This window comes from Chlamydotis macqueenii, chromosome Z (assembly GCF_036417535.1).
Source record: "Chlamydotis macqueenii isolate bChlMac1 chromosome Z, bChlMac1.mat, whole genome shotgun sequence".
NCBI classification, from domain to species: domain Eukaryota; kingdom Metazoa; phylum Chordata; class Aves; order Otidiformes; family Otididae; genus Chlamydotis; species Chlamydotis macqueenii.
The window spans coordinates 83,756,236-83,827,192 of NC_141593.1; the positions used below are offsets into that span (position 1 = coordinate 83,756,236).

Genomic DNA, 70,957 nt, shown 5'->3' on the forward strand with positions numbered 1-70,957 from the left:
CAGCAAGAGCTTGACTGGCTGGCACTTTCGGTGTGGGAGCAATCGTCCGACATTCGTGATTTTTCGGGGTTTTTTTTCAGTGGGCCGAGACCAGCAGGAGGATTGAGATGGCCACAGAGCAAAAACACCCACAAACTGGTGTGAATGCCCAGTGGTAGAAACATCTGACAAAGGGGGCTGGGTGGTTACGGGTGCCCTGGGGCACTTTCTTGGACTCTCCATGCCACCAAGGGAACGGACCAGCCTTCTCTTTCCTGCACTTGCCTGTCTTAGCTTCCTTCGAGGAGATTGGGCTCTGCACCACACACACACTGCAGCGTGTCCTCACCCTGCATAGTCAAACATCTACGTGAACATTGGTGTTGTCCTGTGCTATGTGACACCTGGGCCCTTGGCTCCTGAATCCTTTCTGCTTGCTGGGGCTGGGCCCCAAGCTCCAGAGGTGATCTGAGAGATGAGAGTAGGGGCAAATGACTATGTTCCAGCTGCTTTACGTATGGAATGAGCCCAGTTCCTTATGTACATTGGGTTTACCAGAGAGAAAAAAGAGGTCTCAAGATTAAGAATAAGTTGTATGAATACATAATTACAATTCATATTATCACAAGATTAAAAAAAATACAAAATAAAAAATAGAAGAACAAAATATAGACTGGTATTTTACTGCATTCCTGGGAGTTATATATAGCTGGTGTTCTTCCCCCAACCTTGAAGCAGCAGCGTGAAACAACGTATGATGAACTGATCGCAACCCCCATTTCCTCTTCCCCCTTGTGCCGCTCGGGGGGAAGTTGGTAGAGATAATGTTAAGCTTGGGAAGAGGGAGGGGTGGATGGAGGTTATCTTGTTCTCTGTCTCATTCTCCTGCTGTCTCTAGTAATAAATGAACAGTTTTCCCCAAATTGAGTCTGTTTTGCCCATAACGGTAACTTTAAGGATTTCTCCCTGTCCTTATCTCAAATTACGAGCCGTTTTTCCTTATATTATCTCTCCCTATTCTCTCGGAGGGTGGGGGGAGTGAGAGAGAGACTGCGTAGTCTGGTCCCGATTGGGGCTGAACTACGACATGGGGTGTCTGGCAAAAAGAGCCAGCTTCATCCCCACCCTCTGGACTGCATTGCCCAGAGACCCACAGGCCAGAAGAGGGCTTGGGCACCTTGCTTCCATGGCCACATCTGCACGGCAAGGCCTGCAGGGTCAGCGGCTGAGCTGCTGAACCCCATTCCCCAGAGAGCCCAAAAACAAAAGCAGCAGCAGGGGCAGGTCGAGAAAAAAGGAGAAATGTCCCAGTGCTTCTGCCCAGGGTGGCAAGGCCAGGGAGCATCTCTGTGTTGGCACAGGCTGAAGAGCAGCTGAGACGAACCACGGTGATACCACACAAGTGATGTGGCTTTCAGCAGGCAATGGAAGAGGTGAAGGGACATTATCAGCCTCCTCACAGACCTACGGCCCTTTCAGTCCAATGTTGTAGCAGTCTCAGTGTCCTGTGCAAACCTGACAGCTCCGTTGCTCTTTTCCCCCACAAACACAGCAAGAAACTGAAAGCAGAGACTTCAGAAAGCACCTTTCCTTCCAGGTAACCTCTGCCCTGATGTGATTCTTGAAAAGCTGTTTCTGGCAATTTCTAGCAGTGACCTGGAGCTGTGAGCAGCCTGGACCAACACAGAACTCTCTCAACAGCAGAGGGACCGTGCTAAAGGTCCCTCTTTCCACCTGGAGCTTCTTCCCCAGTGCTATGGGGAGCTCCCCGGGCAGGCTGAGTGCTGAGCCTGGCAGAGGCAGAGTCCCTGCCCCAGCACACAGCCCCTGGGGCACAGGGACCCTGCTCTGAAGGACAGCCCTGGGCACCCCTGGCTGTACACACACATTCACACCCTGCAGCCGTCCCTGGGAGAAGGCAGCCGTCGTGCCCTGTCCCTCTGACAGTGCATCAGAGAATCCCTGCTCTGGAGCATCTACTCCTCCTCCTCTACACTGGAGAGGGATCTCTGTGGGCCATGGCACCTTGACGAGACCCCTCCAGGAAGCTCCTGTTCATTGCCCTGCAGCCAGAGACTTCCCGTGCAAAGGGCTGTGAAGGTTTCTCCTCCCGTAAGCTCTCAGCCCAGGCCGCCTTTAACCTCTCTCTGCCCTGCCTGTCCCCACTCAGTGCCTGCAGCAGTACCCTCAGCTCTGCTGCGCTTTGCAGAGCAGCTGCTCCTGGGCAGAGCTGTCTCTCTGCCGTTCTGTCTCCTTGCTGTGAGCTCCCTGCGTCCCAGGAGCCTGGAGCAGCTCAGCAGCAGAGGACCAGCCCAAGGCATTGCAATGACCTCTCTGGTGGGTTTGGGGCCGAGTCCATGAATCTCAGATACTGCAAGGAAGTTGAGGAAATCTCTCCAGAAGTCAAAGTCAGATACAAACTCCAAAGTTTCTTGGAGCCTTAATGGGTCCTCCTGAGGGACATTACTGACAAAGCCTCCCTGGGGCTGGTGAGAGCAGAAAACTGGAGGCAGAGATGACAGGGAATAGCAATGTAAAGGTGGAACAGATTCTGAGTAAACCTGGGTGTGTTATATTAAGCCAGAGGGCCAAGGCCTGACCCCTAGGCATGGGAAAGGGAGATCCTGTCCCTCACATTTCTTGAGATTTTTTCTGGGGCAGTGTGATGTGGGGATGATGTGCAACGCCAAGTGCAAGAACAGGCTGTGACACCTCCCTGCTCCTGAGTGGGGAAGAGGAGTCCATGAGGCCCTGGTGCTGTCATGATAAAGTTTCTCCTAGGTGGCACAGACAACAGCCATGGCCAAGGGGAGAAAGATGTCGGCTCTGATGAGGGTGTTCAGCATTGTCAGCTCCCTCAACAATCTCCAACACAGCCTGTCCTCTGCTGCCCTACGCCTGCACTTGTTCCCTTGAAAGCTGTGGACACCTACTCCTCTTCTTGTTCTCATCTGAGTATCTCACTACCATTACTGATTTCTCTCCACCGTCCCTGGCTGTCCCTTGGCACACAAAGCCTTGGGCTGGTCCAAACTCCCTCTGGGTGGACACACACACACACACACAAATCCATCCACTGTCAGTCCATTGTTCAAGGAGCTGAAGTCTCTGATCGTGCTGCTCTGAGCTTCTGTCTCAGCAGGCAAAAGCCCAAGTACCTCAGCATCTCCACAGAGGGCGTGTAACCAGACTCCATCTTGGAAGACCTCTTCTGGGCACTCTCCAGTTCCTCCCAAGTTGCCTAGAGCAGGAAACCCAACAGAGGAACCCACCAGTCCAAACGTGGCCACAACAGTGCTGAGTCAAGGGGGGTGGTAACTCCCCTTTTCTGAGTGGCCACATTGCTCCTAATGCAGCTGCCTACCTAGCTGATCTCACTTTTGGTGAGCATGTTCTACTGGCTCATATGGCATCCCTCCTTGGGCCCAGGCCCTCCTCCTTAGGGTCCCTGCTCAGCCAGCCAGGTCCTAGCCTGCCCTGAGGTACAAGGTTATTTTTTCCTTGTTGCTTCTCCTTGTGAACTTCAGGGTGTTTCTGTTGGCTGAATCCCAGAGATTCTCAGGGTTCTTCCAGACTGATGCTCCATTGTGACAGCTGTTAATCTTGCAGGCAGCTGGCTCACCCTGATTTTGGTGTCTCTCACAAGAAAACAGCATGAGTTGCAGGGCACTACAAATACTAAAATAAGGTATTAATTCAATGAAATTGCTTTCAAATATAGAATTATCCATGCTGACCACCTCAGAAAGAGCTACAAATCAAGCAAAGCCAAGACCAGTGTGGAAAGAGTGCGAGCGATGGAGGAATGTACGACAAAAGACTCAATATGAGTAATAAGCGTAATTCGATTTATTAGTCCCGGGTGCGCATATTTATATTGCTAAGATAAAATATGCCTACTAGTCATTGCGTGATTGGCTTAAGCTCTAATAGTTACATTTGCATATCCTTCCTACTTGCAGTTAGCTAATCTGGATGTCCGTTAACCTGGAAAGATCAATACTTTTCATGTTTTCACTTTCTAAAAGTTATTTACGATCTTCTTCAAGGTTGCTTCGTTTACTTTCTCACAGGAAGCTTCATTACTTTCTCACAGGCGGGCTCATTATTTTCTCACAGGTGGCTTCAGTACTTTCTTACAGGCGGCTTCAGTGATGTCCTTGAGGCCTGCTGCTCACAAACATAACAATTCCATTTGGTCTGGATTGTTCACTAAGTGTCCCTGATACTCCAGGTATCCAACAAATCCCCCTTTTTGTTTTGAACAATCCAGACCCACTTATGCGCTAATAACAAAAAATCAATGGCTGATAGATTCTGCAAAAATATCATGACGCATACTATCCATGTCTTCTAATAATCCTGATAACATGCTAAAGGTTAAATTCATTTGCTTTTGTGCCCAACAAGCTAATTTATTTAAGTTAGCTAAAGTTTTTGCAGTTGCTGCCCAAGGAACAAATAAAGATAATGCTATCCGCTCAGCTGTACCCAACAGGGTTAAATTGCCATCACAATGGGGAGTCAATACTTTTAGTGATCTTCTTGCTCGAGTATGATTCCGCAATGTTCTCACAGATGGAGCAAACATTATCAATTTTCCAAAATAACATGGTCCTCCTATGGCCCTTTTTGGTACTCCTGACCTTATTTTACTACAATATCAACTAGGTTCATGTAGGCCTCTACCGAATCTCCCTTTTTTTTTTTTTTTTTTATGAGCCAGATTGCCTGTATTGAGTTGTTAATCATCTCTTGCAAGCAAGAGATGTTATGCCTAGTATGATGCCTAGTATCACAATTCCGATTTCAACCAAGGACAGCAACCACCCAGTTATGCCACACACAAGCTTAGTTAAGAAAATTACTGATCACACATTATACATATTCATGATTACAAAGCAAAGCTAAGTTTCACTACCTTCTAGTAGTTTTCTACTATAATATTTTTCTACTATTATAGATATAACAACTCCAGTAACTTTCTTATCTATAAGAGCAATGACTAGTTTTCTGCAGGCCTCTGTTGAAACAAGCCATAAATTCTGCTAACAATGTTTTGGATCTTAAAGCTTCCCTTCTCATTCCATGGCTTTCTTCCTGAGAGCATGATTGCATTCCTCCCCCAAGGTCGGTGTGCTTTCACTGATACCATACTGACTCAGCGAAATACCACATCTCCCCCTTCTTTGTTTATGAGAAGAGGCTTGTTTCAACGCTTTATCTATTAAAGTCTGCACATATTTTAAGACACAGAATTATAGATGAAAATACATATATAAAAGGAATGAATAAGCATCCTACAGCTATTAGTAACAAGCTTATATCAAGTCACCAAAAGATTTCTGAATATATCAAAACCATCACTTTGTTGCAGTTTTTGTACTCCTTCTTGCAAGTTTTGAATACTTTTGTGAATAGATTCCGAATGATCAGACAGATTCATGCAGCAAAGCCCATCAAAATCCTGACAATCATGATTTTGTGCTAATAATAAAAAAATCTATTGCTGATCTATTCTGTTACTAACCCAACTACGCCAAAGACACTGCTGAGCAAGAGGATGATTATCAGCCGGGTCAGAGCAGAGAAAGGAGGCAGGCGCAGCACCTTCAGGGCGTCCCCTGTTGTAAATAAAGTGTGCTCCGTCCTCTCCCCTTCGCTCCGAGCCACCTCTGTTTATCCCCTCAGCAGATTCAGTGAAAGAGTCCTGACTAGGTGTTGCTGCATGTGTGGCCAGCGCATGCAACAAGGCCTGTCAAATATGTGCTCTGCAGGCTAACAGCGGTTCTGTTTTGTAAAGTAGCATAGTATATAGAATCTACATCAATTAACAGCGTTGATAGTGCCGATGCAGTTGTATTTATTTTCTTAGCAAGACAACAGTCCAATTTGTTTAGCGTAGTTAAAGCCTAGGCACTTGCCACACCAGGTGTAAAGACTGAAGCAGCAATAATTTTACTTAGTTTCCAAAACTCTGTATTATCTTGGCAACCAGATTCAATGCTATGTATGCTTCGTTTAGGTCTTTTATGCTGTCTGGATTTTGATATGTGCTCGCATGATTACATCATGCTGTGTCGTTGCAATGTATAGATCTTAAAGCATTTACAATCATTACCCCTCTAGAAACATTAGTTCTTGAATAGTTAAAAATAGACAGAAGTCCATCTTTACTGATCCCAAAAAGTTCCATCTTTTGTAGTTTTAGCACTCAGCACTTGTGGCTGCTGCTGTTTTACACAGAGTTGCCGTCCTACCAGTATCTAGCAGGTCAACCAAACGTTCTGAAATACCCACAGATGATACAGACAGGGATCCACTTGTTTACTGCTCCTGTAAAGACATAAGCATATCCCTTCCCCCATGTTATAAGAGGGAACGGTTCTTCCACTTACACAAAGCTTGACTCAGACAGGAGTATCTGTTAACCATGTCAGGGGCGGGGGCGTGGGGGCGCCTGGCGGCGGCCATGGCTCCAGGCATATAGGAGGAAAGAAAACTAAAACCCGAGGTTTAAGACAAAAATAGGGAGGGATCCTTAAAGCCACCGCTAAAACCAAAGCAGGATAAGGAAAAAGGGAACAAGACAACCTCCCCCCACCCCTCCCTCTTCCCGGGCTTAACACCATCTCCACCTCCCTCCCCTGCCCCCTGAGCGGGACAGGGATGGGGGGCGGCGGGACGGGAAGAGGGAATGGGGGTTACAGACAGTTAATCACGCGCCGCTTTATTGATATCAACGGTTTAACTGCTGCACCAACAGCAGCAGACATGACTGTAGCCTTTTCTTGTTCTAACATTCGCTTGGCAGCCTCCAGCAGTTGCGTCTCTTGCAGCTGTGCGTCCTTCAAGCCGGATGAGTGTTCATCCCCCTCTTCCTGACGCCATGGTGGCAGGGAAGAAGGTGGTAACGGGGGATAAACTGGAGCTGTTGGCGCCGGCGAAAAGGCTTGTGACTCTGAGCCTGCACTGGTGCAGCATGGCGAGGTGCCTGGCGGTGGTACATCTGATGGTGGTGAAAAGCCTTTGGCAGTTTTTCCCTCTGGTGCCCACATATCTATAGTTATAGGGGCTGTGGCTGCATTTCCTCATTATTTTCTCACAGGTGGCTTCAGTACTTTCTTACAGGAAGCTTCATTACTTTCTCACAAGCGGCTTCAGTGATGTCCTTGAGGCCTGCAGCTCACAAACATAACAATTCCATTCGGTCTGGATTGTTCACTAAGTGCCCCTGATACTCCAGGTATCCAACAAACCAGAGCCTTGGGCCCATAAAAATGAGGCTTTGGAGCCTGAAATGAGGCCTTGGAAGCCAAAACCGAGCCTCTGGAATGTGGCAAGTGAGGCTTTGGACCCTCTAAAGGCAGCTTTGGACCCCAAGAGGAGGCTTTCTGCTGTAAAAGTGAGGGTTTAGGCTCTAAAAAGGAGACTGTGGGCCCTGAAAAAAGGCTCTGGGGCAGAAAAGAGAGGTTTGGGTGAGGAAATCGAGGCTTTGTGTCTGCAAAGGAGGCTTTGACCCCTTGAAGTGAGGCTTTGGGCCATCAAAATATGGCTTTGTGCTTTAGAAAGGAGGCTTTGGATCCCAAGAGTAAAGGCTGGACATGAAAGAGGAGGCTTTGGGCCTTGCAATGAGCATTTGGTGCCTCCAATGAGGGGCTGGCTCCTAAAGCTCCATGAGGGGTGTTGCACGCGGCCTGGCAAGAGCATCTGGAGAGCTTCCAGGTGCCAGGCAGCAGGTCACCCAGGCCCCTCTGCAGCTTTGGAAGCCTCCACCCACGCCCAGGTCCCACACCATGACCTGGCCCCCTCCAGTCACTGCATCTGGCTGAGAAAGAAGTAGATCCCAGCATCTAATGGAGACGTGCTTGATTACAGCTGTGCCTGTAGGCAAAGGCCAGCCCACGCCTGAGCCCGATCTCGACTGGGAGCCTCCGGACGATTCCACAGGTAGGTGACTTGAGGGAATGCGCAATTGGGGTTGAAGAGTCTGTTCATACGAAATGGGACGTGATGTTTTGTGGACCAATGCTGAGACACGCCAAAGAACAGAGAGGGAGTGGGTTGTCTCAGTGATGGGCGCTGGGCCGCTCTGCCTTGCAAAGCTGTCTTGGCCAGGCTGTCCGCCCCGCCGCTGCTGCCAGTGGCTGCTGCAAAGCCAGCGGGCAGGTTGTGCTGGAGGTGGGAGGTGCTGTGAGCTCCAGGGAGTCCTTTCTGCCGACAGCTCCGTGCGTGCTTTGATTTGGGTCAGCGTGGTCCAGGCAGCCGGGAAGTGTCTGCAGGCTGCTCCTGAGTGGGAAGGGAGAGAGACAAGTGCCACGGAGCATGGTTTAGGACCCTAAACGTGAGGGTTTGGACACTCATGATGCGGCTTGGGCCCTGAAAAGGACCGAGTGTATCCTAAGCACGGCGCTTTGCAGCCTGCAAATGAGGCTTTGGAAACTGAAAATGCAGCTTTGTTGTCTAGCAAGGAGACTTGGCAAAGTGAACCAGAGCCTTGGGCCCATAAAAATGAGGCTTTGGAGCCTGAAATGAGGCCTTGGAAGCCAAAACCGAGCCTCTGGAATGCGGCAAGTGAGGCTTTGGACCCTCTAAAGGTAGCTTTGGACCCCAAGAGGAGGCTTTCTGCTGTAAAAGTGAGGATTTAGACCCTAAAAAGGAGACTGTGGGCCGTGAAAAAAAGGCTCTGGGGCAGAAAAGAGAGTTTTGGGTGAGGAAATCGAGGCTTTGTGTCTGCAAAGGAGGCTTTGACCCCTTGAAGTGAGGCTTTGGGCCATCAAAATATGGCTTTGTGCTTTAGAAAGGAGGCTTTGGATCCCAAGAGTAAAGGCTGGACATGAAAGAGGAGGCTTTGGGCCTTGCAATGAGCATTTGGTGCCTCCAATGAGGGGTTGGCTCCTAAAGCTCCATAAGGGGTGTTGCACGCGGCCTGGCAAGAGCATCTGGAGAGCTTCCAGGTGCCAGGCAGCAGGTCACCCAGGCCCCTCTGCAGCTTTGGAAGCCTCCACCCACGCCCAGGTCCCACACCATGACCTGGCCCCCTCCAGTCACTGCATCTGGCTGAGAAAGAAGTAGATCCCAGCATCTAATGGAGACGTGCTTGATTACAGCTGTGCCTGTAGGCAAAGGCCAGCCCACACCTGAGCCCGATCTCGACTGGGAGCCTCGGGATGATTCCACAGGTAGGTGACTTGAGGGAATGCGCAATTGGGGTTGAAGAGTCTGTTCATACGAAATGGGACGTGATGTTTTGTGGACCAATGCTGAGACACGCCAAAGAACAGAGAGGGAGTGGGTTGTCTCAGTGATGGGCGCTTGCAAAGCTGTCTTGGCCAGGCTGTCCGCCCCGCCGCTGCTGCCAGTGGCTGCTGCAAAGCCAGCGGGCAGGTTGTGCTGGAGGTGGGAGGTGCTGTGAGCTCCAGGGAGTCCTTTCTGCCGACAGCTCCGTGCGTGCTTTGATTTGGGTCAGCGTGGTCCTGGCGGTGATGCGCATGCCCAATGCCGTCTCTGGGCCCCTCTGTTTTTCTGGCCCTGGCCTTGGCGCATACGTGGGGGTAATCTAAATTTCTCAGACTCAGCTCTGCATTCAGTTTCACAGGAAAACAGGAAGAAAACAGGAAGCCTCTAGTCCTGTGGCTTGACTGGCTTGCAGGAAAACAGGAATTGGCTTGCAAGATAAGGGAATCAGCTTGCAGGAAAACAGGAAGACTCCAGTCCTATGGTTTGACTGATGTTCCATTGTCCACGTGGTGGTTTGATGTTTCGACAACGTTGAGACAAACATTCGACACAGTCTCTTACAGCTCCCGCCCTAATTAGCTCAGGCTCTCTGCAGGTGTATCCACTTGCAGAAATTCAGAAGAGCTATTGAAGTTAAGGGTCAATGTTGGTACGCAAACGAATAAGTATTAAACTGCAGGTAAATAATTTTAGGCTGGAAATGACTGTTTCTAGCCATGAGAAATGACATTTGAAGTTCTGAGGAACAGTCTCCCCACCAGGAGCTGAGAGATTGAACACTGTATGCTATTTAAAGATTAATTTTCTACGTTTAGGGAAAAGACCACATTTACTATTTATCAGCAGTGTAGAGCATTGAATCAAAGACTTCAGTTCCTTTCCCGGTCATCTTGTAGTGAAGCTTATTTATTATTTCCCAGCTACGGATGTTATGCTTCCACTTTTTTTCACTCACCTGACAGAGTTGTTTATAATTTTTTATTAAACTAGCACCAAATTTTCTTTCTTTCTGTGCACATCATAGCACCCACACAATGGGACTATTGACATAGGGTGCCTAAGTAGATACGGCATAATAATCCTGCCTTCTTTCACATGTCCCTGCTATTTGCTTTCAATGTAACGATAAAGCAAAGCATGGTGCCTTCTACAGCCTTCCTCTGGGCAATAAGGCAATGCTTTTTTCCACTGATTAAAGATTTTAATCTTCATGTACATTTTTATATATAAAACTAGGACCATGCCACACAGAAAACCTCACACTCTAGTGTTTCCAGCTGAATTTTAGTTACTAACATTTGACAGTAGGAAGTACTCAAATCCAGTCACAGGACATGCTTCTGAGTAGGTTAAACAGATGTGAATGTAACACTCTAGCTTACTCTTTAAATTCTAGTAGAAAGTCAAGGTGTTGTTAAGTAGCGTGTCGACTAGCTGGATTTGTTTCTAAAATTAGCTTCTGATAGATTCTTGGGATGAGGTTTAATGTTCTGGCGTGGACGTGGCCCAAGGATTTCCCACTTTTTGGTTAGCTCTAGGAGCAAATCTAGCCCATTCCCTGTACTGCGTGGAACAGTTTTTGCAATTCTAGTGTCTCTACAGAGGGATCAGTGAGTGAACATCGTGTTCTGCTGGCACCACTTCTGTTCTGCTGCTCCTCAAAGATGTTCAAGGTTTTACCTAAAGAGACTTAAACAAAAATAGCTGGTTTATGTTGTACTGATATTAATGAATGGCTTGGTTTTGCATTGAGCAGTGAATCCTTGGGCAACATATCTTTATTTCAGTTGCTTTTCGGTTGTTTTGTTTAACATTGCTTCTCTGCTGGTGCAGTGCTCTCTCACCTTTCAGGCTGAATTTGCTGTGCCTATAAAACATCCCTTGATACAGTTTTGGGTGTTACAAAGGCCCTTGAATCTGAATTTGATGTACTTGAGAATAATCTCGGTTCTTCCCATCCCCTTGTGTATAATTTGAGAAAATGATGGTATCTGTTAAAGATTTAGAAGAGATTTGTGGCTTTACAATCCCTGGGAGAAAGTTGCAAACTCCTACCCACGGGTGCTTATAAAAGGAGGTGATCACATTTGAAAAGCAGAGGCAGTGAAAAACAACTTCAGAGCTGTAACCTTCAGGGCTGCTTTTACCCTTGAGGAAGCCAGTTTTGTGCTGACAACTTTGTAAATAGTAATCCTAACCCGGCACTGATTGGCATCCAGTGATATCAAGATTTTGAATAGATATGGAGAGAAAACTAAAAATACTTCTAAAAGCATATGAATGCTTTATGGTTTTAGGCTGGGATAGTTCTGTGTGTGTGACCCTCAGCTAAGTGTGCCATGGCTGAAAGACAGCATAATTGCCTTGCATACCGTGTTCTGAGAGAAATTGATTGCCAGTCTCGAGGTAGTTTTTGCTGGTCTTGCTTCCACGTTACAAAAAGTGAAATCATCATACTTCCCACTTCTTTTTTTTATGTGACATTAGAAGAAAAACTAAATAGGAATGAGACATGAGAATGAGCCATCCACTGATGTGGCTGGTTCAGGCTGTGAGTGCTGGTAATGAGGCCCAAATGGCGTAGGAGGGAGGGACAGTTGTAGTATATCCCTGCTCTAGCCAGCAGGGATATAGCATCTATACTGTACAGAGGGAACTGCTAATTAAAGTAATATTCATACAAACCAGATTCAGATGAAGGGAAAAAACACCAGTCATCTGTGTAAGTAGCCATTTCTGAATGTTAGTAGCCATTACTCTTCCTTTTATCTTGGCACCCTAAGCACCTACTTTTAAGCATTCATCTCATCACTGTTATGACATGTTTTATGGTTTGTTTCCAAGAGATATTGGAAAGGTATCTCCCAGATTATCTTTGAAGATAATGCCGAGGATAGTCAGGTGTAATTGTAATTCCTCCCTGTTACAATATTAAGAAACAGAGGAAATAGTTGTAGCTTCCAAATTGTTAGCAGCTTGTATAGCTGTCTGTGGTTCCAGCTTAGAAATAAAAAAGCATCCTGTGCAAAACAAACAAACAAACAAAAAACCCAAAACAACACAGCCCTTAACTGTGCTATAAAATGGTGACAAATAACTAGAAATGTGTGTAGAATTATTAACTGAACAATGACGAATACAAACGTCGCTAGTAGAAAGTTAAGCTTCATTTTGCTCACCGCTGTGCAGACAAATAATAAAGGGTGTCTGCCCAGACAGCTCACTGTCTGCACCCCTTAATATAATATGTGAGCTTCGATCTGCTTCTGAGCAGGAGCCGAGTGTCACTGCGAGAAGCAGAAACTACCCTTTGGTAACAGTCACAAAATTCCATCTTCCTCCTACGCATTTGTAACGCCTCGTGCGAAGTCACTTATTCAAACGGTTTTCTGCCAGCCGACTCCTCCCTCTTGAATGCAGGCAAGAGTCACAAGATCAGGTACGCAAACCTCAGGTAAACACGTAACGCTGATGAGCTGTGGGAGGTGAAGATGAAGCGGGAGTCATGCTGACACGTGGTGTTCTGCGGAGATAGGTTCTGGATCTGCTGCTCCTCAAAGCCTCAGCTGCTCCATTGCTTTTGGGGAATAGAGGGCCTCCTGAAGGAAAGAGCTGTATAGGTGAACATTGATACCCTTCCTAAAGCTACATAGAAAAAATGTCAGTTGGAGAGAAGGGAAGAGGAAACAATCCCAAGAGGAGTGCACCAGCTCTTGGAAGCTCCTGATCTGCTGACTCCCACCTCTGGCTGTCCTGAACCTATCCAACATTGGGAGCAGGGGATTTCTCCCTGCCCCAGAGGACATGACAGTCATATACTCTATCCTAGGTCTGCTCATGGCAAGAAAAAAAGAGTTTCTGTACCATGTGGGTCTCCAGCTGCTGGGTTGAGTTGAGGACCACTCTCAGCCTCCACAGACCATGGCTGTGCTGAATTTCAGACAGTGATTCCCCAAGCGCTTGTCATCTGTGGCTGTATTTTCCTTGCAGACTATTAGGTAGGGAGGGTCTGTAACCTATAACGAGAGCTTGATGAAGACTGAAGGACAGTCATGTTTTTACTGACTCTCATTTAAATTTAATTTAAGCATTGCTGCATAGCCCATAAGCAAACAACTCCAATTGAGGCTTCTTCCTGTTTTACTCGAGACTGAGTTTTAGTGAGAGAGGTGGCAAGTGGCCCTGGAAGACTTGGTGGGGTCGCCAGCTCCGGTGGAGCCTTGCAGATCAAGAGCCCATTGCTGCTGACATGTGGGCAATTGCACGCGGCTGCGCTGAGATGCTTATCAGCCCTGTTAAAGCCGCCTATAGCATAATCTTCTTGGCAGCTCTGGGCCAGGAGCATGAGATGTCACGCAACCTTTTGCTGCTCAAGGAACTGCATCTACAAGTTGGCTGAACGTGAATGCAGCTGGCGAGCCGTCATGGTACACTCTGGGTTATTTTTGGAGGTAGAGCCATGGAAAAATGGTGAGGACTCTTGTTTTAATCACTGCTGCTGTTCCTTGTTGGCTTCGCCGAGTTGTGGTTGCATCCACAAGTGCTGTCTCATATTCAGAAAGCACAATGATGTTTTGCACTGCATCTGCCTTGCTCAAAACCACACAGAGGTGGCTCATCCTGCCCCATACTAGGTGCAAGTTCCTCAGCCACATCTTAGAGACTTGTTAACCGTTAGGCTAATCTGTGTAGCCACCCACCATGAGACCTCTTCTACTAAAGAGATGCAATGCCGTCGATGTGACTAGGAGCCTCCCTTGAAATCAGACTTTCATGTACTAATGCCTTATTCCCCCTTCCAAATAACCCTGAGGCCCCCCAGACCCACACAACGGTGCAATCTCAGTGGACTGCAGAGTGGTGGAGGAGGTGACCTGGATAACATAGTACGACCGCTCCATGGCGGAGGTGAACTGCATTCTGGCTTTTTGGCTACCCCTCTATCAATAAGTTTGCACCTAAACTGGGGAGCCAACTGGCAGAGTTGTGCCATGTCCATATTATCAGGATCTCCAAAACTAGATGGACACATCTCAACTGCCTTTTGGGACTGGCACTTGTCCCGCTGTGCTGAGCCAGCCCATGTTCTGCCAATGTAAGATCTACCAGTATAGAGGTGGATTTTGACTTTTCCATCTATATCTCACAGGTGCCATTCCTGATCTCCTGCACCATCCCCTATGGCTGGGATTTCTTTCTGTCTTCTGACTCAAAGATCTCTTCAACACACTTTCCATGTCCCTGCAGCCTCCATATATGGTTGTACTTCAGACACACCCCTGAATTTCAATATAGCAAAAAAGAAAAAAAAAAGGAGCTGAGAAGGTACACACCTGTTAATGACTTTAATGACTGTTTACTGAAGTGCATGTCATATTATTCCCACCAACATTAATGTATAACTTATATATAGTAAAAACCTCTCAACATATATCAAGGGTTTTTTCAGTGCTTTCCATAACAGTCAAATGAACCCTGTCGCATTTTCAAGTGGAAAGACCTGATCAACCTAAATGTTAATGCTCATGTTTCTCCACAAAGCAGCCCATTTGAGTTCAGTGCCGCTTGACTCCACTCTTCCATCGCCCGTAGGCTCGTGTGGGTATAGGGCCTCCATCCCCATTGCCTTCTACCTAGGGCACTTATTTACAAACTTGACGTAAGACCCAAACATCACATCCTTGGGGACCAACATTCATCTCACTCTGTCAGCAAGAGTGAATTTAATGGGTGTTGAAGCCTGGTGGTCATCGGCAGCATGGGCCTGGTGTGGTTTTGACTTGGGACAAGTAGCACTGAGCTAAGGGGCTTTGAGCAACTCGATCCTGTTGGAGATGTCCCTGCTCATTGCAGGAGGGTTGGACTAGGGGACCTGTAAAGGTTCCTTCCAACCCAAACCATTCTATGATTTGACAATTCTATGAAATAATCCCCAAACCCAGATCAGCATGGGTCAGAGATTCTTCTTAACAGTTTGTCTGGGTGCAGTCGCCCTGTTCAGGGGAACAAGGGAGTTTGGCAGTACGGATGTGGCTACACCAGCTGCACTGGGGCCAGAGGACAGACCCTGACACTGTTTATTTTACAAAGGCAAATGGAGCCTTAATGTTGTCGTGACACGTGTCAGCATCTCAGCCCGTTATTAGAGTAGCTGTCTTCCAGTGCTATTGCGCATTTATTTTATCCTGGGCTTCGGCTGTATTTTCCAAAGCTGCACTGTGAGAAAGTTGTACTTGGACTCTTGAAATCTAATTTAGTGGTTGCCTGGTTGTCAAGCATTTTTTCTGCCCATCGTACGCCATGTGTAATCATACTCCACCAGAGGCAGAACAAGCCAGTATGTCCTGCATTATGAAGTGTAGCACAAGTTCATTGTCTGCTGGGTTTCCTTGGGTTTTGGGTTTTGGTTTGCTTTTGCTTTTTCTTTTCCAGATGTACAGATGTACATATTTGTTTTTGTGACTCTTATCCGTGGACTTTTGTGTGTTGATTTATGATGGTACCAAAGTTTGCAGTGTAATCTCAGTCTTCACATGCAGCTCTTCAAGCCCTTTTTTTTTACCTCTCCCATTGTTTTTCTGCTTTCTCCCCATTCAGAGGCTCGGTGTCGCAAAAGGAATATTACATTTGCCCCATCTTCCTTTGTCTGGCACCTTTGTTTTTCACATCACCACCAAATGAAATCAATTTTATAACTGATTTCTCTGACCTGGCACCAGAATGACATGCCTCCAGTTTCTGCTGCAAATTCTCCTTGCTGCCTGTAATAAGTTACTTAACCATTCCATTATTTCATCCCGGCTCCCGATGGGTTTTAGCTGCACAAGACGTCTTTCTGATGAAATTAGCAACAGCTTTTAAGAAATCCAAATCAATTATATCTCCTGGGCCCCGCTCAAGATGTTAGAAGAGGTTAGTTAGGCAGGATCTTTATTTTACACTTCTGGGTGGAAAATGCACTGGCATTTTTTTCCCCCCACCTGCACGTACAAATGGCTCACAATTGTTTCTTCGATGAAATTGTTTATCGTTGGGAGAGTTGGGAGCTCACTCGGGGAGGAAATTTGGCTGACAGATATGGCAAGACTCTAATGGCTTGAATGAATGCAACGCTGATCACTCGAACAACAGGACCAGCAATATGGCACAGATGCGATAGCCCTTTTTTTCCAGTGCTGGTTATAAAGTACCAGATAACACTGTTGTGTCAGAGGGCAGCTCCCATTAGAGGGGAAGAATGATGATCTGAGTGACAGATCTGGTTTCTTCTCCCATCTTCTCCCTAGCAAGGTTTTGGCCCTAGAGCTGGTCCAATTCTTTTTTCCATTCAAAGTGACATTGAAATACAATGTTACCTATCCTGGCAAGCCTTCTGGTGAGGAAACAAGCCCAATGGACTTTTTAAACAACAGTTTCACTAGATTTCTCAATCTTCTCAACCAAGTCTTACTCAAACTGTTTTCTAAATGAATACTGAAATGTTCATTTATGGAAAGGAAAAAAATCAACTCCCTCACTTCTTCGAGGTCATATCGTTATGCAAAAACCCACATGTGCACAACTGCCCACCTTTTCAAAAAATCAAACCTAAATTTCACTTGTTCTAAGTACCTAATGGGAGCTGAAATTTCTTGCTAATTATATAATTACTCCAGATTGTTATGTAGCACTGGCAATTAAACACTCAAAATACTTTTAGCTTGAAGAAAGTAATTATGTAATTCCAGTAGATCTGTGCAAGTGAAGCTGCGTTGGCTGCTGATCCCTTTCCCCTATAACCTCATGTCCACAGCCCTCACGCAGAGATGCCACCGTGAATTCCTGAGCTACTGCAAACCGGCAGAGCTCAGCCAAGCTTGGCACATCACTTTATAGCACCTGAAGGCAAAGCTGGGTGTGATGTAAGGGCTTAAGGTGAAAAAATTACCTGATTTACACAGAGTGATATGGATGTGTGTGTATATGTAGGCAGTCATATATATATATATATATGTATACATATAATATTCTGGTTTTAGAAGCCTTTTTCGTTTTAGAGGGTAGCAGGGCCATGCCCAAGGGAGCATCCCAGCATCGCATTTCCCCATGGGACCTCCCTGTCACACTATCGGATACAGTCCCAGTCCTGGGAGTTCCCAGTGGGTATTTTCACTCTGAGTGTTTACCTGGACCCAAAAAGGAGTTTATTTCATGGGGTGGCATCTCCCATACAGCCGCAGTGACAACTCAAGTGTAGTCCAATTGCTGTTCACTGCCTCCTTCTGCGTGCCTGGACCAGAGCACCCCCCCCCGTAATATATGTCTGACCAACACGGAAAGAAAAATGTTGTTGTCCCCAGTATCTCAGTGGAATGCCCCTTGACACCTAATGTTTTAATTGAGGTGACAGTTCTGTCTCTGAAGTCTCCAGTCTCTGCTCTTTATGCCAAGACACTCAAAAGATGCATTAGCCTTCAATCCTGCACTTTAACTCCTTCCTTCATAACAGCAATGATAATTATGAAGAAGTCTGGAATGTCTTTTGGGTCTGGTCCCAGAGTAGCAGGGACCAGCGAGCAGTGATGCTGGCCACAGCTGCCAAATACCATGACTTTTCACTGCATCCTTTGTGGAGAATGGTTCTGTGGAACCAGATTTTCAAACCAGGTGGGGATATATCAAATAGAACTTCAGTGCATTTGAACTTGTTGAGCTCTCTGGACAGCTCTGGTCCTAACGATTCTATGAATGTACATGGATTATTCCGCAGAAAAATCTGGTGATTAAGAGAAATAGCGACAGAAACATATGGAAAATCTGTGGAACTATTGCAGAAAGTGGGGATAGAGAGCAATCTATTGAAAACGAAAATTAAAGTATTTCCCAGTCCCTGCTAGCAGGAGAGGTGCAAAACGGAACAATAGCTGTGAGCTCGGCGCATCGAAAAGACCAAGGGTGTGGTGCTTCCTCAGAGGTGTTGTAGGAGACACGTTGTGTGGCGAATCAAGTTTGTGGTGTCAGAGTAGGGAGTGAGTTCAAAAGTGATTGATTCAAATAAAATGCCAAGGCAGTTTACTCAGAAGGACGTTTCTCCTTTAGAGAGCTCGTTTTTACCACTTTGTCAATTAACAGCGAATGAGAGTCACAAATCATAGAATCATAGAATCACATGGTTGGATGGGACCATCTAGTTCAACCGTCTTCCCACTACCATTGCTGCCACAGCTACTAAACCATATCTTGTAGCTTCTCATCAAGCCGCCTCTTGAACACTGCCAGGGACGGCAACTCCACCACCTCCCTGGGCAGGCCATTCCAGTGCCTGACCGCTCTTTGGGAGAAAAAGTTTTTCCTCACGTCCAATCTAAACCTCCTCTGGTACAACTTGTGGCCATTTCCTCGGGTCCTACTTGTTGCCTGGGAGAAGAGGCCAAACCCCTGCTCATCACAACCTGCTTCACAAGTGGTGACTGCAAAGCTCGACAATGGAAAGAGAGGAGCTCAGCAGCCCCTTTGGGGACAGCCAGCACGGCTTCACCGAGGGCACATCATGCCTGACTACTGCAGTGGCCTTCCATGGTGGAGTGACTGCGTCAGTGGACAAGGGAAGTGCTGCGGATGTCATCTACCTGGACTTGTGTGGCTTATTGCCCCTGTTCCATAGCGGCCGTGGGACAGCCTGGAGGAGCCATCTGTGGGGCTGCACGGACAGGGTGGGGTCGTTGGGAGCGGGTACAGCACCCTGCTAAAGCCCCGGGGTGGGAGGATGGTGCTCAGGGCTGCAGGGGGTCAGTACTGCTCCGTGTGCGGGGTCGTGTCTGTCAGTCCTGCGTGCACCCATCTGTCCTGGCTCCCCCGCCCAAGGGCAGCTTTCCCTGGGGAAGGGGACAGGGGAGTCGCCTCCTGCGATTGCCTGCGCCACTGGTGGTGACTCAGCCCTGGGGCGGCTGGGTGCCCTTTGGGGCTCGGTGGATCTGGTTTGGGCCTCAGCGATGCTTTTGCACCTCTTTGGTGCCATTTCCTGGTGCCTCCTGCACTCCCTCCCCATCCCATACAGGCACAGAGAAGTCCTGGAAAAACAACTTTTAGTGGAAAAAAATAAAGAATTAGAACAGTAATCAAAGCTACAACATAGTCAACAGTCAACATCCCCCTCCCTCCACCCACCTCCAACCCATCTTATCCCCACAACCTGCTCCCTGGGCCTAATCCCACCCCTCCTGCCCCACCACTGGCTGTGGGAGCCTTGCACTTGCTGCTGTTCTGGGGCAATGAGCCGCACCGTTGCTTCCTCCCTTTCTTTTCCAGCCTGCTGTCATGCTGGGACACGCTGCCCTGGGGTGGTGACAGGACTGTCCCCGCATCCTGCTGCGAATCCTGAGGCTTCTTCTTGGTGATGTTGGAGTGCTCCATGCTCAGGGTGGCTTTGGAGGTCTTGGGGACACTGCGGTGAGCAGAGAGCTGCTTCTTGGGAAGCGAGTGCAAGCCGATCTTGTGATGCAGGATGGTGCCAGTAGTGCCACCAGGATCTCTGGGCATGGGGATGCTGCTGGGATCACCCTGGCTGACCCCCACTGCCCCCAGGGAGCAATCCAAGCACCTCACAGCCTCTTGCAGCAGCCCAGCGTCCCTGGCTGAAATCACCTTGGGGTTGCCACAGGCTTGGACATGGAGGGCGGCAGGGTGGCTGGGGGTGATGTCACTGGGTAGGGAGATGCCACCACTTGGGCAGGTGCATTCATCCATGGGGACATCAGTGCCTCGGTGGATGTCACTGCCCAGAAGGCTGTCACTTCCCTGGAGTGTCTTCATCCGTGGGGACATCAGTGCCCAGGGAGATGTCAATCCCTGGGAGGGTGTCCTCACCCATGGGGACATCAGTGCCCAGGGAGATGTCAGTCCCTGGGAGGGTGTCCTCCCCCATGGGGACATCACTGCCCAGGGAGATGTCAATCCCTGGGAGGGTGTCCTCACCCATGGGGACATCACTGCCCAGGGAGATGTCCATTACTGGGGAGGTGTCATTGCCCAGGAGTGTCCCCAAGGGGTTGGCTGCGCACTGTGTGTGCTGCCCTTTGAGGTGGTGGTTGACGGGGAGGGACAGCGGAAGTGCTGGAGGGGCAGGGGTCTTCCTTTCACAACTGTTGGGCCCCAGCGGCTGCGATTGGTAGTGGGGGGCCCATTGCTTTGCCCAGGCCAGGGGAAGCCCGCTGCCGTGGGGTCCCCACGGGGCCGCGCCGGGTGGAGAAGCAGCAGCTTGGTGGCTGGCACAGGTGGTTGGCAGCGGCAGGCTGGTGCTCCTCCGGCCAGCGCAGGAGAGGTGGGAGCTGAAGCAGCTGCCATGCAGAGACGTCTGCAGACCTGCAGGGGTGAGAGGGAGATGTGTTGGGCTGGGGGCTGTGGGGAGTCTGCGGGGCACCCACCGAGGTGGCCTCGAGCACAGACATTCCCATGCTCCATACCAGGTGAGCGGGGAGGTTACGTCACAGATGATCCCTGTGGGGTGAGCTGAGCGGAAGGAGGGAGAGGCGCGAGGGAGGAAGGGCTGTGAATTTCTCCAAAGTGCATCCCTGGCATGGGGGTCAGTCCTTACCTCTGCTGTCAAAGGTTCTGGAGAAGGTGGACATCTGCGGTAGCCAGGACATCTGGGGAGCCCAGGGATCACCCGGTGGGTGCTGCAGGGCTGGCAGTGCCACAGTCAGTGAGTGGTCTGCAGTGTTCCGTGGAGATAGTTCTGGCTGATTCTGTTTGGGCGTCTCCCAGGAAGGAATGTTGGGCCTCCCAGTGTTCTGTCCCACTCCCAGCAGCTTTGCCAGCCCCTCGTTGGTGCAGGGAAAGGGTTAACCAAAGAGTTAAAGGAAGAGATACAGTCAAAGGTTCAATATGCCCAAAGGGAAACAAGTAACAAGTGGTGTCCCTCAAGGATTCCTACTGGGACCACCACTGTTCACCAGCGACATAGACAGTGGGATTGAGTGCACCCTCAGCAAGTTTGTGGAGGACCTTCCAGTACCTAAAGGGGATTTATAAGAACACTGGAGACTTTTTACCAGGGCATGTAGTGGTAGGACGAGGCACAACAGTTTAACCAGAAAAAGTGTAGGTTTAGATTAGATAGAAGGAAGAAAATTTTTATAATGAGGGTGGTAAGACCCTGGAACAGGTTACCCAGAGAGGTTGTGGATGTCCCATCGTTGGAAGTGTTCAAAACCAGGTTCAATGTGCTTTGAGGTACCTGGTCTAGTGGAAGGTGTTCCTGCTCGTGGCGGGGGAGTTGGACTAAACCATATTTGAAGATATCTTTGAACCCAAACCATCCTACAATTCACATTAAGTATTTCATTTTTTTACTTGAAGTGAATATAAGGTCTAGTGTCTTCTTCAGTCTCCTGGGTAGAGCTGACGCATTGTTTGCTTGGTCTTCTGCTTTCATAGGGAGGATAGAAAAAAAAATTCAGTAATGACTTTGTTTATCAGCAGAGAGGAGACCTGCTTATCAGTGTGGGCTCTTCTGGTGCTACACAAAGCCAGATCTTGAAGATGGCTTCTGTCCCAACAACATCTCAGCTTAGTGGTGTGTATTTGAGTGCAGATGGTAGATAGCTGCCCTCAAAAAAGCAGTGCAGTGTGCATGTTTCTTCCCTTTTATCCAAACCACTGAAAGCCAGGAAGGTGCTATTTCTGTAGGATTGCCTGTAATCATATGCTGGAGAAAACTTACACAACTGTCAGCATCTCTCCTGTGCCTATAATCTGCTTGTACAAGGCAGACTATGTTTTCTACCTACTTCGTGTTTGTGCAGAACTCAATGCGTGTATGTTCAGACTCTGTGAATCACTGTCACAGTTCAGCCCCGATCGTGGCCAGACTACGCAGTCTGTTTCTCACTCCGAGAGAATGGGGAGAGAGAATATAACAAAAAAGGCTCGAGGTTTGAGATAAGGACAGGGAAAAATCCTTAAAGTTACCGTTACGGGCAAAACAGACTCGACTTGGGGAAAACTATTCATTTATTACTAAAACCAGCAGGAGAATGAGACAGAGAACAAGATAACCTCCCCCACCCCTCCCTCTTCCCAAGCTTAACATTATCTCTACTACCTTCCCCCCGAGTGGCACAGGGGGGGAAGGGAATGAGGGTCATGGTGAGTTCATCACATGTTGTTTTACGCCGCTGCTTCATGGTCGGGGGAAGAACTCCTCGCATTCCTCTTCTGCTCCAGCGTGGGGTCCCTCCCACGGGCCACAGTCCTTCGTGAAACTGCTCCGGCATGGGTCATCTCTTCCACGGGGTCCAGTCCCTCTAGAACAGCTGTCCCAGTGGGCCCTCCACGGGCCACGGCCTCCTTCAGGCCTCCACCTGCTCCGGTGTGGGGTCCTCCACGGGCTGCAGGGGGATCTCTGCCCCTCCGTGGACCTCCATGGGCTGCAGGGGGACAACCTGCTCCACCATGGTCTTCACCACGGGCTGCAGGGGAATCTTGGCCAGTAGCCGCATTACTCCTCCCCCTCACTTCTGAACTGACCTTGGCGTCTGCAGCCGTTCCTCACAACAGGCTGGCAGACGCCTCTCAGGATCCTTTTTACATCTTATTCACTTCAACTGCTCATCTCCTCTCCACTTCTTGCAGCCAGGCTGGGCCGAGTTGGGCCCAGTCACTGCCCAGTGGGAGGCCAGAGGGTGAAGGGTGTAAGGTCCACAAGGCTCGCACCTCCCCCTCTCTGCCCCCCCCGCTCAGCTGCTTCACATCTCCTCCTTTTTTTTTCCTGTTTTCCCCTCCTTAAATATGTTATCGCAGAGGTGTTATCACGGGACATTCTGCTACCAATTGGCTCGGCCTTGGGTAGCAGCGGGTCCACCCTAGGCCCGGCCGAGTACACTGAACAAAGGGGAGCAACTTCTAGCAGTTTCCTACAGAAGCTGCCACCTTAGCCCCCCCCCTCACTAAACAAAACCAGAACAGATGGTTAGAAGATGTGTAAATGTATTAAATTATGTAGGACCTGAGAATAATGCAAATAGTATGGAATAAGGAGAGAGAGATTGTTTTGGGTCTGGCTGGGTGGAGTTAACTTTCCCCACAGCAGCCCTTATAGTGCCGTGCTTTGATTTGTACTTAGAAATGTGCTGATAACACGCCAACGTTTTGGCTACTGCTGAGCAGTGCTCGTGCAGCATCAAGGCAGTCTTTGCAATCCCCCTGCAAAGGCCAGTAGGCTGGGACTGGCAAGAGCTTGTGAGAGGACACAGCCGAGACAGCTGACCCAAGGTGACCAAATAGATATTCTGTACCACATGGCAACATGCTCAGCAAGAAGAGCTAAGAGAAAGGAGGAAGAGAGTGGGCATTTGATATTCAGGCATTTGCCTTCTGGAGCAACCGCTACATGTAATGAAGCCCTACTGCCTGGGAAGCGGTGGGACATCACCTGCTGATGGGAAAGAGAGGAGAAATCTTTATTTCCTTTGCTTCCACGAGGTCTTTGCTTTTTCTTTATTAAACTGACTTTGTCTCAACCCATGAGTTCTGTTTCATCTTATTTTCTCCCTCTCCTGTCCGGCTGAGGAGGGGCAGTGATAGAGCAGCTTGGTGGGCTTGGTGGTTCCACTGAGGGCCCTGAGGAACCCTGAGGCAGGTGATGGGAATAAGGGAGCAGCACTGGGAGCACTGGCTAGGATGAGTGGGAGTTAGGGAGTTGTACTGGGGCACTGAGGTGGGCAGGGGCAATGTGGGAGCAGCACTGGAGGCACTGGGGCAGACAGAGGGAATGAGAGACTGGTACTGTGAGCACTGGAGTGGGCAGAGGGAGCAAGGGAGAGGCACTGGGAGTACTGGGGCAGGTGGGGGCAATGAGGGAGTGGCACTGGAAGCACTGGGGTGAGCAGGGGGAATGAGTGGTGTCTTGATTGGTAGCTCCATCTCCATTAGTATCTGCATCTGAAACGGCACCTGCGTCTGCAGTTCAGTTTGAATTGGCATCTCTTTCTGCAACACTATCAGGAATGGTAGTTGCAGTGACACCTTCAGCTGCAACGGGATCTGCACATCCAACAGCATCTGCATCTGCAGTGGTACCTGCATCTGCCAACGTCATTAGGAATGGTTCCTGAATCTGCGGTTGGTGCCTGCAATGCTAATTCATCCTGCAACGCCACCTGCAATGGAATTTGTGTCTGCAATTGTATCTGCATCTACAATGGCATCTGGAGTTGTATCTGAAATCATGCATGCCTCTGCAATGCCAGCAACTGTGGGATCTGCACCTGCAGTGGTACTGGCATCTGAATTGCAATTTCCTTTGGTAACTGGACCTGCAACATCATCATGGAATTGACTGCTTCTGCAGTGGCATCAGCCATTTCCAAGTCATCTCCATCTGCAGTTCCATCTGAAATTCCATCTGCATCCCCAGTGTGATCTGGAATGGTCTCTGCAGTGGGATCTGCACCTGCTGTGGCATCTGCATTTGCAAGGGTACGTGCATTTGCCACGCTGTCTGCATCTGCAATGGTATCTGCTTCGTCAGTGGCATCTGCAAGGACATCTGCAAGGGGATCTTGTGGATCTGCAATTGTCTCTGCAAGTCAGTATGTGTCTATGTCTGTACTTATGTATCGGTATCTGTGATGGCACCAGAACCGGGATTTCTGATGGTACCAGCATCTGCGTCTGGTGGTGTATCTGTAGCTGTCATTGCACCTGTAACTGTAGCTGTATCATCAAATGTATCTGTACCTGCCCATGTCCTTGTCGTAGTTTCTGTGTTCATGTATCGGTATCTGCAATGGTATCTCCCTCGACAAAAGCATCTCCGTCTGCACTGGTACCTACATCTGCAATGGTATCTGCAGTGATGTCAGAGAATCCTAGAATGGTTTGGGGTGGAAGTGGCCTTTAACGATCATCTAGTCCAACCTGCCCTGCAAGGAGTAGGACACCTGTCACTAGATCAGGTTACTCCAAGCCCCATCCAACCTGACCGTGACCACTTACGGTGATGGAGCACACACATCATCTCTGGGCAACTTATTCCAGTGTCTCATCACCTGCATCATAAAAAATATCTTCCTTATGTCCAATCCAGTTAAAAACTGTTGCTCCTTGTCCTGTCACTATAGGCACCTGCTAAAAAGCCTCTCTCCGTCGTTCGTTCCTTTTGCAATAAAGTCTCCCTGGAGCCTTGCCTTCTCCAGGCTGAACAACCCCAACTCTCTCTGCCTTTCTTCCTAAGAGAGGTGTTCGAGTTGTCTGACCATTTTTGTGGCCCTCCTCTGGACCCACTGTAACACGTCCATGGCTTTCTTGAACTGTGGACCCCAGAGCTACACACGTTACTCCAGGTGGGGTCTCGCCTCCCTCAACCTGCTGGCCATGTTTCTTTTGATGCAGCCCAGGATACGATTGGTTTTCTGGGCTGCAAGCACACATTGCAGGCTCATGTAAAAGTTTTCATCCACCAGTACCCCCATGTCCTTCATGGCTGGGCTGCTTTCAATCCCTTCACCCTCCAGTCTGCATTTATATCCACCCCAACAAAGGTGCAGGACCTTGAACTTGGCCTTGTTGAACCTCATGAACTTCACATGGGCCCACTCCTCCAGCCTCTCAAGATCTCTCTGGAAGGCAACCTTTCCCTCTAGCATACCAGCTGCACCACTCATCTTCGTGTCATCTGCAAACCTGCTGAGGGTGCATTCAGTCCCACTATGTCCTTGTTGAAGATATTGAATAATAGTGGTCCCTGTGTGCACCCTTGAGGGTTTCCACTTGTTACTGGTTTCCCCTTGCACAATGAGCCATCAACTCTTAGGAGATTACACACCCTAATTCCAAGGAAGCATTTCACTGGTGTTTCCCTGTTGCTTCCTAATACCTCAGCAGCCCCTGGCCCTTCTCTGTTGCTCAAAACTCCTCCCTCTTCCCAAAAGCTAGTTGCACATGCAACTGGCCTCTTTCACAGTATTTTCAGTCTACCCTCTTCTTTCTTCCTCCCTGCTTCCCCGTCCTCTGCATGTCCCTCCTGGGTTTGCATAGTGCTGTTGACTTCCTCATCCCTCCCAGTTCGAGGTTCTTCTGATTCTGCAGTTCAGATGAAAAGTCCAGCTGATCTTCCTGGAAGTGGCACCTGTAGTTTCTTGAAGGCCCATCAACCAGTGTGACTGGTGAAGTTCCTTTCCTTTCGTTGACTGTTTATTTTTTCAAGTCTGTCTCTCTGCATATTTTGCTTCTGGTTTCCCTTCTTTCTCTTGGTTTCCTAAAGGAGAAAGCCCTCGATCAGATAACCTTGCTGGAATAAATCCTCTCCCGTGGTCACATGCCCTCGTGTGACCAGGTTTGGTTCCCATCCCTGCCTCCCTTATCCTTTGCCAGTCAGGTTTGTGTCCCTGAACATTCCTGTTGACAGCTTCCTCCTTTTCTCATTATTTGATTATCCCTTGTTGCCTTGACACAGGTCCTTGAGCATATACCCTGACAGGATCAGATACGCTCCTTCCACACACCCAGACACAGGTGAGAGTAGGATATGTGTGGCTGGACGTCTTGAGCGAGCGTACAACATAAATGGTGCAGGGGCACGTGCAGACAGCCCTGCACACGCAGAGCGAGGGCTCCTTCCGTGACGGTGTCAGATGGTGACCACAGGCGGTGCTGGGACAGCTGCAGGTTCCCCAGGATGAGAAGCTCAGACAAGCTGCCCCGAGAGCTCAGACAGGGCCGGTGTTTCACGTCAGTTTAGCCACCCCTGTGTCTGGCGAGCCAGTCGCTGTCGTGGTCTGGAGATCTGAGGGCACTGAAGGCTCTCACGGGTGTGCAGGCCCAGCTCTGGCTGGGGTGTCTGCGCCTCCCCACGTCCCTTCCTGGTGCCGTTTGGGATCCTGCCCTGGCACATGGCAGGAGCACAGGCACCACTGCTCCAGGAGAGACAAGGGGACAGGTGCCCCAACCACCAGCTTCCAGTGGAAGTCCCGCCCCCTCCCAGCAGCCACAGGGGCCATCTGCCCCACAAGTCACTCTCAGATACCACCACGTGCTCTGCTGTGATTGGCTGGCAGGAGCGACCACCCGTTCCGGTTCACCCAGAGATGATCCAACCTGGAAGGCCCTTCCCCTACACACAAAGGGGCCGTCATTTTGTTTTGGCTGCCATGTTGTTAAACATCATACTGCTCTGTGATTGGCCAATGGCCATTTCTTGCCGTCGGCACAGCTGTGTGTTCTCAGGCAGCCCTGTGATTGGCTGGCAGGACTGCCGCCTGTGCCAGCGCTGCCAGGGGCACCTCACAAAGGAAGCCCCCTGTCATTCCATACAGGGAGGGAGACTGCCACTTCTGACAGCCTCATTACTGACGTTTCCATCCTGCGTTCTGATTGGCTGACAGCCATTTGTTGACACCATCATACCCACGTGTTCTCAGGAAGCCCTGTGATTGGCAGCCCACCTCCTTTGGTCAAGGAAGTGCTCAGATAGAGAAATGTGTCCTTTTATATGAACTCTCTTTCTATAAATAATTGTACAAACATGTATAAATATATGCTCTTTTTATTTATACATATATACTTTTTTGTATATTGACATATACATCTATATATGTATTATATATACATTTTTTTATATGTGAACATTTATAGAGCTACAGGAATTAAGTACATACAGCGTTAAAAACATAGGTATAAACCAGATGAACCCTTTTTGTAACAAGAGCTAATGGAGTGAACAATTACAGTTTAAATATGAACAGAAACAAAAGGAAAAGGCCAGGACAGGGTTCTCCGCTTCACTTGGCTGCTGAACAAGCCCTGACAGGTCTGGAGTAGGGGGGCACTTCAAGAGGGTGGAGCAGTGCCCGAAAGTGGGCATGGAAGATATTGAATGCTCCCAGGGGCTACTTCCCCCTCCTAGGAGGCCTCCAAGGGGCCCTCATAACAAATCCTGTCAGGTGCCAGGAAGGGCCCAACCCTGTGGGTCGGACTGGGATGTCAGTGATGCCTGGGTACCTGATAAGGCAGGAACAGGTACATGGCAGTGGCAGATGCTGTGACATCACCTGTGGCGGGGTGGCGGATAGGCCAGCAGCAGGCACACGGCTCGTATACGAGTTTGTGATTTCACTGGTGCCTGAGCAGCTTTTAGGCAAAGCAATGGCTTGTGTGAGTGCTTCTGCTGTCATCAAGGTCATATTTTGACTCTACCCAAACATGGCTTTTTGGAAGAACCATCGTTGGCAGAGGCTCATACACAGCACACACACACACGTGTGACGGTGTCACACTTGAGCATGTAGCAGCAGAAGTCGAAGGGTGTGAAGGCACCGTCAGGATAAGTCATGAGCACACAGCTGCTGCACTAGGACAGCGTAAGGTCACGTCACCGGTGGCACCTCATGGCCAAGGGGCTGGTAGCAGGGCAGCCGTGTGCATCAGAGGGACATCACGGGGAGGGGGAGCTGCCCGGCCCCGCGTCTGCGAGGCCGAAGGAGCAGCCCCTGCAGCCCTGGCTGGAGCAGTTGGGGTGGGGGTGGCTCGGGGTCATGGCAGGGATGTGCCGGGGCAGGGTGCCAGGAGGAAACCACAGACTTCCTGCCCGGGCGCTGCAGGGGGATCACGGTGAGCGCTGCGAGGTCACGTGGGCTGTGGTTTGTGCACCTGCAGGCTCCAGCTCCTAATCCCCCCGCAGGGAATAACGGCCCCTCAGTGACATGCTGAGAGTCAGGGACACGTCTGAGCCTCCGGGCTGCACATCTGCTGCCGGGGCAGGGACATGTCCCAGATCCGGCTCCTGCAGGGACCCACCCTGGGACACTCAGGGGAGGGACAGGCGAGCCAGCACTCCTGGGATGGAGCTCTTCCCCTGGCCAAAGACTTTTCCCAGCTGCTGCTCCCAGCGCAGCAAGGTCTGTAGCAGGGCCAGGGGCTGTTTCCTTCCCATCCTGACACAGACTCTGGTGCAGTCCCAGCTCCATGGTTCCCATGGTTTGGGTGCAGCTGGACACTTGCCTCCTGGCTTCTTGGAAGAGCCCAGGGCAGGAGATGCTCAGTGCTCCCAGTCCCCACAGCAGGGTGCAAGGGGTGACAGACCCGGTTCCCCTCCACACCCAGCTTGTCCCGTGACGATCCCCCACCACAGTGACCATGACACCCATGACACATATGTGTCCCTCAAATATGGTCATGAACGGCGCTGGAGAAGTTCATTGGAGGACTGGGCTGTGTCGGAGAGGAGATAGCTCCCGATAATGTCTAAAAAGGTGCTGCTGCTTTGATTGGCTCCTCCTGCAGCTGGGTCGGCATCTGTAGAGATATATCACCCTCTCATCGTCGTTGTCCCTGTGAGTGCCCGTGAGCCGTGACAGGGAGCAGTGTGTAGCAGGGCTGTGCCATCAGGGCAGGAGCCTCAGGATGGGGACAGAGGGACTGCTGTCTCCTCAGGTGCTGTGGCTGCTCCTCTGCATGCAGCTGTGCAGGGGTGAGTGCCAGTTCTCTTCTCTCACAGCCCAGGCCAGTGGGCACCAGTGGGGTCACTGGGATCCCTTTGGGAATGGGGTTTCTTTGCGGGTGCCATTGAGATGAGGGTCAGAAGGTGCTCTGGTCCATGCACCTTCTGGCTCTCCCTGTGCCTCGCTGTGTTTATGGCAGCCCATGCCTGACACCCCATCCTTGGTACCATTTTGGGAGGCCTTGTTTCCCAGTGCTGTGCCCCTGAGGCTGGCAGGGGCCAGCTGGTGATGGCCGCTCTCAGCAAGGACTAGGGCACAGCAAATCTCTGGGGTGCCCCAGAGGGTTTGTGTGCTGCTCGCTGTCCCCAGGGCCCAAGGGAGCCCCAGCCGCGGGAAGGCATTTTGTGCTCCACAGCGACAGAGGGACTGGGCTGTCTGCACCCACAGGTGGCAGAGGAGTTTCCTTCCTGGGGGCCCCAGCCAAGCACAGGGCTGAGCTGACTCCAGGGTCGAGGAGGGGACATGGGTTGGAGGGATCCTCGGGATCCTCTCAGTGGACATGGAAAGCCCTGGGGAGGGTGTGGGTGATGTCAGGGCAGGTAGTGGTCAGGGGAAGCTGTGAGCCTGGGGGCATGGGGCTGTTCAGGGTGTTTTTGTCTGCAGAGGAGTGGGTGTCCTGTGCAGGACTGGGGGGATAGTGTGTGGGTGGGTATGGGCAGGGGCTGTTGGAATGGGGGGGTGCTAAGGGCTGTGGGGCAGTTAATGGCACAGCAGGGCTGGTGTTGGGTGTCCCAGCTTGCAGAGACCTTGGGGAGAGGAGGGATACACACACTTTCGCAGAGACAACTCAGAGAGGAGAAGGTCCCACCCCAGGGCCTGTGACTCAGCCCAGGCAGGGAGGACTCCCAGAGCTGTGTTCTGGGCCTTGGCACTCCGCTGACCATTCCTGTGTTGGTGTTTGAAGGGGCTGCAGAGGTGAGGCTGGAGGATGGTGGCAGCCGATGTGCTGGGAGAGTGGAGGTGAAGCACCAGGGCCGGTGGGGGACCGTGTGTCCTGTGTTCTGGGACATGAAGGATGCTGCAGTGGTTTGTAAGCAGCTGGGCTGTGGATCTGCTCTTCAAGCTCATTGGGAAGCATACTTTGGGCCAGGATCTGGCCGCATTTGGACATCTGTGTTTGATTGTGATGGCACCGAGTCTGCCCTGTCTGACTGCACACAAAAAGAACAGTATATACAGTACTGTGACCACAGTATGGACGCTGGAGTGACGTGTTCAGGTAAGAGGTGAGCCTGTTCTCCACCTTTGTGGACAGAATAAGGGAAGGGACCTGGCTGTGTCCTCAGAGAGCACTGAGCGTGCACCAGAGCAGGGTCCAGTGTGTGTGGTCACACTGCCAAGCTAGGACTGTCATTGCTGGTGTCCCTGGTCCCTGGGGAAAGCCCGGTGGGAGCCCACCTCAGAGTGCCTGTTGCATGCCTGGACCCTGAGGTGGCTCAGATTAATCCTCCTGCCCAGCCCTAGGGTGTCTGTTGGTTCCCACCTCTCTCCTCTGGTTCACCCAGAACATTTCTGGCAGCACTGAGGACCAGGCCCACCATGTCAGAGGCACCAAGAGCAGCTCATGCAACCACTCACATCCCCAGGAATGGATGTGAGGGGGGCAGGGACTTTTGGGTTGTGCCCCCTGGCAGACACAAGTCCATGGGCCTAAGCAAAGGGGATGTTCAGAGGGAAGAACAGGTGTTGGGCGGAGGGGCAGGGTGTCAGGTTGGCCCCTCATTCCTCTTCCATGAGAAAGCTCTCGCTCCATGAGAGCCAGCCCACAGGGACATGGTCCTGTGCAGACAGGGCTGACCTGCTGCCCAGCGTCTCGTGCCTGCCCCACTCCCTGCCTGCCCTGCACCACAGGGGCTTTGCCAGGACGTGCTTGCTGTCCTCAGGGCCTGTCCTTGCCCTGGAAGTTTGTGTCAGCCCCAGGCTGCTCCTTTGCCTGCTCTGCTGCCCTCTGCCTGAAATCCTGCTGGGGTTGTGCACACCTGGCAGCGTACGCTGGTCCTGGGTGACGACCCCCTTCCCAGGCAGGCACTGGAGCTGGGGGCACCCTTGCCATGCCTTTGCCCTGTGACATGTCCCATCTAACAGGGATGCCCCAACGGCCCAGGAACCTCAAGTAATGCGGTGCATTCCTGGCAGCACCAAGTGTTTCCTCAGCCTGGCCCTGAGCTCGGAGGGCACAGCAGGTATCAGGGGGCTACAGGCTTCTCTTGCCAGCTAACCTACCCCGCACGCACTGGAGCCCCGCTCCGGGGAAAGCAGGGCATCACACGGATACCGTCAAGCCAAGCCTTCAATTTAATGCTGCGTGACACAGGGTTAAATACCCGTACACCCGCTACGCACGTGAATGCACCCGCCCCCCTGCACCCATAGACCCATCCATGCCCGCCACGCACCTACCCCTACACTCATGGACTTATCCGTGCCTACCACGTACGTGGATGCACCTGTCCCCTGCACTCCTGGACTTATCCGTGCCCACCACGTACATGGACACACCTAACCCCTGCATTGATGGATTCATCCGCGTCCAGTGCGTGAGTCGCCACGGACTGCCCCTCCAGCGTACGTGCATCCCTTCTAACGTTACCCCACAGGGGGCCATAGTGCCTGGGCCCATCTCCCTGGGCTCAAGTTCTATGGCCACTGCAGGTCCTGGGGCTGGTGCTGGGCAGCCCAGCGTCTATGGGGCAGCAGCAGTTTGTCTGAGCAGTGCCTACAGCTGGGGGCTTGGGAGCACAGCAAGCCCCTGAGTGCTGTCATGATGCATGAGGAGCAGCAGCGGGTCCCTGGAGTGTTTGTGCCATTAGCACCCCCTGGGAGCTGCTGGGATGGTTGTGGGGCTCTTTGCCTGCAGCCGCCTTAGAGATGAGGTGAGACATGGGCATGTCACTGCCAGAGGGCTGTGGGAACTTGCAGAGGTCTTTGGTTTCTCCAGGATTTGTCCAGCTGGTTGGTGGGGACAGCCCCTGCTCAGGACATGTGGAGATCCATGATGGGAGCCAGTGGAAAACTGTCTGTGACTCAGACTTTGATCCCAAAGCTGCTGACATGGTCTGTGGGGAGCTGCAGTGTGGTGCAGCCCTGGCCATCCCTGGGGCAGCTCACTTTGGAGAAGGTGTTGGTGCCATCTGGGACCAAGAGCTGCAGTGTGTGGGGAATGAATCCCTTCTTGTCTTCTGCCCCAGGGGAGCCCCCAGGGACCAGCCTTGCACCCACGCTAATGATGTTGGTGTGACCTGCACACGTAAGGACTCAGGGTGGTGCTGAACACTGGTGCTGCGCTGGGGATAGGGGAGCAGGGCGGGGACTGTGCTGTGCTGGGCGTGAAGACAGGAGGGGTAATGTGGTTGTCTACAGAAGGAGGAGAAAGGAATGGTGTCCCTCTGGCCTCCCCTCCAGCTACAGAGGGTACAAAGCACCAATGCACCCTCTCTCATCTTTCTCTGCCCCCAGAGTACACAGGGTTCAGGCTCCTGAATGGCAGCACAGCGTGTGAAGGGAGGGTGGAGGTCCAGGTGCTGGGGACCTGGGGCACCCTCTGTGCCACCCACTGGGATCTCTTGGACGCCCATGTTCTCTGTCGTCACCTTGGCTGCGGGTCTGCTGAGTCCATTCCAAGAGGAGGGCATTTTGGGAACGGCACCAGCCCCATCTGGAGAGACTCATTCCACTGAAATGGAACTGAAGCCCACCTGGGACAGTGCCCAGTGACTGCCCTGGGTGCCTCGCCGTGCTCCCATGAGAACTATGCTGCTGTCGTTTGCTCGGGTAAGTGCTGGGGAAACACCGAATTAACTCAATTTTCCCCTTAGGTGTGACATGGCCACCCAAAGCGGGGGACCCCATGGCAACTCCCGGCTGCATTTCTCCCTGCATAAATGTGCTTTGTCAGGAGCGATCTCAAGAGCTTTTCCTGCTCAGACTGGCTGCTCTGATGTGGACAGATGAAGACTGAATGGGGACAGATGCCTGTAGCCCCCAGGGCAGCAGCCCAGGCCCTGGGACCACCGCCAGGCCTGGGCTTTTTTCTGTACTGCTGCACGATGGGCCAGGGACGGTTCTGTGGGGCTCAGCTCCATCTGTCTGGCTGCAGACAGCCCTGTCCCAGCTCCACAGTGAGAACCGCAGAGCCCAATCCCACACCCAGAGGGGCTGCGCAGGTGCCCCCGGCAGCTGCAGATGAGTTGAGGGGTCAGATGCAGAGTGGACATGAGCTTCTGGTGCTGGGCAGCCCAGGACCTATGGAGATGCAGCAGTTTGAGCAGTGCCTATGGATGGGGGTTTGAGAGTGTAGCGAGCCCCCACGTGCTGTAATGATGAGGAGTGGCAGGGGATCCCTGGTCTGTTTGTGCCATTAGCACCCACTGGGAGTTGCTGGGGTGGCTGTAGGGCACATGTACCGGCTGCTGTTCCCTCCTGCGGGTGCCACAGGAGGGACGTGTTGGGTGGCTCTGCCTCACCAAGACCAGAGACAGCGTCTTGGGAAGGCTCAGGACTGGGAAATAATCCTGTGGGAACCTGCTCCTGAAGCTCAGCGCAGAGGGCTGGGGTCAGGCAGACGAGCACCATTGCACCATGAGGGGGCCAGAGCCTGTAGAGGTGCTGCGGGTTTTGGGCTCTCCGGTGCTGACAAGGGCTGGGGCACGGCTGCTCTACCCAGGCCCAGCTGCCTCCATGTCGCTGCGGTTGGTGGCCGGAGGGAGCCGGTGCAATGGGCGAGTGGAGATCTTCCAGCGCGGGACGTGGGGCAGAGCCCTGGATGACCAGTGGGACACGCAGGAGGCCAGCGTGGTGTGCCGCCAGCTGCAGTGCGAAGAGGCAGAAAAAGCCTACAACCCCTCAAAGGCTCAGAGAGGGACCGGTCCTGTGGGGCTGCAAGGAGTGCGGTGTGCAGGGCACGAGGCCAACCTGAGCCTCTGCAACACCTCCCTGCCCAAGAGCGCACTGGCGGCAGGGATTGCAGAGGATGTGGGGGTCGTTTGCTGGGGTGAGTGGCACTGCATTGGCCCCTCCAGGCTTTGGGCTGGGTGGGCAGCCGGCCCCTGATGGCAGCTGATGTTTCTTCCTGCTGCAGGGAGCCGGCAGCTCTGGCTGGTGAATGGGTCCGGGCACTGTGCTGGGAGAGTGGAGATCTACTACCAGGGCAGCTGGGGGACCGTCTGCGATGACGGCTGGGACCTGCCCGACACTGCCGTCGTTTGCCAGCAGCTGGGCTGCGGAGGGGCGGTGGAGGCAGTTGGCTCTGCTCGGTTCGGGGAAGGCTCCGGGCAGATCTGGCTGGACGGTGTGAACTGCTCCAGGGCTGAAGCTGCTCTCTGGGACTGCCCGTCAGGGTCCTGGGGGCAGCACAACTGCGCACACAAAGAGGATGCAGGTGTCGTCTGCTCAGGTCTGTGCTGGGAACGGTGGTGGGAGCTGCGTGCCCAGGGATGCTGGGATGAGGCTGTTCCTGGCTGCCTCTGAGCCTGCCCAAGCCCATCCCAGGGATGCCCACACATGGGTCCCCTCATTCCCACTGGGGGTCTGTAGGGAGCTCAGCTGTCCCCAGGGGAGAGCGGGAAGGGCAGGGGTGTCTGTCCATCAGGGACTTTTCTCCACCAGTGCTTACAAGGGGGACTTGTTGGCCATTCCTTTACCTTCCTGTGGGCCTGGGTGTTGCAGGGCATCCCTGCTCCCATAGCCCTGGACCAATCTGTTCCCCTTTGGGGCCTTTCCTCCCAGAGTTCGTGGACCTGAGGCTGGAGAACAGCACCAACTGCTCTGGGCGCCTGCAGGTTTTCTATAACGAGACATGGGGCAGTGTTTGCTCCAACTCAATGCCTCTCAAAACGGTGTCACTGACGTGCAAGGAGCCGGGCTGTGGGGACGGAGGCTCCCTGGAAACACCCTTGACCTCTGGCAGAGTGTCTGGCCCCACCTGGCTGGATCTTGTGGAATGTGGGGAGAGAAACAGCTCCTTCTGGCAGTGTCCCTCTGCTCCCTGGAACCCACAGTCGTGTGATGACCTGCGAGAGGAGACCCACATTACCTGCAATGGTAATTCTGAGCTACAGGGGCACCAGCGTCTACCCAGCTCCTGCCACCTGCTTGAAACCCTCAACTGCACAGACAGGGCCTGCAGGGGCTTTTCCTTTCCGTGCAGGACCCTTTGCTGCTGGTAGCAAAAACGGGACTTCAGGTCTCAGAGCCCCACACGTTCACCAGCAGTTGCCAGCCAGGTTCCCAGTTTGGCGCAGGGGAGGCACGGGTGTCTCCAGGCAAAGTCTCAGAAGAGACCAGCCAGGGCTCTGAGGTGTGGCCGTTTCACGGACCGCTTCCTGCTGCTCTGTCAGCCAGGGTCCCTTTGGGGCTGAGCAGTCAGGGTCCCCCACATTGCCGTATGTGTCCCCTGAATGGCTGGGGTTCAGCTGCTGCGGTGAGTGAGGTGGCGCAGGGAGGCACCAGCAGAGCTCGGCCCCATTCTCTGCTGCACGAAGCCCTTCAGCAGCCCCTTCACCAAGGCATTTCCTTCTACAGGGAGACAGCAAGAAACGCCTCTGGCCCTGGGGGCTATGTGCCCAAACGCCTTGAGTTGCACAGGTAGCTGCTTCTGTGTGCCCCTCTCACCTGGCGGGGCTCTGCCTGCTGTCCCAGTGCCCTGGGAGGTGTCTGCCTTCTCCAGCCAGGGAGAAGATTCATGCCGTGGGAGGTGAGAACGGGTGCTCGGGCAGAGTGGAGGTCTGGCACTGCGGCTCCTGGAGGACAGTGTGCGACGCCTCCTGGGACATGCAGGATGCTGAGGTGGCATGCAGGCAGCTGGGCTGTGGCCCTGCGGTGTCTGCCCTGGGTGAGGCTGCGTTTGGGGAGGGGACGGGCCCCATCTGGCTGGAGCAGGTGGAGTGCCGGGGGACAGAGCCATCTCTGCAGGACTGCTGTGCGCAGCCTGGGGACAGCGGTGCCTGTCGGCATAAGAAAGATGCTTCCGTGCGCTGTTCAGGTGAGTGGAGAGGTTGGAACCACTCACAGGGGTGCTGGCAAGGAGCTGGGGAAGATGTTTTCCCCGCTGGGTCCCAGCACGCCCTCAGAGCTCCTGAGAACCATGCCATCCCTGCAGAGCGTGGGAACTTGGTGCCAAATGGGGAGCAGCTTCCATGAGGCTGAATGTCCCTTGGCCTCTGCCCAGGGACGCCTCCTGGGCTGCCTGTGCCATCCTACCCATGGCCCAGAGCAGGGCCCAGAGCTCTGCCCCAGCCACATTGACCAGCTCTGCAAAAGGGGCAGTTTGGGTGGGCTGTGTCAGGGACGTCTGCATGTGACACGCACTCCCTGCTACCCTCTCAGCTCAGCTCTCCTTTCTCCCTACAGCTGCAGCCAGGGCGACAGCACCAACCCCTCGAGCAGGTAACATGTCCTCCTTGCCAGTGCCGAGTCTTTGTGGAGCCAGGCTGTCACCTGCAGCTGGAGGGAGGGGGCTCCTTGCTGGGGCAGCCATGGGGAGAGTTGGGGAGGCTGTCATTTACCCAGCAGGGTGGGAGCTTCCCCATCACACACGGACCGACGTCCCCCATCCCGGGAGTAATGGGGGTCAGGAGTGGGGTGTCCCAGCTCTCGCAGGCCTGGTGCTGACCTTTCTGTGTTCTCGTTATGCAGATCCCACGCGTGGCTGCCTGACTGGCAGTGGGAGCGTCTCATTGCCCGTCATCATCTGCATCATCCTGAGAGCCCTGCTCTGCCTGCTCCTGGCCCTCCTGGTCGGGCAAGTGCGAAGCACCAGGGCTGGGCACAGAGGTGAGTCCTCTCCCGTGGGCACAGGGGAATGTGTCTCCTGGCAGCGCAAGGGGTGCTGTCGGTGTCAGCGAGGGGCACAGGCAGAGCTGGGGGGGACAAGACTGTGTGCTGCTTGCTGTCCCATGCGCTGCCCCATTGACTGCCTGGCCAGAGGGGCACAAGGGCTGTCTCTGAGGGGATGGTGTGAGATTGTAGCTGCCGCAGACCTTCTCCATGGGGACTCGGCCCTCACTGAGGAAGCGGCAGCGGTGACTGGACAGCGCAGTGAGTTTGTGCTGTGGGGTCAGCCCTGTGCTGGCCCAGGGGAACAGGGCTGGGGGAGCAGAGCGGATTCCCATTCCCTCTCTAGCTGTCCCTGAACCAGCCCTGCCTCTGTCCTCAGGCTCCCAGAGAGCCTGGGAGCCTTTCCCTGAGGCCGTGAATGAGGAGATTGGCTACAGCCCAGCGTGGGAGAAGCAGGTGACGTTCGGCAGCACAGGTGGGTATGCATCCCTTGTGGGGAGCACATCTGCAGGGCTCTTTCCTCTGGCCCCTTCCCAGGGCTGACCCCCTGCAGACCCCTTGCCCATGGTCCCTGCAGTGCTGGGGCTGCGGGGTCTTTGGGGAAAGCAACCAGGTCCTGGACCCAGGAGAGAAGCTTCCTCCCTAATGGATCTGCCCATCCCAGCCTCCCTGCCTGCCCCTACATCCCATCTGACAGCTGAGGGCTGAGGGAAGGGGCTGTGCTGGGGCATCTCTGGGAGCCCCTTTGAGACAGGGGTTTGTCCCAGGGGAGCAGGGTACATCCTGAGCCCTCCTCCCCACTCAGCCCTGGGTCTGTGGGTCCCCTGTCCCCAGCAGAGCTGACCACAAGCTGAGTCAGCAGGGCTTGCCCCAGGAACACCCGCTGCAGGCTCTCCAGGCTCCTATTCGGAGGGGTCCCTGACCAAGCTGCAGCCCTACCCCGGGACAGCAAGGAGGAGGATGATCTGGGATCAGCACCAGGTAATGGGGGGCAGGAAGGGGTTGATCTCTCCTCCCTGCAGATGTGTGATGGACAGCAATGTCTCTGAGTGTCACTGTTCGAGTTGGAGAGGACATGAGGGGTCTCCTGTGCTGCTGCTGCTGCTGCCAACACCAGTGTCTGAGCCCCATGTCCATGCACAACTTCCCACCCTCTGCTCACTGCCACCAACTCCCCTGTCTTTTCAGACGCCCCTGTCATGCCCAGAGGTGACCCAGCAGATGGCTATGATGATGCCAGGGAGATTCCTGACCCTGGGGAGGATCCTGTGTCTGGGCAGGGAGACTGGGAAATGCCCATGGCAGCAGGGCCCAGGGATGCATCTGGAGGTGAGAGGGAAAGAGAGAGCTGCCGCTTCCTGGGGTGCCGTCCCTGGTGCCGGATGGATTGCTGCCATACTGAGAGCCCCAAATCCTGGGATGGGGGAACTTGCACTGGGAGTTTTCCTTGGGGGGACCGCGGGCAGGAGAAGGGAGCTGAACATCTCAGGTCTGGTGAGGAGAAGGGAGGAAGGTGATGTACAGACCAGGAGGGGCACCCCATGGGACAAACATGCAATGGCCTACCTTGCTGCTTGCAGGGGCAAACCGCCACTCCCAGAGACGCACTGGGGCCGCTGGAGCTGAGGGAGATGCCTGGTCCCTGCCCCCAGAGAGCACAGGCTATGACAATGCTGAAGAGGTGTCTCTGGCGCATCCCCCTGAGGACACAAAGGCTGTGACAGCAGAGCTCAGCGCACAACCGTCCCTGAGCCCTGGCCCAGCAGAGCCTGTTCCTGCCCTTGGGCTGGGTGCAGCCAGGAGGGAGAAGAGGTCTGTGCAGCTGGGAGAACCATGAGCACCAGGGAACCATCTCCACTTTCCCACCAACAGCCGGGTATTTCCTCTGCTCTGATTCCCCTGCTCTCACACCTTTCCTCCATATTTGTTCTCATTAAAAGGCTTTGGGGTTTGAGCTGGAGCCAGGGTTGCCTGCCCGGGTGCCAAGGTGTCTCCCTCAGGCTGACAGAGCACAAAGACACGGCTGTGGGGAAGGGGCACCTCCCGAGGACAGCAGTCTCGGGGTCAGGCTGTGGGGCTGCCGGAGCCCATGATCCCTGCGGAATATTCCATGCTGCCAGCCACAGCTTCCAGCACAAATGGCTCTCTGCTATGTTCTGGGATGCACCCCAGCCAGATCGCCCATCTCCTCACCCCAGGGTTTCCCAGTTGCTCTTTTCCCCAGGTGTTACGGCCCGGAGCCGTAGCAGGTTTGTGATTCCCTTGGACTAAATTAAGGTGAAACGACACCAAACGATCGATTTAGGATTTTATTTAACATTCAGGGGAATGACTTAACTTTGAAAACTTGGAAAGCGTAAAGGGGGTTGATAGCTGGGGCTCTTACTGGAATATTTTTAAGAAGGAAAAGGAAAACAGAAAAGAGAAAGAGGAAAAAAGGGAAAGAGCTATCACCACCCTTGGATCCAGCGACGACGATGACGGGTGGGCACGCAAATCTTCCGGTGGGGTGGCGGGTGTGCGGCTTCTGGTGGCAGGGGCGCGGTGTCAGGCAGCCGTGATGGGCTGCCGGTGTGGGGCTCACCCCGCGGCTCCCTGAGGAGTGTCTGTTATAGTCTCATCCCCGCCTCTGGTTCTGCCCCTTGCAGACGGATATGGTCCGGTTCCAGAGAGCTCTGAGTCCTCTGTGTAGGCACCAAGCAGGTGCTAAATGTGAGGGGTGGTTGGAAGCCCCCTCCTCAGATGACCTCTGTGTGACCCCTGGCCATATTTGGCAAGTCGTTACCAGGGGCCTGGGGAGCTGCACATCCCCCACGTGGCCCCCACCTCCCCTGTGCAGACTGCACCCTGTGCCACAGCCACAGCATTGTTTGAGACGTTAACTCTTTCAGTCCCTGACACCAGGCCCTGCCCGGGCCACACTGGTCCCACAGCACAGAGGCCCCAACAGAGCTGCCACCTTGAGCTGAGCCTTGGGCTGTGGTCCCACAGAAGTGAGTCCCAAGGTGGCCGTGGTGCCTTGAACACGCCAGCCAGACCCAGGTGCCAGATGGATTGCGTCGCATCACAGCATGCGGATCACCTCCCGCAGTGGTTAGAAGACAACTCTGCTTCCCGCTGCCCTGGCACAAGGTACAGACCCATTCACTGGGGCACACAGGGCTGGGGTTGCCCCTTCGCTGGCTGTGCCAGGACCCCAGTCTGCATGGGCTCTTCCTGTTGCCTTACATGGACGCATTTCAACAGCAGAGGATATTTTGTGTCCCTTCCTTAAAGCAGGCACTGCTGAGATCTGAGACAGAGTTCCTCTCCCTGGGCTGAAACTGTCATCTGCCCCAGCTCCATGAGCAGAGAAACAACTCACACAGGAGCCGGGTGAGGAGAATAGTTTGACGGAAACAAAGAACCTTGAGCCCAAACTGCCCTCCCTGCTCTCACTGGTGGGTCTCCACACCCCTCCAGCTCTTCCCCAGTGGGCCTCTCTGCTGCAGCCTGGAAGGTGTGTTGGGTGTCCACGTCAGGGCTTCATGCAGGGAGCAGCCACCTCTGGGCAGGCCTGCACACAGCGTGATATGGCCCGAGAGCAGAAGAGCAGAGGAGGCGGCTGTCACCAACGTGGGAGCCTCTCCCACAACAGTCTTGCACCATTCCCTTCTGTGAGCTCCGCCACCCCTGGAGTTGTTCTGGGGGGTCTCGGAGGAGCCCAGACTCACATACCCATCTGCCTTGGTCCCTGTAGACTTCGTACTGGAAAGCCCTGGCCCTGGAGCCCATTCCTCCGTCCCCATCCCTGGGCTCATCTCTCCCTGTGGAGATGCAGAGCTGGGGCCTGTCCCCATGGGAGTTTCCCGGGGATGGCGGCTGCGATTGCAGTGCCCCTGTGTGTCACACACCACCTTGGAGTTCTTGCCCTGGGAACACCACTCTCCCGTGGGCTTTCCACAGGTGTGCTGTGTCCAGCGTGGGGCAGCAGTGCAGAGGGGTGGGGTCTCACTGCCACGTCCCTCAGGCAGATCCCTGGGAGCTGCAGGAGCAAGCACAGATCTGGGGCAGAGTGAAGATCCTGCATTGCTGCAGAGAATGGACCAAACCTGCAGGGCTGAACTGTTCAGGCCCCAAAATGCCCTCACATGGGCTCTTTCTGCTCTGCTCTGCTGCCCCCTCACACACACTCAGGCCTGTGGCTCATCTCCCTGAGGAGGAGCAGGCAAAATTCTGCTTGGTGTCAGAGTAAGGGAGAAATATTACAGCAGGGGAAAGCCAGAGCTGGCGGGGAGGTGGCATGGGACAGATGCTGGGCTCCTCTCTCTGGTCCCTGCCTGTGCTGCCTTGAGTCCACGGGCCAGCGTCCATACTGGCCAGAGGCACCCGCTGTCCTGTGTTCAGAAGATACCATCTCCACTCCCCTTCTTCTTTACTTCACATTTATACCTCATTTCTCTGAATTTGGGCTCGCTGTTCCGGGGTCTGGGCACTCTGCAGTGAAAGGCTGTGTCTCACACTCCATTTTGGCTCTGGAAGTTTTTGCCAGGGCAGCAGCAGAGGCACCATCTCCTGGCCTTTCCTACATGTGCAGGGCTTTGGACAGGCCTCTGCCTCCCTCTTCCCACTGACATGGGGTGGACGGAGACACAACCACCCCAGGAGCCAGCTCCACTAGTCCCACCTCTGCAGGGCTGTGCCTGACCTCAGCAGCTGCGGGTTCCCTGAGCTGAAGCTCTGCTCAAGCCAGTGGTGATGGCAGAGGAAAAAGGACCCGGAGCAGGGTCAGGGTAAGAGATGTTGCTCCTCCCTCCGCCTGGGAGTCCCACAGCTCTGTGCAGGCTCATCCAGCTCATACAGCCCTAACCACTGGCACAGCCGGCTGCTTCCCACCCAGTGTGGGATCTTCCCCTGGAGACAGGACAATCTCAGACCCTTACTCCAGAAAGCCACCAGGGCTGTGTGGCTGTGGTCCCAAAGGTCACCTGGTCCCTGGGCTGGACCAGCACCCTCACACCACATGTCTCAGTGCAGCCAGAAAGGATTCCTAGTGGGCTGCTGATACCCGTCCCCTCCCTGAGATGTCCCCACAGGCACTCTGCTGCCAGGCATTGTCCCTGGGTGGCGGGTGGGTTGGGTGTGTGGTGCAGGGCGGTGACCTGAGCTCAGGTCCAGCACAGCTGCCTGCCTCTCTTCTGAGAGGGGACTCAACAGAGGTGGCACACACAGCCCTCCTCACCCCACAGCCAGGCCCTGGCTGGGCAGGGCAGGCCCACAGTGCCGGCAGAGGACCAGTGCTCCAGCCTGTACTCGCCTGAGGCTGGGGAGTCAGGGGAAAAGCACCCTTGGAGATGCCGGGGACCCAGGACCTCCCACGTGCGAGACGGGTGCTCTGCCGCTGAGGTCCATCCCCTTGATGCCTGCCAGCAGGAGAGACACTCTCCTCCCATGACGCCTCTATGACAAGCACAGCACTGTTGTTGCCTGGGTGCCCAGGCACCCTTAGCAGAAAACAGCGCTTGAATCCTCCTGAGATGGGGAAAGTTGGCACTTTTGGCACATAGGGCTGCATGGCTGCCCCTTCCATGTCTCTGGAGCACAATGGGGCAGGAGGAGGCTCTTGCTGCAGGCACTGCTCCCACACTCTGACCCACTCTGGGGTTAATGGAAAGGAAAAATCCCCAAGCTTCCTGTGCCACCGAGGGCAACAGGCCTCTGTGTCACATCTGTCCCCAACTCCACAGCAGGAGCAGTGCAACAGGGTGAGTGAAATGCCCTCCCTAGGGTGAGGTGCCCCCAGATTCTGATGGCACCTTCAGGGCGTGGGGTGGGAGGACGTGGGGGCAGAAACCTCACATCCCCTCATCCAGGTATCAAGCCTCCCCCTGCACCTCTGTTCCTGCCAGCATCCCTGGAGATGAAGTGAAGGCCAGGCTTCCATCTCGCTGGGCCTGATGCCCAGAGTGAAGCACACAGGTGTTTCAGCCATCATAGCAGCATCATTGCAGCAGCGGGGGCAAGAGGGGCCAAGAAATTCTGCTCAGGGCAGCGTGTGACTGAACAACACTGCTGCCCAGGCACTAGAGTGGATGATTCTCAGCATGACTTTGTCAACTGTCCTGGGCACATCAGAGGTCTCGCTGTGACAGACCTCCGGAGGAAGGATGCAGCCATTCAGGCCTCAGCTCCAGGGAGTGCCTCCCCCTGGGACTGGGGGGACTGTGGCCTCTGGTCTGGGCGCTGAGGAGCAGGTGAAGGAGGTGTGTGAGGAGGGGAGCAGTCTGTGCATCATCGAGAATGACAAAGGGGAAATGAGAGAAGGAGTTAATGAAATTTTAGTAGATATGGCATTAATTATTGCTGTGCATACTAAGGAATCAAGTTGATAAATAGTGCTTAATGTTTTGCTAACCACTTGCTTAACAATTTGCTAACCATTGTGCAAACTATCCGAAGCAGAAAGTCTTGCAATTCTTCACGAAAGACAGTTCCTGGTAAGGACTAGGGGGGTTGCTTCAAGAACCAGCTAAAACCGACCCTGCAGCTTGAATAAAAGCCAAGGGACAACTGAGTTTGTGCAAGAACAAAAGGTTACTAGTGGTGACGGAGAAGAGTCACCTGCCTTCATCCCGACGACACCTGACAACCACCACCAGGAGGCACTGCGCAAGCCCGGATGGGAGGAGTTTATGAAAATGACCCCTTGGACTAATTTTAATACGAAGCGGGGATAGATCATGCATGTGTATAGGTGAATTACGGAACTTCATGTATATGTAACACTTGGTTGTATAAATTCAAAGTGAATTGCCACGTCAGGTACGCACGGTTTTGGTGGGACTACCCCCCCTCGTGCTGCCCAGCGCTGAATAAACATACGTACTTTACAGTCTTACAGATTATGGAGTCCATTTTCCGCACATCAGGAGCCAAGAGAGGCGCCACGAGCCCTCAGGAGCCCGCAGCTTGCGCGAGAGCGGCTGACAAGTCCTGGGCAGAGCCAGGGGCACGAGGGGCTCAGCCCCTCTCCGCGTAGAAAGCAGGCCAAAGGCAGTGCCAGCACCATACTGGACTCTCAAGGCCACACGGTGAACACTCCCTGAGAGCAAAGGCTGCAGGCCCGGCCGGGAGGTCTGCGCCAGCTACCCCATCAGGGCTGATGCCTCCAGGCAGACACAGCAGCCAAGGGGTGAGGCTGCGATGCAGACCTGGGGCTGCAGGCAGGGCTGGACCCCACTCCCAGGGCAGGGGCAGGTGGCAGCCCTGACTGCAGAAGGTGAGCCCAGGTGGAGGAGCTCCTGCGACAGGGGCTGAGCTGCAGGAGGCTGGGGGACATCAGGGAGGCTGAGAGGGAGCTGGATTCTTGGCTCCAAGCGCAGTCTGCACTGGAAACACAACCCCCGGTCAATCAGCCAACCCCCTCCACTGACACATGCAGTAGGTAAGCAGACAAACGATGTTGAGGGATGGAAGCTCCTGAAGGCAAGGGCCAGCAGGAGGAAGAGGCTTCCCCCGAACCCCGAGGTGCCCCTGCAGAACCGCTTTGCTGCTCTGCAGGCTGAAGAAGTCAGACCCAGCACATCAGGACAGACACTGGAGCCGAGCGAGGCAGCCTGACCTGCTCGCGTAACGACCAGTGCCACTAAGAAAAGGCCACAGGTGGTAGTAGTGGGCAACTCTCTTCTGAAAGGTACAGAGGCGCCCATTTGCCAACCCAACGTGCTCTCTAGAGAGGTGTGCTGTCTGACGGGGGCTCCTATCAGGGGTGTCACTAAGGGACTACCAAACCTTGTACGGCCCAAGGACTATTATCCACTGCTGGTGTTTCACATGGGCGCCAGTCATGCAGCCAGGAGCAGCCTCAGGAGCATCAAAAGGGACTTTGGAGCCCTGAGAGCAATGGTTAAGGACTCTGGGGCACACATAGTCTTCTCATCAATCCTCCCAGTCAAAGGGAAGGGGCCTGAAAGGGCCAGTCGAATCTGGCAAGTCAACAAATGGCTACAGGAACGGTGTCACAGCCAGGGCTTTGGCTACTTAGACCATGGGACTGGCTTTGAGAAGCCTGGTCTACTAGGGGCTGATGGGGTACACCTAACTGAGAAGGGGAAGAGCATCTTTGGCCAAAGGCTTGCCAGGCTCATCAAGAGGGCTTTAAACTGGTGTTGCCAGGGGAGGGGGAGCACAGGCCAGCCCACCACTGTCAGCATGGTGCCAGTGCCAGCACCAAGTGCCCAGAGGTCGGGGAAGGATCGCAGGTCAGTAGGAGAGAACCTAAAATGCAGCCCAAAGGAATTCCCATTGCTGCAGCCAGCAAGTCGGCTTTGTCGGGGGCCCAGCATCAGTGCCTATCTGCCAATGCACACAGCACGGGTGATACAGGGAATTAACTATCTGCTAAATATTGCTTGATTTAGGAGACTAACTGTCTGCTAGACAATGCCTAGAAATCCTGTTTGCCTTGAAACTCACTTAAGCTTCTCAAGGACTAATATGTCTAGCAAAGGACAGAATGTTAGTTCCACCACAAATTTGGTCAGAAGTCGGGAAACTGCTGACATCCCCAAGTGAAAGGAGAGCGTGGGTGAATGACTAAAGCTCATCTAGAGGAAGATCAGACCCCTGAAGAAGTGAACGACCACCAGAGACAGATCTGAAATGCTAAGGCAAGTGGTTTTTTTAATAACTCCGCCTCACTCATGCATAGGTATGTCTGTATTGTGCAATCCTATGGATATGTGTACCTGCACCGGATACATTTTTGGTAAAATGTGCTGTCAGTGTGCGTGCTTTTGGAGGAGCGATCCCCCACGCACCCGGCGCCGAATAAACATGCCTGCTTTAGAACTCTCTCCGAGTTGTAGAGTTTGATCTGCGAGTCATGGGGAACAAACAGGAAGAGTTAGAGATGTGTGCACGCATGCAGGGCTACAATCTTGTCGGCATCACAGAGATGTGGTGGGACGACTCGTACGACTGGAGCGTCAACATGGAGGGGTATAGGCTTTTTAGGAAGGACAGGCAGGGGAGATGAGGAGGGGGTGTCGCCCTTCATGTCAGCAACCGGCTGGAGTGCGTGGAGCTCTTCCTGGGGATGGAGGAGGAGCTGACAGAGAGCTGATGGGTCAGGATTAGGGGGAGGGCAGGGGACATTACAGTGGGGGTCTGCTACAGAAGACATGAGTTTGAAGGACGGACCACTCAATGGGTAAGGAATTGGCTGGACAGGCACACTGAGAGAGTGGTGGTCAGTGGCTCGGTGTCCAGGTGGAGACCAGTAACGAGTGGCGTTCCTCAGGGGTCCGTGTTGGGCCTGGCCCTGATTAACATATTTGTCAGCAACATGGATAGTGCACCCTCAGCAAGTTCACTGACAACACCAAGCTATGTCATGTGGTCGACACGCTGGAGGGGTTGGGATGTCATCCAGAGAGACCGTGAAAGGCTGAAGAGCTGGGCCCATGCCAAGCTCATGAAGTTCAACCAGGCCAAGTGCAAGGCCCTGCACCTGGGTCATGGCAATCCCAGGCACAAACACAGACTGGGCGGAGAATGGATTGAGAGCAGCCCTGAGGAAAAGGACTTGGTAGTGATGGTGGATGAGAAGCTCAACATGACCCGGCAATGCGCCCTTGCGGCCCAGAAGGCCAACCGCATCCTGGGCTTCATCAAGAGAAGCGTGGCCAGCAGGTGGAGGGAGGTGATTGTCCCCCTCTACTCTGCCCTGGTGAGACCCCACCTGGAGTACTGTGTCCAGTTCTGGAGCCCCCAACACAAGAAGGACATGGACCAGTTGGAGAAGGTCCAGAGGAGGGCCACGAAGATGATCAGAGGCCTGGAGCACCTCTCCTATGAGGTGTCCTTTCAGGCGGGTTGGACTAGACGACCTTTAAAGGTCCCTTCCAGCCGAGATTCCCTGACCCCATCCATAAGCTGATTCGTTGGCTGGAGAGCCAGGGAGTGATCAGCAAGTCCCGCTCACCTTTTAACAGTCCCATATGGCCAGTGAGAAAATCAAGTGGAGAGTGGAGGTCAACAGTGGACTATCGTGGCCTGAATGAGGTAACACCACCACCGAGTGCTGCCATGCCAGACATGTTAGAACTTCAGTATGAACTGGAATCCAAGGCAGCCAAGTGGTATGCCACCATTGATATTGCCAATGCGTTCTTCTGAATGCTTTTGGCAGCAGAGTGCAGGCCACGTTTTGCTTTCACTTGGAGGGGCATCCAGTACACCTGCAATCGACTGCCCCAGGGGTGGAAACACAGCCGGGAAAGCCTCGAGGTTTAGGTGTGGTGGGCAGACAGAGCCATGAGTGGCACATTAGCACTCTGCAAGTCTGCTCAGACATTTACAGCCCCAGCTGAATTTAGCATCAGCGGACTGCACTGGCCCTGGAGCCACAGGGGCCCCAAAGACACCCAAAGAGCGTCCTTTACAAGCACCTTCACCAGCAGCTGTATGGCGATTTGGGGACGACGGTATGATGGTCTAACAAGTTTGCACAGTCTTTGTGATTTCTCTGGTGCAAGTGTTTAGAGAAGTGACTGAAATATTACGCCTGCCCTCAGACTTTGGCCCAGAAGCTGAAGTGGAGTAATTGATGGCAACACTTATCCAGAGGATTTCAACTATTTTTTATGTCGCTTTGACATGACAGTTCCCCTGTACCTTACAAACCTCAGGTTTTGTCTCACACCAGTTAACTCATGAATCACTGGCTACTCCCAGGGAATGATATCTGTACGTATGTGTATATATGTATATCAAAGAAAAAAAAGTGATGTTTAATTGGAAGGTGTAGGATCTGGGCATGATGTAGATAGTATGGAATAAGGGGTGGATAACGTCCTGGTTCTGGCTAGGATAGAGTTAGCATCCACCTGAGCTGGGAGGAGAACTGGAGCTGGTGACCCCTATGGCTGGAGCACCCAGCTGGGATAGTTTACTGATTAGCCAACAGCTGGGGTAAGTTTCCCCAAATTGGCCAGAGGGCTGTTCCATCCCATGGGACATCATGCTCAGTGATGGAAGTGAGGAGGGTGCTGAGGGGAGCCTCCTGCTGCTTGGGAGGAAACTGGGCATTGAGATTTGCTGTGAGCCATTGTACTGTATTTGTTTTCCATCTCTGTTTTGTTTTCTTCTGTTATTGCTCTTAAATTTATTTTTTGTTTCATCTCAAACCCTGAGTTTTGCTGCCTTTTTTTTCCCAGTTCTCCTCCCTGTCCCACTGGAGGGTGGGAGGAGTGAGCAAGAGATTGCATAGCTTGGTCCTGAGCTAAACTTGGTCCTAAACTATGACACCTTCCCAGATGGTCCTTCCCAAAGAGCTTTCATCCCACCTGCCTGTGCTTGAGGTCTTTGTACCTGTGGCCATGGCAGCTGTCTGTGCTGCTGAGGTCTATGAGGAGACAGGTTGTCTTCATGGCACTTGGGCCTTCTTGTCTGCTTGCAGCCCCTTGGAAGTCTAGGCACTGTCAGACTGTTGTCCTTCACATCAAACTGCCTTCAGGAAGAGCACTGAGCTCTGCGAGGGACAGGAACTCCCTTCCCAGAAGCTTGGGTTTTCAACACATGACAAAATCTACATTCAGGTATTTCAGTGACAGTGGTCACTCTGCTCCTCTGTATCAGGTGAGGAAACTGGACCTTAAAAACCTCAGACTATGACTTACTGTGTGTAAAGAGTGAGGAGAGGCATGGACAGTTCTGGGCAGAGAGAGTTTTGAGGGCAGCAGTGGACTTTTTGCAGCACAGAAAATTCTCTTTTTTAATGCCGTACACCTGGCTAGCATTAGAAATCTTTTTTTAGAAAACTCACCCCAACAAAGCAAAGAAAATAAGAAAACTCTTGGGAGTGAAGAATGTGGTAAGCTTCTAAGATTCCTTGTGTTGGTATCCTCCTGGTTTTGTTTTGCTTTGTATTAAGATAGTCATCTTTGGGGGGATGTCACGTACTGGGATGGGATGCAGTTACAGGCACACAGATGCCTCATGCCAGTTCAGATGCTCTGGGACCCTCTGCTCAGGCTCCACCTGCAGCTCCTGAAGGGCTTTGGTCTCCTGCAGGTGCTCTCTGAGATCTAAAACATCTCTTGTTCATCTGTGGAAAATGAACCTTATTGGAGGCAGCTTAGACTTAACCATACACTTGAGAAGTGTGGTTTGTTGTTTATCATGTTCTACTTTTGGTTTGCTTTTTTTTTTTTCTTTGGTTGTGTGGTTTGGGTTTTTTTTTATAATTAGCAAATACCCTTCTGTGTCTGTGTGTATCCAGTTCTCTGAGGAAAGCAGGTGGAAGTTGGTGGAAAGGAGCTGTAACCTCCAGCTACAGAAGAGCTTCAACAGCGAGGTCTGATGTCAGAAAAAGTGAGGCAAGTCCCACATGGCCAATGAGAGAAATGACAAAGTTGGAGAAGTGAGGAGCATGATGATTCCTACGGAGTCAGCCCTCAGGGGACTGCTTTTCTTATTGGTTGAGACCTCCTTGGGAGACCCTGGATCAATATCAACTGCAGAATCCTGCTGTCACATCTTCAGAGTGGTCATTGAAATCTTTACGTCCACTCCTGAAACCTCTCTAATTAGCTGCACAAGCCTTGAAGACTTGATGAAGGTGATGGAAGAGAGCGAGCTCCTTAGGGCTTTCTACATTTTAATGAGCCCTGTGCTGTGTTTGGCGCTCTGAGTCCATGAAGCTCAGATCCTGAGAGGAGACAGAAGTAATCTCTCACAAAGTCAAAGTCAGAAGAGAAAGCCAAAGCATGAATGGGTCCCACTGAGGGCCATTACTGATAAAGCCTCCCCAGGGACTCGTTAGAGGAGATAATTGGAAGCTGTGATGAGAGGTAGGCCAAGGCACTGTGCAGGTGGCTCTGATGCTGAGAAAACCCTTTGTTTTCAGGGCAGAAGGGCCGGGCCCTGACTCCAGCCTCTGGGATGGGAGATCCCGGCTCTCAGAGCTCAGGGCTCTTCCTGGAGGTAGTTTGGTGTGGGATGTGCAGCGTTGAGTGAAGGACAGCAGTCTGGTAGTGCCCAGACTTCCCAGGGGCTGCGAGGAGACAATAAGGACAATCACCCCTACGTCCTGGCACAAGGTTTCTAAATTGTTCCTTTGCAGCTCTCCCTGCATCCCCTTCCTGTGTACCGCCTTTTTGTCCCGGAGCTTGGTCAGGTCAGGCGAGCAGCCTCCCGAGATGGTTGCTTCTTTTCATGAGTGTTTGGAGAGATCATTCTTGTCCTTGGAGGAGGCTGTCCTTCAAGGCCTACCAGATTTCCTGAGCTCCTTCACCCTTCAGAGCTGCCCATGGCACCACTTGTATCGGTCTCCCAAGTACACCAATGTCTTCTCCTCTGGAGTCCACTGGCCTCTGCTCTGCTGCTGGCCTTACTCCCTGTCCGTTTGCATCTCAGACCCCAATATTTCATGGTCATGGCAGCCAAGGCTGATACTGATTTTCACATCCCTGATCAACGCTTTTCTGTTGGTTAGGATGACGTCCTTGTGAGCATCACCTTTGTTGGCCAACCTGGCTATTTGGAAAAGAAGTCACCCCACGATCCTCCAGGCTGTTGGCACCGTGTTGCTTTGCCTGGCCAGTGAATGCCAGGACACTTACAGTTCCCCACAGGAACCTGCTCATATCTCAGATCTATCTATAACTGAGCTGGTATCTCAGATCTATCTACACCTACTTTTCCTAAACTTAGCAGTGGTACTACATGATCTCTTCTTTAACTTTTCCTGACGTACCAAAAGCTCATCTTGCTGCCCTTGAATTACTGTTTGAGTTTCAATTGTGTTTTGATATGGACTACTGCTGTGCTTGGAGGACGCTGTCCATGAATGCGAGATGTGTCCAGGCACACTGTGAAAATTACTGGTCTTTTCGTTGATGGTGTCATCAAGGGAGTGAGTCAAGATCCCTGTGTGAGGTGCTTCATGTCCAGGCAATGCCTGCAGCTCTTGGGTCGAGAAGGGACAGACCTTGCCTGCCTGATGCCATCTGATGCCTCTGACTGATGGGATCAGCCAACAGCACGCAGGCATCAGGTCGCACACTCTGCAATGCCCTCTGGGGTGTCTGTGATGCACCTGCCCTGAATGGGAATTGCTGTCCTGTAGGTTCTGTGTGTTCCTTGCCAGCTGTGGCATCTCACGGAGCTCTGTGGGCCTGGACGGGCACATTTGAGTGCCTGCCCAGGATTCTGTAAGGCCATGTGGGGCTGAACACGGGACAAATGCCATTACAGTCAGTGGAGATCCAGGAAACTCAGCTGATGGACAAGAGAGAGACCTAGCTCTCCATATGGTACATGACTGCAGTTGTTCACCAGAATAGCTCTAAGAGCTGCCATGAATCTGAGGAGTAGGAAAAGGTTTATTTTGCTTTTATTGCGGCATCAGCCATCATTTCATTTGGCCAAAGGAATCTCCCGCCAGGCTCGTAGATGATCCCTGAGGTGGTGCCCTGCCTCTATGAACTTCTCCATTAGAGCTTGCAGTTACCTCTGTGTACCTTGGACCAGCTCTGGCAACTCAGATGTCACCAGGCATCTGCATCTGAACACCCCTCTCCTGCCTTCCATCTCCATTCATTCCTGTGGGAGGGGAGAAAAGACGCTTCCGTGCAGGGTCCGATGTTGTGCACACCTGAGCAAAGACAGGAGGGATCCCACCTGCTGTGGGTTTGTGGAAGGCATGGGAGGGAGCTGGGTCTCCTCCCAATGCTAGGGATAGAAATGCAGGATGAGATGCCTCCATTGACCCAGCTGAATCCCTTCCTGCAGCAGGGGTAAAGGAGATCCCTGCCTGTCCCTGTCTGGGTTTCCTGTCTCAGAATAAGAACAGAAAAGGTGATATTTAGATGTAACTTTGACTTTGAGAGGAGAAATTACACTGCTGGAACTGAGTGTCTCTCCCCAGGCAAGGGAGGAATCGTCAGCGATGCCTTCAGGCTGTTTTCCAGCAGGTTCCTCTGGAGCCCCATGGCCAGCAGGAGGGAGCCCCGAGGGGACAGAGAAAGTGACGCCTTGGGCTGGGCCTCTGCTGCTGAGCTGGGCCGGGCTCCTGGGATGGAGGGAGCTGATGGTAACAGGGCAGCGCTGCAGAGAGACAGCTCTGCCCAGGAGCAGCTCCTCTGCCAAGCGCAGCAGAGCTGAGGGCTCTGCCTGCAGGCACCCAGGGCAGAAGAGTGAGGCACAGAGAGGTTGAAGGCAGCCTGGGCTGGAAGGATGCTGCGCGTTTTCCAGGGGACAAACACGCACAGCCCATAACAGGGTAAGGCTCTGGCTGCGGGGTAATGCAGCTGCACTTCCTAGAAAGATCTCCTGGAGCTGGCACATCCCACAGCTGGTGGGGTCTCTCAGGATGGTTCTCACATCGTCAGTAGTGTAGAGGAGAGCAATGTGCTACAGAGCGTGGCTCCTGGCAGGACCTCGTACAGCTGTCATAGCCAACGACCTCAGGATCCTTCTCCAGAGCAGAGGAGGAGCAAGACATGCTCCAGAGCGGGGATTCCCTGCTGAACCCTCAGAGGGACAGAACACGCTGGCTCCCTGCTCCCACGCATGGCTGCAGGGTGTGAAGCTGGGTGTGCAGCCAGGGCTGCCTTTCCCAGCAGGGTCCCTGAGCTTGGAAACTGGATTCCTCCTCTCTGAGCAGCATCCAGATTCTCCTCAGGGAAACAGGTGCGATTGTCCCCCAGCTCAAAGAGCTGCAAACAGAGCTGTCAGCACCCTCAAGGTTTCACTTGGAGGGCAGTAGAAAGTTGAGGGCTTCTGCCTTCAAAACACTCCTGATGTGTGGGGGGGCAAGCAGAGCAGAACAAACACAACTAAATCCCCACAGCTCTGCTTGTCAGGTGGGTGAATTAGGAGCAAAAAACCCAAAAACCTCTTTGATATCACAAGTGGATTTAATGAATGGTCACCCCGTGTTCCTATTTACCTATCGCTGTAGGGCATGAATTACTCCTGCACAGCCCACAGCAGAGATCGTGTTCCGTGGGGCAACCTCAGCCAGTACCAACCAGAGCTGCAAAATGGGACCTGCCAAAAGTCTTCCTGAATGGGGAGAGGCACTTTGGGGGATTTCTGTGAGAAATGGAGTAGAGTTTGCTGAGAGAAATCTCTCCTAACCTGTCGATGCCTTTTCCTCACTGAACAGGCCCCTATGCCCAGATAAACCAAATGTCCAACGGCAGCTCCATCACTGACTTCCTCCTCCTGACATTCAGAAATATTTGGGAGCTGCAGCTCCTGCACTTCTGGCTCTTCCTGGCCATCTACCTGGCCGCCCTCCTGGGACACAGTATCATCATCACGGCCATAGCCTGCAACCACTGCCTCCACACCCCCATGTACTTCTTCATCCTCAACCTCTCTGTCCTTGACCTGGGCTCCATCTCCACCACTCTCCCCAAATCCATGGCCAATTCCCTCTGGGACACCAGGGCCATTTCCTATGCAGGATGTGCTGCTCAGATTTTTTTATTTTCTTTTTTGATGTCAGCAGAGTGTTATCTTCTCACAGTCATGGCCTACGACCGCTACGTTGCCATCTGCAAACCCCTGCACTATGGGACCCTCCTGGGCAGCAGAGCTTGTGTCCACATGGCAGCAGATGCCTGGGGCGGTGGGTTTCTCAATGCCCTGGTGCACACAGCCAATGCATTTTCAGTACCCCTCTGCCAGGGCAATGCTGTGGACCAGTTCTTCTGTGAAATCCCCCACATCTTCAAGCTCTCCTGCTCACACTCCTACCTCAGGGATGCTGGGCTTTTTGCTTTCAGTTCTGTTCTATTTGCAGTTTGTTTTGTGTCCATCGTGCTGTCCTATGTGCAGATCTTCAGGGCCGCATTCAGGATCCCCTCTCAGCAGGGTCGGCACAAAGCCTGTTCCACCTGCATCCCTCACCTCTCCTTTGTTTCCCTGTTTCTCAGCACTGGCATGTTTGCCTACCTGAAGCCCCTCTCCATCTCCTCCCCGCCCCTGCATCTGCTGATGGCAGTTCTGTAGACAGTGGTGCCTCCAGCTGTGAATCCCTCATCTACAGCATGAGGAACCAGGACCTTAAAGATGGACTGAAGAAACTGATTCAATCAGTGGTCTCTCAGCAGCAAAAAGGTGCCCACGTCTCTTCATAAGTGGTTTCCTCTCCGTTCCATCTCGGGAAACTTATGTGTTTTAGGAATTCTATCTGTGATAATCCTGTTTGTCCAGGAATGTCTGCAGCCACTGCACTTCTCCAGAGGCATGAGTCCTGTCTGTCTGACCCAGAGACTGGTCCGTGTGTGTGTCATGGTGGTACAGATGGTCCCTCATGTTGTGTCTGTGCAATAAAAGGGAATTTCCTCAGTGTCAGTGTCTGCACGTTGGGGTCTTTGTCCAAAGCTGAAGTCAGGAACAGGCTGAAGAAGTTGCCCCTACTCAGATGCGCTGCTGTGCTTGGATTCTCCATGGGCTGAGGGGAGGAGGCCATGGGGCAACATGTTAGGGACGGGTCCTGGTCTGAGCGTTTGCCTGAGGGTGCCCAGTGCCCCTGGAGATGGCGAATGATCCACAGGGACCTGCCTGGGAGTTTCTCCCGGGCACTTTCAGGCACCACAGCAGAGCAGCATCAGCATCTCAGGGCCCTGCAGGGTGAACAGGGAGGGGACAGGGATTTGTTGCCAGGCCGGCATGGACACAGTCCCATAGGGAAAGGAGCTGGGCTGGCCTGGAAAGTGCCCGGGAGAGAAAAACACCAGTACTTGTACTGTTTGACTATGCAGGGTTAGAACTTAAACCAGTGGGTTTATGGTGCAGAGTCAGGGCTCATCCATGGGAACTGAGATGTGCAGGTGAAAGGGATCGACTTGGTAGTATTAGGTTAACGGTTGGACTCAATGACTTTAAGGGTCTTTTCCCTGCCTGGCCTCTCTCCTTGCCCAGAACCCGGCAGACCCTGGAGCAGGGCTGTCGGAAAAGCCCCAAGTGGGGCTGGGAAAGGGTCGGCTGCTGGGCGAGGCTGCAGAAGTAGGAGGGTTATGAGGGAAGCAGTGAACTGAGAGCTGTCTTTGGGATCATACTGGGGGGAACTTTCCCCATCCCAGAATTTGCTCTTTACTATGCTGTGCCTGCACAGGGGGGCTGTGGGACCACGTGTGGGCAGCAGGGCTGGGCTGGCACAGGGACATGGCGATGACAGGGCCATGAAGCAGCTGCCAGGAGGTGACATCGAGGACAAGCTACCAAGAAATAATTTCTATATCTTGCCTTCAGTGCAGACGGATGTTTTAAGGAAAGGGAAAGCTCAGCCGGAGTTGGTGGCTGCAGGGGAAGTGAAGAGCAGTACGAAGAGCTTTGATGGCTTCTGAGAGACACAGGCCACACAAGGACAACGCAGGGCTGCTGCTGAACGGGGAAGGTGATTTAGTAACAGCCGACCCAGGCGGGGCTGAGAGACTCAATGCTTTCTCTGCCTGAGGCCTTCCTGACAAGGTCTGCGGGCCTCTGTGCACAGGGAAAGGGTTTGTGGAGGAAGATGACACCTATTGGCAGTAACTCCGCTAATTCCCACACAGGTCAGAGGCAATTTCTGTCCCTGCAGGGGATGCACGCTGGCAATGGCACAGGCCGGGAGCAGCCCTGTGGGAAAGTTCTCAATGTGCAGGCAGCTGGACAGGAGGCAGCCGCGTGCACTGGGAAGATGGGAAGTGAGCAGCATCCGGGGCTGTACAACCAGGAGCATGGCCAGGAGATCGAGGGAAGGCATTATCCAGGTGACTGCATCCAGATTTCAGGTCCCAATACGGGAAAGATGTCGGCAGGCTGGAGTGTGTTTAGTGAAGAGCCCACAAGATGGCTGTGGGATGGATCAGTCTACCTGTGAGGAGGGGCTGAGGGAGTTGAGCTTGTCAAGCTTAGAAAAGGGAAGATCTTGGGGAAACAGGTAGTGTTCCCAGGCAGCCTGGGTCAGGTTCTTGTCTGTGGTACAAGACAAAAGAAGAAGAGGAAATGGGCTGAAATAAAAGGACAGAGTTTGTGTAGAACTGCAGCCTGTGGGAAGGACCCACTTTGGAGAAATTCACAGAAGACCGTCTCCCCTGAGTGGACCACCACGCTGGAGCAGGGGAAGTATGTGGGAAGGAAGGTATGGCAGAGACAACACGTAATAAACTGAGATCAACCCCAATTTCTTACCCCCTTGTGCTGCTCAAGGGGAAGAGGTAGAGAAGTTGAGAGTGAAGTTGAGCCCAGGAATAAAGGAGGGATGGGGGAAGGTGTCTGAAGATTTATCTTATTTCTCGTTCTCTTACTCTGACTTTTGATTGGCAATAAATTAAATTAATTTCCCCAAGTTGAGTCTGTTTTGCCCGTGATGGTGATTGCTGAGTGATCTGCCTTACTTTTATCTCAACCCATGAGCCTTTTATCCCTTCAAGAAAGATATTACTTATCATCCAGGCAAGTGTACCATCATCGTATGCCAATTCATTGGCAATTATACTCTGGAAAGAGGGAGAGGGACCAACAATAGATGAATTGGCTACTCAGCTCCGGCAATATGAAGACACTCTCTCTTCTTCCCTCGTCTCAGCTGTGGAGAAACTGTCTCGGGAGGTCCAGCAGTTAAAAGAGGGTAGGTCCTACTCCCCGCCCATACAGAGCAGTATTTCAGCTATTAGGAGTAAACGTTTCCCTGCTCAAGAGAGACGGTACACACGGCGAGGTATCCTGTGGTTTACCTTGCGTGACCAAGGAGAGGACACGAGAAAGCGGGATGGGAAACCTACCTCAGACCTAGAGGCACGGGTACGTGAGCTGCGGGGAAAAACATTTGCAAATAGAGGTTCTCCCCGGAAAACTGCTGCTCCGGTCTCCAGTGGGCAGTTCCCCAGACGGAATAGAAGGGCTGATCTTACCTATGATCCTATGGAAGGGAATTCTGATTCATATTCACAGGAAGTGAGCGATGAATATTATGAACAGGATTAGAGGGGCCCTGCCTCCAGCCAGGCGGAGGAGAGGGACAACAGAGTTTATTGGACTGTATGGATTAAATGGCCTGGCACATCAGACCCACGAGAGTATAAGGCTCTAGTAGACACTGGTGCACAGTGTACCCTAATGCCATCAAGCTATAAAGGAGCAGAACCCATTTGTATTTCTGGAGTGACAGGAGGATCCCAAGAACTGACTGTATTGGAGGCTGAAGTAAGTTTGACTGGAAATGAGTGGCAAAAGCACCCCATAGTGACTGGCCCAGATGCTCCATGCATTCTTGGTATAGATTACCTCAGGAGTGGGTATTTCAAAGACCCAAGAGGGTACCGGTGGGCTTTTGGTATAGCCACTGTGGAGACGGAGGAAAATAAACAGCTGGCCACCTTGCCCAAGCTCTCAAAGGACCCTTCTGTTGTGGGATTACTGAAGGTTGAGGAACAACAGGTACCAATTGCTACCACCACAGTGCACCGGCGGCAATACCGCACCAATCGAGACTCCACAATCCCCATCCTCAAGCTGATTCATCGACTGGAGAGCCAGGGAGTGATCAGCAAGTCCCGCTCACCCTTTAACAGTCCCATATGGCCAGTGCGAAAATCTAACGGAGAATGGAGACTAACAGTGGACTATCGTGGCCTGAATGAGGTAACACCACCACTGAGTGCTGCCGTGCCAGACATGCTAGAACTTCAGTATGAACTGGAGTCAAAAGCAGCCAAGTGGTATGCCACCATCGATATTGCCAATGCGTTCTTCTCCATCCCTTTGGCACCAGAATGCAGGCCACAGTTTGCTTTCACTTGGAGGGGTGTCCAGTATGCCTAGAATCGATTGCCCCAGGGGTGGAAACACAGCCCCACCATTTGCCATGGACTGATCCAGACTGTACTAGAAAAGGGTGGAGCTCCAGAGCACCTGCAATACATTGATGACATCATCGTATGGGGCAACACAGCAGCAGAAGTTTTTCAAAAAGGAGAGAAAATAATCCAAATCCTTCTGAAAGCCAGTTTTGCCATAAAACAAAGCAAAGTCAAGGGGCCTGCACAAGAGATCCAGTTTTTAGGAGTAAAATGGCAAGATGGACGTCGTCACATTCCAATGGATGTGGTCAACAAAATAACAGCTATGGCTCCACCGACTAACAAAAAGGAAACACAGGCTTTCTTGGGCGTTGTGGGTTTCTGGAGAATGCATATTCCAAATTACAGTATGATTGTAAGCCCTCTCTATGAAGTGACTCAAAAGAGGAATGATTTTAAATGGGGCCCTGAACAACGACAAGCCTTTGAACAAATTGAACAGGAGATTGTTCATGCAGTAGCCCTTGGGCCAGTCCGGACAGGACAAGATGTTAAAAACATCCTCTACACTGCAGCCGGGGAGAATGGCCCTACCTGGAGTCTTTGGCAGAGAACACCAGGGGAGACTCAAGGTCGACCCCTAGGCTTTTGGAGCTGGGGATATAGAGGATCTGAGGCCTGCTATACTCCAACTGAAAAAGAGATACTGGCAGCATACGAAGGAGTTCGAGCTGCTTCAGAAGTGATTGGTACTGAAGCACAGCTCCTCCTGGCACCCCGACTGCCAGTGCTGGGCTGGATGTTCAAAGGGAAGGTCCCCTCTACACATCATGCAACTGATGCCACATGGAGTAAATGGGTCGCACTGATCACACAGCGAGCCCAAATAGGAAACCCCAATCGCCCAAGAATCTTAGAAGTGATCACAGATTGGCCAGAAGGCAAAGATTTTGGAATGCCACCGGAGGAAGAGGTGACACGTGCTGAAGAAGCCCCACCATATAATAATTTACCAGAAGATGAGAAGAGATACGCCCTGTTCACTGATGGGTCCTGTCGTATTGTAGGAAAACATCGGAAGTGGAAAGCTGCTGTGTGGAGTCCTACACGACGAGTTGCAGAAGCTACTGAAGGCCAAGGTGAATCGAGTCAGTTTGCAGAGGTGAAGGCCATCCAGTTGGCTTTGGACATCGCTGAATGGGAAAAATGGCCAAAACTCTATCTCTACACTGACTCATGGATGGTGGCAAATGCTCTGTGGGGGTGGTTAAAGCAATGGAAGCACAGCAACTGGCAGCGCAGAGGCAAGCCCATCTGGGCTGCCGCACTGTGGCAAGATATTGCTGCCCGGTTAGAGAATCTCGTTGTAAAAGTACGTCACGTAGATGCCCACATACCCAAGAGTCGAGCCACAGAAGAACACCAAAATAACCACAGGGTGGATCAGGCTGCTAAGATTAAAGTTTCCCAAGTGGACCTAGACTGGCAACACAGAAGTGAACTATTTTTAGCTCGGTGGGCTCATGACACCTCGGGCCATCAAGGAAGAGATGCAACATACAAATGGGCTCGTGATCGAGGGGTGGACTTGACCATGGATACCATTGCACAGGTTATCCATGAATGTGAAACATGTGCTGCAATTAAGCAGGCCAAGCGGTTAAAGCCTCTTTGGTATGGGGAACGATGGCTGAAGTATAAGTATGGAGAGGCCTGGCAAATTGATTACATCACACTCCCACAAACCCGTCAAGGTAAGCGCCATGTGCTTACAATGGTGGAAGCCACCACTGGGTGGCTAGAGACATATTCTGTACCCCATGCCACTGCCCGAAACACCATCTTGGGCCTTGAGAAGCAAGTTCTCTGGCGACATGGTACTCCAGAAAGAATTGAGTCAGACAATGGGACTCATTTCCGAAACAATCTCATAGATACCTGGGCCAAAGAGCACGGCATCGAGTGGGTATATCACATCCCCTATCACGCACCAGCCTCTGGAAAGATTGAACGGTACAATGGACTGCTGAAAACTACACTGAAAGCAATGGGTGGTGGGACCTTCAAAAATTGGGATAAACATTTAGCAAAAGCTACCTGGTTAGTTAACACTCGGGGATCCACCAATCGAGCTGGCCCTGCCCAGTCAGAACTGTTACATATTGTAGAGGGTGATAAAGTCCCTGTAGTGCATCTAAGGAATATGTTAGGAAAGACAGTCTGGGTTATTCCTCCCCTGGGCAAAGGCAAACCCACCCAAGGGATTGCTTTTGCTCAGGGACCTGGATGTACTTGGTGGGTGATGCGGGAGGATGGGGAAGTCCGATGTGTACCTCAAGGAGATCTGATTTTAGGTGAGAACAGCCAATAATTTGAACTGTATATAATCATTTCCATAGTTCTTATATGTCATATCAAAGGTATTGCAGCAAGAACACCCTGATCAGTGAAGAATGAGCTTCAATAAAACCAAGAGAGATGCAACGATGATGGAACAGGAACTGGCGCCCAACAATTCCCTCAAGATCAACATCTTCAACTTGCAGACCATGGACATGATACAACAGCCACGCCAGATGTACCAACTGCGAGTTCCAGATGCAGCATGTAACAGTCCCATACTACATACCATCTCTCTTGTCCTGAAAGACTGTATGACATATGGAACCCAAAGTCATGGACTAAATGAACTCAACAGACTTTGGCGAGATAGCCCATAGATTGAAGGAGTTACATCTATGTGTGTGTGTGTATATATATATATATATATATATGTATACGCATGACGTAGATGGTATGGAATAAGGGGTGGATACTGTCCTGGTTTTGGCAGGGATGGAGTTAATTTTTCCTCTCAGTAGCTGGTATGTTTTGGATTTTGTGTGTGAAGAATGTTCATAAACATCCTGATGATACCAGTTGTTGTGAATGAGACCAAGGACACCGTCCTGCTTTCCAAGTCTCGCTAATTTGCAGATGCAGGAAGCTGGGAGAAAGACAGACAGCATAATTGATCCAAACTGGCCAAAGAGAGCATTCCATGCCATAAACGTCATGCTCAGTATATAAGTGGGGGCAGGCGAGGGTGGGTATCTGCCTTCCTGGCATCCATCCTTCCTGCTTGTTTTTGCTGGCATCGTTCCCCCTACCTTGCTGGCTCCCTTTTGCTCCTTTGCTTGCTGCTCGGGTTTCCGTGATCGCTGCTCGGGACGGGCTGTATCGGTCATTGGGACATCGGGTGGTGAGAAAACACATATTGTTCACTTTGTATATTTTTAATATCCTTATATTCTGTTATTATTGTAGTTTTCCCTTTTATTTTAGTAAATTGTCTTCATCTCAACCCACGAGTTCTCCTTCCTTCCCAATTCTCTCCCCCATCCCCCTGGGGAGGGGGAGAGTGAGCGAGAAACTGTGTGGTGGTTTGGGCTAAACCATCACAGTCGGCAACATGAACAGTGGGATAGAGAGCACCCTCAGCAAGTTCACTGACCACACAGAGCTGTGTGGTATGGTCAGCACATGGGAGGGGAGGGATGCCATCCAGAAGGACCTTGTCAGGCTGAAGAGCTGGGCCCGTGCAAACCTCATAGAGTTCAACCAGACCAAGTGCAAGGTCCTGCACATGGGTTGGGCCAATCCCAATCCCAGCAAGACTGGGCAGAGAATGGATCGAGAGCAGCCCTGAGGGGAAGGACTTGGGGGTACTGGTGGACAAGAAGCTCAACATGAGCTGGCAATGTGCACTGAGGCATCCTGGGCTGCATCAAAAAGAGCATGGCCAGGAGGTTGAGGGACGTGATTCTCCCTCTCTGCTCCCCTCTCATGAGATCCCACCTGGACTATTGCATCCAGCTCTGGAGCCCCACACATAAGAAGGTCATGGACATGTTGGAGAGGGTCCAGAGGAGGCCACGAAGATTATAAGACAGCTGGAGCACCTCTCTTATGAGGACAGGCTGAGAGTTGGGGGTGTTCAGCCTGGAGAATAGGAGGCTCTGGGGAGACCTTCCAGTAGCTAAAGGGTGCCTACAGGAAAGAAGGGGAGAAACTCTTTATCAGGGCCTGTTGAGATAGGATGAGAGTAATGTTTTTTAAACAGAGGGAGGTAGATTCAGATTAGACATCAGGAAAAAATATTTTTACACTGAGGCTGCTGAAACACTGGAACAGGTTGCCCAGAGGTGAATGCCCCAGGTGGTGAATGCCCCATTCCTGGAAGCATTCAAGGCCAGGTTGGACGGGCCTCTGAGCAACCTGATCTGGTAGGAGATGTCCCTCCTCCTTGCAGGGGGGTTGGACTAGGGGGGTTGGACTAGATGGCCTTTAAAGTTCTGTTGTGGTTTTGTTTAGTGAGGGAGGCCTAAGGTGGCAGCTTCTGTAGGAAACTGCTGGAAGTCGCTCCCCTTTGTTCAGTGGATTCGGCTGGGCCTAGGGCAGACCCGCTGCTGGCCAAGGCAGAGCCAATTGGTAGCAGAATGTTCCCTGATAACGCCTCTGCGATAACATATTTAAGAAGGGGAAAACAGAAAAAAAAAAAGAGCAGAGAAGATGTGAAGCAGCTGAGCGGGGGCAGAGGTGCAGAGAGGGAGGTGCAGGCCTCATGGGCCTTGCAGGCCTCACCCTCTGGCCTCTCGCCAGGCAGCGACTGGGTACAACTCGTCCCGGCCTGGCTGCAAGAAGTGGAGAGGAGATGAGAAGTGAATGAGATGTGAAGAGACCCTGAGAGGCGTCTGCCAGCCTGTTGTGAAGAACTTTTCTTGTGAGAGGAACGGCTGCGGAAGCCAAGGTCAGTGAAGGAGGGGGAGCAGTAACGCGGCTCTTGGCCAAGATTCCCCTGCAGCCTGTGGTGACGACCATGGTGGAGCAGGTTGTCACCCGGCAGCCCATGGAGGTCCACGGAGGAGCAGAGATCCCTCTGCAGCCCATGGAGCCCACGGAGGGGCAGAGATCCCCCTGCAGCCCGTGGAGGACCCCACACCGGAGCAGGTGGAGGCCTGAAGGAGGCTGTGGCCCATGGAGGGCCCGCCGGGACAGCCGTTCTGAAGGGACTGCACCCCGTGGAAGAGATGACCCACACCAGAGCAGTTTCACGAAGGACTGTGGCCCGTGGGAGGGACCCCACAATGGAGCAGGGGAGGAATGCGAGGAGTTCTTCCCCCAACTATGAAGCAGTGGCATAAAACAATGCGTGATGAACTGACCGCAACCCCCATTCCCTCTTCTCCCCTGTGCCGCTCGGGGGAAGGTGGTAGAGATAAATGTTCTGGATTTGTTAGTGGGGGGCGGGGCTAAGGTGGCAGCTTCTGTAGGAAACTGCTAGAAGTTGCTCCCCATTGTTCAGTGGACTCGGCCGGGCCTAGGGCGGACCCGCTGCTGCCCAAGGCCGAGCCAATTGGTAGCAGAATGTCCCGTGATAATGCCTCTGGGATAACATATTTAAGGAGGGGAAAAGAGAAAAAGAGGAGGAGGCGATGTGAAGCAGCTGAGCGGGGGCAGAGAGGGGGAGGCGCGAGCCTTGTGGGCCTTGCAGGCCTCACCCTCTGGCCTCCCGCCGGGCAGCAGACTGGGCCCAACTCGGCCCAGCCTGGCTGCAAGAAGTGGAGAGGAGATGAGAAGTGAACAAGATGTAAAAAGGATCCTGAGAGTTGTCTGCCAGCCTGTTGTGAGGAACGGCTGCAGACGCCAAGGTCAGTGGAGAAGGAGGGGGAGGAGTAATGCGGCTCCTGGCTGAGATTCCCCTGCAGCTCGTGGTGAAGACCATGGTGGAGCAGGTTGTCCCCCTGCAGCCCATGGAGGTCCACGGAGGGGCAGAGATCCACCTGCAGCCCGTGGAGGATCCCACGCCGGAGCAGGTGGAGGCCTGGAGGAGGCTGTGGCCCATGGAGGGCCCGCTGGGACAGCTGTTCTAGAGGGACTGCACCCCGTGGAAGAGATGACCCACGCCGGAGCAGTTTCACGAAGGACTGTGGCCCGTGGGAGGGATCCCACGCTGGAGCAGAGGAGGAATGTGAGGAGTTCTTCCCCCGACGATGATACAGCGGCATAAAACAAAGCGTGATGAACTGACCGCGACCCCCATTCCCTTCCCCCCCCCCCAACCCCCGCCGTGCCGCTCGGGGGGGAAGGTAGTAGAGATGATGTTAAGCCCGGGAAGAGGGAGGGGTGGGGGGAGGTTATCTTGTTCCCTGTCTCATTCTCCTGCTAGTTTTAGAAATAAATGAGTGTTTTTCCCCAAATTGATTCTGTTTTGCCAGTAACGGTAACTTTAAGAATTTCTCCCCATCCTTATCTCAAACCTCAAGCCGTTTTCCTTATATCATCTCCTCCTGTTCTCTCGGAGGGTGGGGGGGAGTGACAGAGAGACTGCGTAGTCTGGTCCCGATCGGGGCTGAACTACGACATAATGTTAAGCCTGGGAAGAAGGAGGGGTGGGGGGATTTTATCATGTTCTCTGTCTCATTCTCCTGCTGCTTTTAGTAATAAATGAATAGTTTTCCCCAAGTCGAGTCTGTTTTGCCCGTGACAATAACTTTAAGGATCTCTCCCTGTCCTTATCTCAAACCTCGAGCCATTTTTCTTATATTATCTCTCCCTATTCTCTCAGAGGGTGGGGGAGTGAGAGAGAGAGAGACTGCGTAGTCTGGTCCCAATCCTCACTGAACTACGACAGGTCCCTTCAAACTCAATCTATTCTATGATTCTGTCTTAGACTGGCATGTTCCTGGGCTTTGATAATGTTGTTCCTAGAAAGTCAAGCCCTTTTGCCCAAGAAGATCCTTAGGACACCGACAGCAGCTGTCTGCAGTCCTACCCTGGGATTCTTCCAGTTGTCCTCCCAGCAGACTGCAAGCTGGGAATCCCTGTGTTATTGAAGCACTGGGACCATGAGGCTTCCTCCAAGGAAAGGCTCTGTGCCTGCCAGCTTCATGTATGGACATGATTTGCTGGCCAACTGCGAGTGGGGCTGACTGGAGGAGGAGGACACCAGGATCTGGAGAGATGCAGGGTTGGAGCTGCCAAGTTGGCAACAGCCCCAAGTCTGGGCAGGGCACCTGGGCAGACCCAAAGCCCAGGCCTACACTGGACAGACCACGTGTGCTGCCCATGGGTGTTGCAGGAGACACGTGGACTGCTTGTGACCTTGATACCAGATCAGCCTGAGCGAGGAACAGGATGGGGCCAGTTATGTGTTCATGGTTGTGGGTGTCCTGCTGGTTGTGAGGTGGCTGTAAAAGTTCCTTTCCTTATTGAAGTGGTTGTCACGCTAAGAAGGGGGGTTGCCAACAAATCCCTTATGCTTGCCCTGTCTGTCAATATCCCAAGAAAGATGAGACCCTTGAGCCCAGCCAGTGTGTCTGAACCCTTTGGACAGCCGACCATATCGGAGGGCGATTTGACAAAACTACTCAGGGATACATGTTGACAGCGTGACTGAGTCAAATCCCCTTATTTCAATTATTCAAGGTCTCAAAAATTTGCACAAAGGGAATTTTATTATGGAAAACAGAGATTTGTGACTGGATAAGGTTCAAAGATTGCCGGTGATGGCACGCTGAGTGCAAGAATTTCCCATGCTGCGTGCGTTGGCATAGAAACACTTCAGCAGGGCCCCCGATAAAACCGACTTGCTGGCTGGAGTGACAGGTGTTCTTTTGTATCGCAGATTAGGTTTATTTGCACCTACCTGCGATCCTTCCCTGACTTCTGGGCGCTTGGTGCTGGCACTGGCGCCATGCCGATAGCCGTGGGCTGAACTGTGCTCCCCCTCCCCCAGCAAGGGGACAAGGAGGGGTGCCATGCTGGACCTTGTGCTCACCAACAGGGAGGGGCTGGTGGGGGACGAGAAACTGATGGACAGCCTTGGCTGCAGTGACCATGACGCGGTGGAGTTCAAGATCCACGGGGCGGCAAGGAAACTGCACAGTAAGCTCTCTGCCCTAGATTTCAGGAAGGCGGACTTCGGCCTCTTCAGGAACCTCATGGGCAAAGTGCCATGGGAGGCGGCCCTGGAGGGAAGAGGGGCCCAGGAAAGTTGGTCCATATTTAAGGAGCACCTCCTCCAAGCTCAGCAGAGGTGCATCCCGATGAAGAAAAAGTCGGGCAAAAAGGCCAGGTGGCCAGCGTGGATGAGCAAGGAGCTCCTGGACCAACTGATAGTGAAGAGAAAAGCCTATAGAGGGTGGAAGCTGGGACAGGTAGCCTGGGAGGACTACCCAGTGACTGTGCGAGCGGCCAGGGATAGGGTGAGGAAGGCTAAAGCCCTGATGGAATCGAATCTGGCCAGGGATATAAAAAGTAACAAGAAAAGCTTTTACAGGTATGTAGGGGACAAAAGAAAATCCAAGGAGAATGTAGGCCCCCTCCGGAAGGTAATGGGTGTCGTGGTTACCCGGGATGTGGAGAAAGCTGAGGTACTCAATGACTTTTTTGCCTCAGTCTTCACTGATAAGAACTCTTGTCTCCCCACCCAAGCTGTGGAAGGCACAGGCAGGGACTGCAAGGATGAAGAACCGCCCACAGTGCTCGAAGAGCAGGTTCGAGATCATTTAAGGAACTTGAAGGTGCACAAGTCCATGGGGCCTGATGAGATCCATCCGCGCGTCCTGAGGGAACTGGCGGATGAAGCTGCCAAGCCACTGGCCATCATATTTGAGAAATCGTGGTGGTCTGGTGAGGTCCCCGATGACTGGAAGAGAAGAAACATAACCCCCATTTTTAAAAAGGGGAGTAAGGAAGACCCGGGCAACTACAGGCCGGTCAGCCTCACCTCCGTGCCTGGCAAGGTCATGGAGCAGTTTCTCCTGGAAACCATGCTAAGGCACATGGTGAGCAAGGAGGTGGTTGGTGACAGCCAACATGGCTTCACCAAGGGCAGATCGTGCCTGACCAATTTGGTGGCCTTTTATGACGGGGTAACAGCATCGGTGGACAAGGGATGGGCAACGGATGTCATCTACCTGGACTTGTGCAAAGCTTCTGACACTGTCCCGCACGACATCCTTCTCTCTAAACTAGAGAGGCATGGGTTCGATGGATGGACCACTCGGTGGATAAGGAGTTGGCTGGATGGCTGCACTCAGAGAGTGGTGGTCAACGGCTCAATGTCCAAGTGGAGACCGGTCACCAGTGGCGTCCCTCAGGGGTCCGTGTTGGGCCCAGCCCTGTTCAACATCTTTGTCGGCGACATGGACAGTGGGATAGAGTGCACCCTCAGCAAGTTCGCCGATGACACCAAGCTGTGTGGCGCCGTCGACTCGCTGGAAGGGAGGGATGCCATCCAGAGGGACCTGGACAGGCTGGAGAGGTGGGCCCATGCCAACCTCATGAAGTTCAACCAGGCCAAGTGCAAGGTCCTGCATCTAGGTCGTGGCAATCCCAAGCACAAATCCAGGCTGGGCGAGGATTGGATCGAGAGCAGCCCTGAGGAGAAAGACCTGGGAGTGTTGGTAGACAAGAGGTTCAACATGAGTGGGCAATGCGCCCTTGCGGCCCAGAAGGCCAACCGCATCCTGGGCTGCATCAAGAGGAGCGTGGCCAGCAGGTCGAGGGAGGTGATTCTGCCCCTCTACTCTGCCCTGGTGAGACCCCACCTGGAGTACTGCGTCCAGTTCTGGAGTCCCCAACACAAGAAGGACATTGACCAGTTGGAAAGGGTCCAGAGGAGGGCCACAAAGATGATCAGAGGGCTGGAGCACCTCTCCTATGAGGACAGGCTGAGAGAGTTGGGGCTGTTCAGCCTGCAGAAGAGGAGGCTCCGGGGAGACCTGATAGCGGTCTTCCAATACCTCAAGGGGGCCTACAGGAAAGATGGGGAGAAGCTGTTCAGTAGGGCCTGTTGTGATAGAACAAGGGGTAATGGGTTTAAATTAGAAGGAGGTAGGTTTAGATTAGATATTAGAAAAAAAATTTTTACAATGAGAGTTGTAGAGTACTGGAACAGGTTGCCCAGAGAGGTGGTGGATGCCCCATCCCTGGAATCGTTCAAGGCCAGGCTGGATGAGGCTCTGAGCAACCTGATCTAGTCAGGGATGTCCCTGCTTCTTGCAGGGGGGTTGGACTAGATGACCGTTGAAGGTCCCTTTCAACTCTAACTATTCTATGATTCTATGATTCTAAGAATGAGTTTGAAGCAATGTACAAGCAAACCCTGATTACTAATAACAGCTGGCATGGGTGAGTTATTTGAGCATGCACAGAGCAGGGTTCTCACCCAAAAAGCATCCCTGTGAGGGAGGAGGAGACAGGTTCAGCCCGTCGACTGATCCCAGAATTTATAATCGAGTTTGCCCTAGTATTCTCCCCTGGCCCGTTTACCTTTATGATGTTTCTTACATTAAGGTGGATTTTGAGTGACTCTAGTAATATATCCTTTTGTTGCTAATTGGTGTAAAATTATTTTGCCTCATTTCTTAAAGGTAGAGTAAAAAATACGTAGAGCACATGCCCAGTGAGGGGTGGTCTCACCTTGGAGGTGGGTTGCCTTTGGGATGGAGGTGTGTTTTACCATTATAATGAGATTCTAATGAGCAAAGTTCATCTAAAGGACATGATTTCACCACAAATCTTGGCTCAACAGCTGGTATTCTTCTTGTTTGACAGTTGCAATGCAATTAATCCGCTACCAATCAGCTTATTAGGCACCAGGCACCATGAAGTTCCCAACCCTCCAGGGAGTGTAACAGAATTTTGAGAGTTGGGGCTGTTCAGCCTTGAGACGAGAATCCTCCAGGGAGACCTTATAGCAGCCTTCCAGTACCAAAAGGGAGCTTATAGTAAAGACGTGAGGAAACTATTTAGCAGGGCCTGTTTAGACAGGACAAGGGGTAAGGGTTTTAAAATAGAGGCAGGTAGATTCAGACTGGACATTAAGAAAAAAATTTTACAGTGAGGGTGGGGAGTCCCTGTCACAGGTTGCCCAGAGAGGTGGTGAATGCTCTGTTCCTGGAAACGTTCAAGGCCAGGTTGGATGAGGCTCTGAGCAACCTGATCTGGTTGGAGATGTCCCTGCTCCTTGCAGGGGGCTTGGTCCAGATGACCTTTAGAGGTCCCTTCCAACCCAAACTATTCCATGATTCTAGGACATGAGATTCTAGGACATGAGCTTGGAAGAAGAGACCAACTTTCAGTCTGCGCACTGGGGAGATCCCACTTTATTACAGAGATGCTATGAGAGCGTTGGCTCTATCCCACTGATAGACACACTTTTATATAGGCCCCAGGGGAGACACAGCTGGTTCATTTCTCAGTAGGAGATGAGTCCAAACACTTATACAGGAACATAAAAACATACAGATAATGATAGCGGTAAGGAAAACCCAAGAAACAAGGCACATTCCTGCAGTGTGATAGCATCCAAGTCATTTGTGAAAAGAGACTAGAAGTTTAGAGCTACTGGAAAACGTCCAAGATATGACTTTCCCAACGGCCTCCTTGAGCTCCTTGTTCCTCATGCTGTAGATGAGGGGGTTCGCTACTGGAGGCACCACTGCGTACAGAACTGCCACCACCAGATCCAGGGATGGGGAGGAGATGGAGAGGGGCTTCAGGTAGGCAAACATGACAGTGCTGATAAAGACAGAGACCACGGCCAGGTGAGGGAGGCACGTGGAAAAGGCTTTGTCCCGTCCCTGCTGAGAGGGGATTCTCAACACAGCCATGAAGATCTGCACATAGGACAGCACAATGAACACAAAACATCCAAATAAAAAAGAAAGGCTGAAAACTATAAGCCAAACCTCTTTAAGGTAGGAGTGTGAGCAGGAGAGCTTGAGGATCTGGGGGATTTCACAGAAGAACTGGTCCACAGCATTGCCTCGGCAGAGAGGTAGTGCAAGTGTACTGGCAGTGTGCACCAGGGCATTGAGAAACCCACCGCCCCAGGCAGCTGCTGCCATGTGGACACAAGCTCTGCTGCCCAGGAGGGTCCCGTAGTGCAGGGGTTTGCAGATGGCAATGTAGCGGTCGTAGGCCATGACTGTAAGAAGATAAAACTCTACTGAGAACAAAAAGACTAACAGAAAGACCTGAGTAGCACACCCTGGGTAGGAGATGTCCCTGGTGTCCCAGAGGGAATTGGCCATGGATTTGGGGAGAGTGGCTGAAATAGAGCCAAGATCAAGAAAAGACAGGTTGAAGAGGAAGAAGTACATGGGGGTGTGGAGGTGGTGGTCGTAGATTATGGCAGTGATGACAACACCGTTTCCCAGGAGGGCAGCCAGGTAGATGCCCAGGAAGAGCCAGAAGTGCAAGAGCTGCAGCTCCCGTGTGTCTGCAAATGCCAGGAGGAGGAACTGGATGATGGAGCTTCCATTGGCCATTTCGTCCATCTAGACATGGAGAAGAAAAACACAAGACAAGAATAGTTAGGAAGATCTCTCAAGGGAAAATCATAGAATCATAGAATGGTTAGGGTTGGAAGGGACCTTCAAAGGTCATCTAGTCCAACCACCCTGCAATGAGCAGGGACATCTTTGACTAGATCAGGCTGCTCAGAGCCTCATCCAACCTGGCCTTGAAAATCAAAGTCACTTCTCATAGACTGCCTCCCTGCTACACATACCCCCTTTTATTTTTCTAGGCCACTGGCTTTCAGCTTTTGGGCAGGACTTCTGGTTGATGCTGGATGAGTGTCCTGTGAGGAGCAGGGCCTCGTCCCACTGCTGCCGACGTGCCAGCCCTGCTCTGCAGCAGTGGGTTCATGGGAAT

General features: G+C 52.5%; 1 protein-coding gene and 1 pseudogene across 1 annotated transcript; one reads left to right on the forward strand and one right to left on the reverse strand.

Moving 5' to 3' along the window:
* The first annotated feature begins 29,598 nt into the window (after positions 1 to 29,598).
* LOC147596462 (antigen WC1.1-like) lies at positions 29,599 to 40,161 on the forward strand (annotated as a pseudogene).
* Positions 40,162 to 69,609: 29,448 nt separating this feature from the next.
* LOC147596463 (olfactory receptor 14A16-like) lies at positions 69,610 to 70,569 on the reverse strand. The gene has a single exon (XM_086771413.1). The coding sequence runs from the start codon at positions 70,567 to 70,569 to the stop codon at positions 69,610 to 69,612; it is 960 nt and encodes a 319-aa protein (XP_086627539.1).
* Between the last annotated feature and the right edge of the window lie 388 nt (positions 70,570 to 70,957).

What these genes read in the sequence shown, in the direction of transcription:
- LOC147596463 (XM_086771413.1), bottom strand. Translation starts at nt 70,569, where the DNA reads ATGGCCAATGGAAGCTCCATCATCCAGTTCCTCCTCCTGGCATTTGCA.